The 72,089-nt window shown below is 36.1% G+C and overlaps 2 protein-coding genes across 4 annotated transcripts in view; both read left to right on the plus strand.

The window, feature by feature from the left end:
- Window positions 1–12,323: 12,323 nt before the first annotated feature.
- Window positions 12,324–15,146, plus strand: LOC137008080 (uncharacterized). Its single transcript, XM_067369904.1, has 5 exons — window positions 12,324–12,387; window positions 12,942–13,018; window positions 13,670–13,966; window positions 14,060–14,101; window positions 14,442–15,146. The coding sequence occupies exons 2-5, from the start codon at window positions 12,952–12,954 to the stop codon at window positions 14,684–14,686; spliced, it is 651 nt and encodes a 216-aa protein (XP_067226005.1). The 5' UTR covers window positions 12,324–12,387; window positions 12,942–12,951; the 3' UTR covers window positions 14,687–15,146.
- A 32,318-nt stretch (window positions 15,147–47,464) lies between these two features.
- fdxr (ferredoxin reductase) overlaps window positions 47,465–72,089 on the plus strand; it is a 32,700-nt gene continuing 8,075 nt past the window's right edge. The window contains exons 1-10 of one of the 3 annotated variants that reach the window (XM_067369231.1): window positions 47,466–47,634; window positions 47,984–48,238; window positions 50,242–50,333; window positions 50,886–50,981; window positions 52,895–53,017; window positions 56,268–56,381; window positions 56,468–56,569; window positions 62,323–62,430; window positions 62,670–62,754; window positions 64,604–64,782. In XM_067369231.1, the coding sequence (XP_067225332.1) occupies window positions 48,151–48,238; window positions 50,242–50,333; window positions 50,886–50,981; window positions 52,895–53,017; window positions 56,268–56,381; window positions 56,468–56,569; window positions 62,323–62,430; window positions 62,670–62,754; window positions 64,604–64,782 (987 nt within the window). In that variant the 5' untranslated portion in view covers window positions 47,466–47,634; window positions 47,984–48,150. Of the gene's footprint in view, window positions 48,239–50,241; window positions 50,334–50,885; window positions 50,982–52,894; window positions 53,018–56,267; window positions 56,382–56,467; window positions 56,570–62,322; window positions 62,431–62,669; window positions 62,755–64,603; window positions 64,783–72,089 lie in introns of all 3 variants that reach the window. The other 2 variants (XM_067369232.1, XM_067369230.1) reach the window with 2 other exon arrangements.

Raw genomic sequence — 72,089 nt, forward strand, 5'->3', positions numbered from 1 at the left:
GCCATGAAGCCTCTCGCGATGCGAAGCAGTATCGACTGGTCTGAACCACTCACGTGATTCACTTAGAGAACTGAAGCAGTTGCTGCTTCGGACGTCATCGGTCACGTGTGTTTATCCGCACCAAAGCAAGCTCCGAAGCAGTAGTTCATGAAAAATGCTGCTCCGAGTTCGAAGCTTGTGTCGGAGCATCGGTGTCAGACGGTCATCACTACTGTCCTGACTCTTGCCTTGTATACTGTTCTGTGAATGATATCCGCCTGCCTCGATCTACTGCCTGTACTCTGACTACGACTCTGCCTGTACGACTATGCTCACTTTGAATAAAAGCTTGCAAATGGATCTCTGCCTCAGTCCCGCTCCGTTACACTATCACAGAACAGTTGTTGTAGTTGTATGAAGATTCTTCAACAAGTCCCTGTAGTGTTTCATGGAAAAACTAATAGCAGGAGTTTGTTACTCTGAAGTTTTTCACCTCAGTAATGTCCCCTCTGCTAAAGCTTTTTGGAAAGCAGAAGTCATCTGTTTTTCATTATGTTCTTGCAATTTCCTTTAGGCCAATGTAACGAGGTCAGTAGAAGTGGGAAGAAGGAGGCGGGAACCGGCGAACATTCAACGTAACTTTAATTCAAAATAAACAAAGAACAAAACGAAAGTAATGCCGGCAGACCCTCGCGAACGTCTGCCGGCCACACAAACATAATAAAACATAAAATAAAGTCCAGGCCTGGTCTTCTCTCGTCCTTCACTATAGTCGCTCCTCCTTTTATGCCTCCGGAGCTCCTCCGTGAGAGACTCGAGGCCGGCACGCCTTGCGCCGTTCCCTCACGGCTCTCGCCCGCCCTGCTCGTCACATACCCCCAACGCCCCTCGCAGGCCGGGGGGTACTCCCGAGACTGCGCTTACTCCCCCCCGGGGCCTGTCTCGGCGGCCGCAGCACCTGGGGTAAGGACAGACGAGACGAGAGAAAGGAGACGGAAGCAAGGGGAGCGACAGGACGAGAGAGGGGAGAGAGGAAAAAGAAAGAGAGGAAAAAAAAAATTCTTGGTCCGGTTCCCCGACACACTGCCGCTCGGTCCTCAGCCTGCCAAGAGGCTCTTCTTCGCAGTGCCATGCGGTGGCACTGGACGCTCGGTGGACGGCCCGATCCTCGACCGCCACCTGGCGGCCGGCGATGGCTCCTCCGACTGAGGGCAGCCGGCAGCGAGTCCCCCGTTCCCTGCTCCTCCCCTTTATGGCGGACGGCAGCAGGCTCCGGCCCACGGCGAACGGCGGCGACTCCTCCGCTCCCTCTTGGACGGCAGCCACCCCACCTCATCCCAGTGGCACGGCCTCGAGCTCTCCGTCCCACCTTTCACAAGGCTCCAGCACCACCGCCTCAGGCAGCCTCTTGCGGTCTTCCCACTCCCGCGCTGCCCGAACTCCGCAGCACCACAATCCCCCTCAGCAGCGAGGGCTCTCCAACAGCATGTCCCTCCTTCCTCCCGGGTTTCGGCACCAATGTAATGAGGTCAGTAGATGTGGGAAGAAGGAGGCGGGAACCAGCGAACATTCAACAAAACTTTAATCTCAAAATAAACAAACAACAAAACGAAAGTAATGCCGGCAGACCCTCGCGGACGTCTGCCAGCCACACAAACATAATAAAACAAAGTCCAGGCCTGGTCCTCTCTCGTCCTTCACTGTAGTCGCTCCTCCTTTTATGCCTCCGGAGCTCCTCCGTGAGAGACTCGAGGCCGGCACGCCTCGCAGGTGACGCTCATTATCATTCGCGTCACCGGCCTCGCGCCGTTCCCTCACGGCTCTCGCCCGCCCTGCTTGTCACAGCCAGTCATAATAATGTGTCCCACAGCAGTGGAGATCTCTTATACTCAAAGTAGCAGCTCATTACCCAGAAATGATCCAGTAATTTTAATTTCTGTTAACCCTAAAACACAAAACGAAGTGCAAAATTCTAAATACAGGTAAAACACATGTAAAAAAATAAGGTTTCCTATTGTTTTAGAGTGTATGTCTAAAGTATTTCTATAGGTTATATTTTTATATATTTCTTTGTTTTATATTTTTATATACCTATTTGTTCATGTTTACATAAAGGCTATATTGCACCGTGGTCCTGTGAGGAAGGACATTTCCTTCTTTTGTATGTCTCCACATATAGCATAATGACCATAAAGCTCACTTTAAAGTTCCTTTTTATGCAGAATAAAGAACCAGCTTGTGTTATTTGGAAAATGAAATTTTGAGGTTTATTTCCTTGTTGCACATAAAAGAATCAGTGTGAAATAAAACATAAAGACATAAAGATAAGTTCATCTTAAACATTAACCACTGAAGAGGACAAAAATATCTGAATTATTTCAGCAAAAATATCTTAATTTGTGTTTTAAAGAAGAATGAAGGTCTTGGAACAACATGAGGGTGAGTAATTCATGACAGAAATATTATTTTTGGGTGAACTAACCCTTTAACGCAAACGAGACCAGACGAACACTGAGTGAAAGTGAGGAACATAAATACACATGGTGATTACAGTTTTTTCCAATTGCTAACACACTAAAATGACATGCACAGCACAATTATTTAAACTGACACACAGAGAGCAAAACTTCTTCTCAAGTCTCCAAAAGTCTAAACACCTTTTCTGTTTTACACACATTTTGCATTTCAAAATAGCACTTTTTAAATTCACTAAATACAGTTCTCTGCATAAGACACAACAATCTGACATAAAGTCACATGTTTGCCATTTCAAAACACTGCCATTCAAAATGACACTACATGAGCTAATTGGCCAATTACATGTGCCACCTGGCCAAACACCTCAGTGGTTAATTGTTAACACTTCAATCAGGATGTAAGCACTATGAAAAGACCACAGGTGAGAACCTTTTTTTTTTACAACAACAATGGAAGACATTGCAGAGAGAGGAAGAGGAAGAGGAAGAGGAAGAGGAAGAGGGAGGTTGAGAATAAGAGGGGGAGGAAGAGTGAGAGGTAGGGGTAGAGCAGGTAGAGGAGTTCATGGCCAAAGAAGACAAACACTTTCAAATGAAATCAGAGCAACCTTAGTAGATCATGTCATCAACCATGGGTTGACAATGCGTGAGGCTGGACAGACTTGAGCCGTTTTACTGTCGCCTCTGTCATCCGGACCTTTAGACTGGAGAACAGGTATGTAACCAAAATTTCATGTAGTACACATGTAGTATACCCCATGTCATAGTGTATCAGTTGGGTGACACCTGTTTACTTAGTGTATGACATCAGCCATTCATGAACTGTACAAGTTTCCTGTACAATGTACTCTACTGTGGGGGAAAATATTTAGGCTGCATTGTCCAAGCCCTATATATATTTTTTTATTTTTTTCTAAAGGACTGAGAGACGACACCATGGTGGAGGAAGGGACCAAATGTTCACCGGGGTACAGGAAGCTGCCATTGTAAACTTGGTTTTGGAAAATACAGTTTTTTCCAATTGCTAACACACAATTTTTCAAACTAGTCTGGTTTTATCAAAACACTTAACACAATTCACAAAACCACACACCCAAACTGCAAAATACCTCATATATCCTGCAAAATGAAGCACTGCAACCGAAACTACACAGAGCATTATCAAAATCAAACTTTTGCATGAAATGGCACACACTTCATTCATATTACCAGATTTTTGCCTAACCACCTACACACTGTTGGGCATAATGAAAAGCACCCCCATCTTTAGTATGCTTTGCCATAATACTAAAATATGTATCAGATTGTTCACATGCACAGAAATATTTGCAGATACACACACATGCTGTTGCAACATTTTTATTTTTTTCCTTCACTACAGTAAACAAGTCAGTACAACATAAGCACAGCAGATATATTTACATGGGACTGAACAAAAATATTCTTACAAAAAAAGTAAACTGAAAAAGAATTTCTGAAAAAAAAAATTACAGTAAAAAAAACAAAACAAAAAAAGGCAAGAAAAATAATTAGGCAGCATCTTGCCGCACAGCCGGGTCTGGCCACAACGCCTCGTCAACATCACAGGCAATATCTTCCCTTGCCAGACATCGAGGGAAGAAGCGCCTTGAGTGCCTTATCCATCCCTGAATTGCACCCACATCAATCTCATCACATGCCTCTTCCATGGCCTGCACAAGAGGCATGCGCACAAAGGGCTGCCGGTCGTATACCTTCCACCGCCATGCCGAAAAGAATTCTTCTATGGGGTTCAGAAATGGTGAGTATGGTGGGAGGTATTGCACGAGAAATGTTGGGTGGTCAGCAAACCAGTTTTGGACTGGGGCTGCACGATGAAAGCTCACGTTGTCCCATACTACAACGTACCGGTTTCTTTGATGGTCTGCATAATTCATACGCTCTGGTGGTATGAGAATGTTGTGAAGTCTGTCCAGAAATGTGAGAATATGGGCTGTGTTGTATGGTCCAAGTTTGGCATGACGGTGGAGGACACCATGCATATTGGAGATGGCAGCGCACATTGTGATGTTCCCACCACGTTGGCCAGGAACATCTATAATGGCTCTGTGGCCAATGAGGTTTCTCCCTCTTCTTCTGGTCTTTGCTAGGTTGAACCCAGCCTCATCTATAAAGATGAACTCATGTGGGATTGCATGAGCATCCATTTCCAGTACTCCCTGAAAACAAAGAACAAAAATCACTCAATATGGTGTTATCCAGTACACTGGGAAACAATGTTGTGTGTAGTGTACTGCAGTCAATATAGTACTTACATCCACATATGCTCGTCTGAACTCTTTGTTTCTTTGAGAGTTTCTCTCAAACGGCACCTTATAAAGTTGTTTCATTCTGATTTGGTTTCGCTTGAGAATGCGAGCCAATGTGGACAGACTAACTCGTTGAATGTTGTTGAACAAGGTGTTGTCTTGGATGATGTGGCTTTGAATTTCTCGTAATCTGATTTCATTATTTTCCAAAACCAAGTTTACAATGGCAGCTTCCTGTACCCCGGTGAACATTTGGCCCCTTCCTCCACCATGGTGTCGTCTCTCAGTCCTTTAGAAAAAATAAAATAAAAATATATATAGGGCTTGGACAATGCAGCCTAAATATTTTCCCCCACAGTAGAGTACATTGTACAGGAAACTTGTACAGTTCATGAATGGCTGATGTCATACACTAAGTAAACAGGTGTCACCCAACTGATACACTATGACATGGGGTATACTACATGTGTACTACATGAAATTTTGGTTACATACCTGTTCTCCAGTCTAAAGGTCCGGATGACAGAGGCGACAGTAAAACGGCTCAAGTTTGGCTGCACTCTCTGTCCAGCCTCACGCATTGTCAACCCATGGTTGATGACATGATCTACTAAGGTTGCTCTGATTTCATTTGAAAGTGTTTGTCTTCTTTGGCCATGAACTCCTCTACCTGCTCTACCCCTACCTCTCACTCTTCCTCCCCCTCTTATTCTCAACCTCCCTCTTCCTCTTCCTCTTCCTCTTCCTCTCTCTGCAATGTCTTCCATTGTTGTTGTAAAAAAAAAGGTTCTCACCTGTGGTCTTTTCATAGTGCTTACATCCTGATTGAAGTGTTAACAATTAACCACTGAGGTGTTTGGCCAGGTGGCACATGTAATTGGCCAATTAGCTCATGTAGTGTCATTTTGAATGGCAGTGTTTTGAAATGGCAAACATGTGACTTTATGTCAGATTGTTGTGTCTTATGCAGAGAACTGTATTTAGTGAATTTAAAAAGTGCTATTTTGAAATGCAAAATGTGTGTAAAACAGAAAAGGTGTTTAGACTTTTGGAGACTTGAGAAGAAGTTTTGCTCTCTGTGTGTCAGTTTAAATAATTGTGCTGTGCATGTCATTTTAGTGTGTTAGCAATTGGAAAAAACTGTAATGAAATCAGATTACGAGAAATTTCAAGCCACATTATCCAAGACAACACCTTATTCAACAACATTCAACGAGTTAGTCTGTCCACATTGGCTCGCATTCTCAAGCGAAACCAAATCAGAATGAAACAACTTTATAAGGTGCCGTTTGAGAGAAACTCTCAAAGAAACAAAGAGTTCAGACGAGCATATGTGGATGTAAGTACTATATTGACTGCAGTACACCACACACAACATTGTTTCCCAGTGTACTGGATAACACCATATTGAGTGATTTTTGTTCTTTGTTTTCAGGGAGTACTGGAAATGGATGCTCATGCAATCCCACATGAGTTCATCTTTATAGATGAGGCTGGGTTCAACCTAGCAAAGACCAGAAGAAGAGGGAGAAACCTCATTGGCCACAGAGCCATTATAGATGTTCCTGGCCAACGTGGTGGGAACATCACAATGTGCGCTGCCATCTCCAATATGCATGGTGTCCTCCACCATCATGCCAAACTTGGACCATACAACACAGCCCATATTCTCACATTTCTGGACAGACTTCACAACATTCTCATACCACCAGAGCGTATGAATGATGCAGACCATCAAAGAAACCGGTACGTTGTAGTATGGGACAACGTGAGCTTTCATCGTGCAGCCCCAGTCCAAAACTGGTTTGCTGACCACCCAACATTTCTCGTGCAATACCTCCCACCATACTCACCATTTCTGAACCCCATAGAAGAATTCTTTTCGGCATGGCGGTGGAAGGTATACGACCGGCAGCCCTTTGTGCGCATGCCTCTTGTGCAGGCCATGGAAGAGGCATGTGATGAGATTGATGTGGGTGCAATTCAGGGATGGATAAGGCACTCAAGGCGCTTCTTCCCTCGATGTCTGGCAAGGGAAGATATTGCCTGTGATGTTGACGAGGCGTTGTGGCCAGACCCGGCTGTGCGGCAAGATGCTGCCTAATTATTTTTCTTGCCTCTTTTTTTTACTGTAATATATTTTTTTTTCAGAAATTTTCTTTTTCAGTTTACTTTTTTTGTAAGAATATTTTTGTTCAGTCCCATGTAAATATATCTGCTGTGCTTATGTTGTACTGACTTGTTTACTGTAGTGAAGGAAAAAAAATAAAAATGTTGCAACAGCATGTGTGTGTATCTGCAAATATTTCTGTGCATGTGAACAATCTGATACATATTTTAGTATTATGGCAAAGCATACTAAAGATGGGGGTGCTTTTCATTATGCCCAACAGTGTGTAGGTGGTTAGGCAAAAATCTGGTAATATGAATGAAGTGTGTGCCATTTCATGCAAAAGTTTGATTTTGATAATGCTCTGTGTAGTTTCGGTTGCAGTGCTTCATTTTGCAGGATATATGAGGTATTTTGCAGTTTGGGTGTGTGGTTTTGTGAATTGTGTTAAGTGTTTTGATAAAACCAGACTAGTTTGAAAAATTGTGTGTTAGCAATTGGAAAAAACTGTAATTCAATGCCGAACAGCTGTGATATAGAATAATGTCCATGGAAAATGAGTGGTGGAAAACTCAAGCGAAAAAACACGATGAAAGTCCATTAAGTTGAAATTAAAAATGAGTGTGACAGTGAACATACCTGAAACATGCACAGCTCTGTGTGATATTTGAGCTTTTCTTTCACTTCTCTGAAACTCCACAGGCTCCTGTTTCTTTTTTGCAGGTCTGTTTTATTATTTCATCATCAATTATTCATGCCAAAACCATACAAGTGAATTTAAAACACTTGAGGGTTGTGATTTTATAAAAGGAGTTTCTAGAGGTCCTTTTCTCATGAGAATACGTGTGTATTTTTACGTGAAGTGTGGTTCTACCACACGTACATTTACTAACGTTTTCATACACACAAAAACGTACAACATTGACGTATTTATAGCACTAAAGCGTACAAATACTTACGTATTAGCAGCTTAAAAAACGTAAAACGTCTAACGTAAAGTGTGAATGTATATGAATTACCATGTATTAATATTAAAATCGTGGCTTTAGTGATTCAAATATGTTGTGTTCAATTGTCATTAACGTTACATAATGTTAAACGAGACTACACTTTGAAACCTTAAAATGAATAACATTTCCATAATCGTTTTGTAATATTTTGCTGTGCGATTTTTTTTTCCTATGCAGTGACTGACAATACAACCATAAGATACACCAAAGCACAACATAAATTAACAAATCACACCCATTTTATTTGTTTGCTGTACTCCATATCTTTAGAATCCACATGTTTGTGAGGAACAGATTCAAATTCAGCCCTTTATCTGTCGATCTTCACCTTCATTCTCAGCAACAGCGACCGTCACAGTCAAAGTCCGCGCACGTTATGATTCAAATTTAAAAAATAGCGCCAGTGCGCCTGCGCCACCCTTGAGAAGCGTTACGACATGGTTTACGGCACTGATATCGAACGCTCATTGGTTCTCACCTGCTTCGTCGCAGATTGCGATTTGCCGTGTTTCAGTGGATTGACATTTGAAATGAGTGCGCGGCGCGCCTTCACGGAGAGAAGACAGATTCATAATTTCACGGATTAATAAATTATATTCTGCTCTGTACCCTATAAAAACTATTACGTTACAGCCAGAGAAGACTGCGACTGGAACTCATCATCATTTTAACTTTTGGTAACGTTACCACTTTTGACATATTTGCAAAAAATAAATGATTGTGATTAACGTTACGCTTGTTTGTCTGTTTTTCATTTATTAATAGTATGTAGTTTTAAGAAATTGTTATGAGTAGGTTTAGGGGTAGGTGTACGATAAGTGGCTCAAAATATCGTTTTAATGTCATATTTTTACTAAAATTGTCATTTTCCTACACATTTCTGTCCATTATGATTTATTCTTTTAACATTATGTATAAAATGGGTAGGTTTAGGTTCGGGGTAGGGTGGGGTTTAGGGATATTACATTCATCTAAAAATGTTAAAAAGGGAACATTTATATATATTTTATACATATATTTTTATGACATGAAAGATTCGTAAATATTTTACGTTCTATTCGCAGTAAAAACGTAAGTATGTTTACGTTTTGGTGCCATAATTAGTTTTAGCACCATTCAAAACGTACAAATATGTACGTTTTGTGTCTTTTAAAGTTACGTATTAATAACTACGTATTAACAATGAGACCAGGCTGCCTTTTCAGGAAACACACCAGACTAGAGCCAGCTCGGATTGTGATTATCATTACTCACACTTACTCGTACTCATACATGATGCTAAGTGGGATGAAGAAATGGGAAAAGATGGGCGAGACATAGTCTTAAGTTATTAGCATTACTAAATATATTGATTCCAAAGTGATTTTTCATACAGTGAAAATCTCCTTAAAGCACCTCACTTGACTGTTTCACCTCACACAGTTTATTGACTCAATGTACACGTAGATGTGATGCAATCCAACCTGTTTACCTTTGATGAGGGAGAGATTGTGGATCTGGCAGGTTCTCTCATGTCACTGGTGTAAAAACCCTACAATATAAGGACATGATTTTACATGATTTACTACTACACTTCTGGGGGTTTTGGAAGTGATTCTTTGGAATCTTTAATTATTTTAAAAAGTCGCCAATTAGATTCCTGATGTTCCACGCCTTTCTTCACCCTTTTGAACCACACAGATCAAATCAATCTCAGTCTGATGGAGAACAGATAGACCTTCAGGCATCATGTGGTTTGAGAATCAGCCAACAAAAGATATGTAGAATTAGTACAAACAACTGTGGAGAATCTCACTGTCAAGTCTGATGTCTGATATTGAGTTTGTGGTTAAAAAAAAAGGTTAAATGCACTTTTCCAGAGAAACTCAGCACTGAACAAATCAAAAATATTTCAGTGATCGACAGCCGAAGAGGTTGTGGATCTAAGGTTTTGTTCTCAAAGTCAATTTCCAGACCCTTCACCCTCTCTGCTCCTCTCTGGTGGAAAGAGCTGCCAACCTCCAACTAAATATGATTATTGTTGGTTCTATGGAAAATGTCTTTTGTTCCTCTATTGTAAAATGCTTTGGACAAAAGTGTCTTCTAAATGAATGATTTTAATGTAATTTCATTGAATAATATATTTTTCGGTGGCTGATGCTTATATTGATATCTACAGACAACAATGTTTTAATATTGTGAACTGCACCTGTTTCAATCTTTTGTTTTGACTTTATTTTAGGTTAGCTAGGTGTTGAAGCACACTGGTGTCATTTGCCAGTATTTCAACATCTCACACTTTCATTTTCATTTTTATAGGTTTATTTTATTTTTAGCTCAACTAAGCTTTTATGCTTGAACTGGTTGCTTGTCCTGATGCCAAGAATTTGAGCCCATTGGGGAGGAACGAGTGGAAAAGTGTGGGTGAGTACTCCTACTACATTACAAAACAATGATTCCAATGCATGTTTATTACAGTGAAAGTCTCCCTAAAGCATCATGGGAAGCACCTCGCTCAAGGCACAACAGTTGTGGCTTCTATGGTTTGTAATGATGGAAAATATTAGACAAACTTTAATCATATTTTGACATGGTTTAACAACTGCATGTAGAGGTGATGCAATCTATTAAAAACCACTTTGTTTTTCAAAGCTTTCAAAAAAACCTTTCAGCTTTACTAAACAATTTGCCTTACAAAGAAAAAAAAAAAAAAAAAAATGGATTAAGCAACAACACGTCCGTGACCCCAAGAGGGGCATCATGCATAACCATTATGTCCAGTAAATTAATATACTTACATTAATTAACTTTTATTTGATAATATTTTATTTTTTAATTTGATAGCTAAACAGAAAGGGAACACTACGGAGCCCCTAAAGAGCACGCCTGATGGAAAAAAAATGGGATAGGAGATCATCTTTTGCGTTTCCTCGCAAATATATTTGCGTTCCCTTACAAAACCTGTTTTGAGCTCGGACAAACAGGCTGGCAGTAGTGTTTCAGTCAGCTCCATAATTTAATAATGCACACAAATAATGTGCAGCTCATAGAGTTTGAACTTGTTGGACTCAAATATAAAGAAATGCAGTCAGTGCTTAAGTCACGGAATTCAGTAAAGTTGCCAGTATATTCACAGACTCGGATCATAAAGTTTTTAAAACACAAACGCAGCTATTTTCAATCATAGTAACCTAGACAACGAATTACGACAACCCCATTTCCCTTCAAATGTGCTTTATAATTTATAGATTGGTCTCTAGGAGCAGGCGGCAGAGAGAAGTCTGAAGGGAGCGTCTGAAAAGTGCAAAACCCTTTTGCTCATTTTCTATTATAAAAAAAATACTCAATAACTGTAACACACTGTACTGTCACCAAATTCAGTACACATCACTGCTCTCCTGCTGGTTATAGGTACTACATCACTTAGTTTGGCAAGTAGCACATGAAGGCCTTGTTTACACAAATAATGTTGGTATGCAGCTTACATACAACAGCTTTTGCATGATAATTGCTTACTGAATTTGATGGCATTACAATTTATTTAATATTTTTACTAATAACAGAGAAGTTATTGATTTTGTTTCATAATAGCTAAATAATCATAAAAGTTATGTTTTTTTTTTAATCAAATTAAGTGTTGCCGTACAACCAGCAGGCGAGCAGTGCTGTATGAACTGAATTTGGTGACAGTACAGTGTGTTACAGTGAAGTTACTGAGTATTTTTCTTAATGTTAAATGAGCAAAAGGATTTTGGGTTTTCCACTTTTCAGACGGTCCCTTCTGACTGACCGCATTTCTTTATATTTGAATCATAAAAAAGTAATACATTTGAAATTGCATATTTGCATTGTTTTATTTTATTTTTAAATATATATCCTAATAGCATATAGCATGTGCCGAAAACAAAAAGTGGTGTTCCCGTCTCATTATGAAACACATAAATTATTCAGCCAAATTTTCATTTATAATTTAATTGGCAAAAAAAAAAAAAAAAAAAAATTTTTGACATTAACTTTTGGCAGTGGACACTTTTCTCTCTCCTCCTTGGTTATAGGAAAGTGGTTATTGGGATCATTTGCTGGAACGGAAGGTAAAGATAGAAAGAATAACACTTTGTTCCAGAAAATTGAAATATATGTTGTTGTTGTTGTTTTTTGTTTTTTTGTTTTTTTTTATTCCCTATATCGCATTTTTATAGGATGTAATGTATTTCTTATTGGATGAATCCACCCATGATAACATCTTTACATCAGTTACCCTGAAATAGTCCTAATAAAGCTCTGAGGAAAGCTTTTCTCCCTCCGCTGTAATTATCCATTAAACCGTAATAAGGGATTAGGAGTGAGGATACAAGAGGAAATGATCGAACACAGGAACAAATAGCCGTGCTAGCCAAAAATGAGACAGCAAAATAGTCTATAATTACCTGTGTGAGAGCATCATTCTGAAAGCGAAAGTTCAGTCGGTCGTTATATAGTGTCGCAATAGTAGACTAGCACACAGACTGGCATGAACTCAGACGGAGAAGACATACAGACCAGAGGTGAGAATAAAAACAACAAAAAAACCTATTTATATTTACTAATCCATAACCAGCCACAGGAAAATCTTCAACACATGCATGGTGTTTTTATATTATGTGTTTTACATATTTTGCAGATATTTCATAATGCCAATGAGTAGCTATAGAAAACCTTTTTGTTGGCAAAGTGTTTGTGACACATTTTTATTCTAGGAAAATGTATTTTTATGTTCAGTGAAGATAATGCAATAGATTTTTTTTTTTTTTTTCATCACGTTCAGTTTCTGTCTCGGCTCTGTAGATTTAGCAGCAATATTATCATGCATGGATTGAATTTGTTTCATTGTGTTCTCTCAGTGCTTTATTGTAAATCTTGTAGTTTTGTGGTTGTATTTTACACTCATGAGTCCCTTCAATCTCACCAAATGAATGCATGATTCATTATGTTGACATTTCTATTGAGCAGTAAATCATCTCTACAATTTAATCTCAAACACTTCCTTATTAGTTCTAGTTGGTTAAGTCTCACTTCTGATGCAAGTTTATGTCATTTTTTACTTTTTTTTCTATTGCAGAATCAAAACCATGAATGCTGTAAAATCTGTGCAACTGTTCCTTCTGGTTTGGACTGCTGTATGTCGAGCTGATGATGGTAAGAGAATAAACTTTCACTAGAAAGAGTGTGAGAGTTTTGAGGAGGGACTGAATATAAGATAAAGAGAAAAGGTCTAATCGTATAGGCATAGCCTACAACACAAGTGGCTCTTAAAACCCATTTGTAAGTGTGTCCAGTTCAGTGTTCAAGTGTTTATGGCTCTGAGAGACATCGTTCCAATAATTCAAACTTACATTTATTATGAAATCTGCTATTTTATGTGTTTATACACTATAACTCTTTTATGTAAAATTATGTGTTCATACAGATAAGCACAAAATCACAATTTTAACCAAGACTACAGGATCTTGTGTTTCTCAACTGACTCTGATGCTCATGATTACAAGAGACAGTCAAGATGTTCCATGCTGAGACTTTATATGTTGTTACTGAACATATAAGCTATAATCCTCCCATTACCAGATATTGAATCCTATTTAAACTATAATGTACAAAAACACATAATGCAGTGATTTTATTTATGAATATGTTCTCTAATGAAAGAGTCTCTATGTGTTTATTATATGACTGACATGGACGGAGACACAAGAAGTCTGGATGTGTTAAAAGTTTCACAAGATATATAAAAAACAGATCTTTATTATTGTTCAGTTGCTGTATTATATGACATACATTGTTATTTTTCAGATGTCTGCAGTATAAGCTGTGAGGATGTGACTGGAACTGTGGGTGAAGAAGTAACTTTCACCTGCAGCGTCTCTCAGAAGCGCCCTGAATGCTGCATTATAATGTATAAGTTTCAATACCCTGAGAAATATAAAAACTCAGAAATCTGTAGACAAGAGTTTCCTCTGGACCCCTGTGAACAGAGAAACAGCTTCACATGCAGATTCACTCCAACTACAGCAATGACTGGGAAATTCAGATTCTTTGTGCAAACAATGTGTGAGATGAAAAGAGCAGAATTCACTGTGGACATAACAGGTACAGTATATAATACTGTTGTTTATAATTTAATAAATGTTTTCATTTTTTTTTTCCCCTGTCTAATAACACTGATTTAAAATCTGTTAACAGAGTCCAGAAATACTGCAACTGACACTAAAGCTCTTTACAAAGGTATAATATATTTTATTCTAGTTATTGATTATTGAGCTCCAGGTTACTTATGGAACAGAAAACTGCTCTAATCTAATATTTATCATTTTAAAAATCACCTGTGAATAAATGATTTTAGAGTTTAGGGTCTAAGAAGGAAACTGATGTATCATCATGGTCTCACATCTCTCTAGATATTTCAGTCAGATTTTAGAGATGTTTAGATTTGGTCTCTCAGATTGTCAGCAGCAGAAGTGTTTCGTGAATCTGTGTGGAGAATCTGACTGTCTGATGTTTGATAGACTGAAGTTGAGTTTATGATTTAAACAATCAGTTAAACTGTTTAATTGCAACTTTTCAGACCCCAAAAATCTAGATCCTGGACCAGAGGCGGGTCCTAGATCAAATGGTACTGTCGTCCCTACAGTCGTGGGCTGTTTCATCATCCTCATCCTCATCATCACAATGACAATCATTTATAAAACTAAATCAAACTACACCAAACCTTGTGGATTCCAGAAGTGGAAGTTTTGGGTCCACAGACATGAAGAAGTAAACAGCAATTGTCCAGAAAATGTGATTAATAGCCCTGAATCAACAGTATGAAAGCATTGAGTTTTGTTTGACTCTAATGTGGATTAATGAAAGACACAAACTTTATAAGAGCACCTTAAACTATATTGGTACACATTATCTGTTATATCTCAAACTACTGAACTATATAACTCTGGTTTTAAGTTTTAAAACTCTATTGATTTCTGTGAAATAATGGTATATTATTGATCATTTAGATCCATCATGTATATATGTGTGTATATATGTGAACATTAAGAGGCAATGCAACAAAACCCAAACTGTGTTTGGCTTTGCTTTTTTTCTGACTTTCATGGAATGTCTATAACGAATGTCAACTTTCTATTTGGTAAGTTGTATTATTGCTTAAAGTGATTTTTTTTTCTTTTAATATTCCATATACCTGCAATTTTCTATGCTGTGAATGGTGTGGTTTTGCACAGTGTCCTTTTTTATTATCAAAATAAAAGAAAAAGAAAAATGGAATGAATAAACATGTGTGATGCTCTCTAAACATGAATATCTGGAAACTTTTTTATTATCACATGATGAGGGGTAAAATACCGTATACCTGTGAAACTAGCAAAGTGTGTGAAGAGTCGCTGTAGAGATTAACTGAATTTATGTTACATGAACTTATTGTGCAGTAAATCTTAAGATATTCATAGATTCATTTTGTGGGGGAGGGAAGAGATTTAAAGGTAGAATGATTTTAATATAAATTTATATCAACCTTGAGATTAGTTTTCATCTTAATTTAATTGTAAATGTTAATTGTGCATTCACTGATCAATAAGAGTTTTTCATTATCTGTACTGTAAGGAGGCTGATAGATGATATAATGCAGATATAAATAATATAAATTAATTACTTTAAAACCTATTTTACACCATATCTATTGAAAATAGATTATATAAATTATATAAATGTCAGATTTAAAAAAAAATATTTAACACAGAAATAGTGTACATTTAATGAATAATATATAAAATAATACATTATTATTTACAAAAGTAAAAATAAATATAACTTAAAGCTGCAAGCAGCGATGAAAGGGCCCTCGCACCCGGGCTAACCGCCACCCGTTGGCATCAGGAAAACAGTGAACAGTGGGTGTCATGGATGCAAGCGAGTAAATACAGGAGAAATATATTCAAGTCATTTCAACGTGCCACACTTCCGCTTTGACCGTAACCGAATATTGCCATGTAGATGTCCTAAGGCCAGGACTATTATCAAACATGTGAAGTTTGGAGCAGATCGGACATTGTATGCCTGAGTTACTAGAACTTCCTGTTTCTTGGCTTTAATCGCATACATTAGCACTTAGCCAAGTGTTTCATGATTTAACATATTTCTAGTATGTTTGGTACATCATGGCATATTAAAATGTTTTTCTGAGAGTGAACTAAAGTGTAAAGCATACCATTTCCTGTTGCCAGCAGGTGGCGCTATGACTAACTGAATATTGGCATATAGATGTCTTTAGGCCAGGACTCTTATCAAACATGTGAAGTTTGGAGCAGATTAGACATTGTATGCTTGAGTTACAACAACTTCATCATTCATGGCGAAACATCAGATTTTGTCAGGCTGCCACTGACACGCCCTTCAACAAAAACTCAAGATCTTTGCAATTAAATGTCGCTAAGGCCTTAGACTGACCATATATGATGTTGTTATCATTAAATGTCTTTGAGGAGTTAATCACAGTGTAAAACATGTCATTTCCTGTTGCTGGCAGGTGGCACTATGACTACAACTGAATATTGTCATATAGATGTCTTCAGGTCAGGACTCTAATAAAACTTGTGAAGTTTGGGGCAGATCCAACATCGTATGCCTGAGTTACAACAACTTCCTGTTTCATGGCAAAACATCAAACTTTGGCAGGCCGCTATGGCCACACCCTTCAGCGAAAATTCTAGATCTTCGCAATTTAACGTCACGAAGGCGTTTAGATTAGACTGACTAAATATGTTGTTGATCTGATCTAAGCTCTAGGAGGAGTTTGTTAAAGTACAACGTCTGGAAATGGCAAAAATGCACAAATTTTGTAAAGAAAATTCAAAATATCTGACTTCCTGTTGGTTTTCAGATTTCACTCCAGAATTTTCAGACTTTTTTGTAGGTATTAGGCTGTTAGTTGTGTGTACCAAATTTCATACTTGTACGTCAAACGTAGTGTCAGGGGCACTTTGTTGAAATTTTTTAGGTGGCGCTATCGAGCCATTTTGCCACACTTAATTCTGAAACCCATATCAGACGTAAATTTTCACCACTTCTGACGTATCTGCAAAGTTTCATGAGTTTTTGAGAATGTTTAGGCCCTCAAAAAAGTGATTCACCTTACATGGCGAAACATCAGACTTTGTCGGTCACCACGGACACGCCCTTCAACGAAAACTCAAGATCTTTGCAATTTAACATCTCAAAGGCCTTAAGATTAGACTGGCCATATATGATGTTGATCTGGTTCAATCTCTATGTGGAGTTAATCACAGTGTAAAACATGTCATTTCCTATTGCCCCCAGGTGGCGCTATGACTGTAACTGAATATTGTCATATAGATGTCTTCAGGTCAGGACTCTAATAAAACATGTGAAGTTTGGGGCAGATCAGACATTGTATGCCCGAGTTACAACAACTTCCTGTTTCATGGCGAAACATCGAACTTTGCCAGGCCGCCACGAACACGCCCTTCAGCGAAAACTCTAGATCTTCACAATTTAACATCTCAAAGGCCTTTAGATTAGACTGACCAAATATGATGTTGATCTGATTAAAGCTCTAGGAGGAGTTCGTTAAAGTACAACATGTGGAAATGGCAAAAACTGCCAAAATTTTGTAGAGAAAATTCAAAATATCTCACTTCCTGTTGGGTTTACAAACTTTGCACCAAGGGGCTTTTTTGTAGGTATTGGGCTGTTACATCTGTCTACCGAATTTCATAACTGTACGTGAAACGTAGCACGAAGGTCGCTTAATTGAAATTTTGTAGGTGGCGCTATCGAGCCATTTTGCCAAACCTAATTCTGAAACCCATATCAGATGTAAATTTTCACCACTTCTGATGCGTGTGCAAAGTTTCATGAGTTTTTGAGAATGTTTAGGCCCTCAAAAATGTGATTCATTTTGGAGAAGAAGAAGAATTGGCTGAGCAATTACAATAGGGTCCTCACACCATCGGTGCTCGGGCCCTAATAAATAAACATGTCATCAATAAGGTCATCAAATCTGTAATAAAATAATGATTAATTATTTTTAATTTGTGAACAACTGAAACATGCTCATCTTTGTGTAATATTCTAGCTTTTCTTTTCTTTCTCTTCTGTGAACCTGTACAGGCTCCTGTTTCCTTTCTCCAGGTCTGTTTCATCACCAATCAGACACAGCAGTGACTCAGTGTGTGATGTGCTGGACTAGAGGAACAATGATAGTATATGTGTGTCATGATCACCGTCTGTTCCTGTCAGTTCCCGGACTACATCTCCCATCATCCTCTCACCTGCACACACTTAACACTAATCACTAATCACCACACCCAGCTGCAGCTCATTACCAGGACTATAAAAGACTCTTACACACATCACCTCACTGCTAGGTCTTGTTTTCCCTGTGTGACATTTCCAAGCGTTGTTATTCTGTTTCCCTGTCTGTTCTGGTTCCTGTTGCTGATCCCTGTCTGGTTCTACAGTTCTGTGATTGTTAGCTGCCTGCCTTTTGACCTCTGCCTATTCTCTGACTACGATTCATAGACTGTAAAAAAAGATGGACGACGCGACGTCGCTTCCTTCCATTGTATTGAACTGAAGCCAAAATGGGCTGATGAATGGGCGCTGACACGTTACGCAATACGTCAAAAAAAAAAAAAAAAAAAGTTTGGAGCCTGGGCATGCGCAGAAGGAATCGTCAGTCGAGCCGGAGGCGGAGTCGCGATATCAAACTTCCGCCCAGACGACTGCGTCATCATTCATGTATTTTAAATAGACTATAAAAATTATACACACTTTAAAAGTCTACCTATAAAATAATAGGCTATTCTGTTTCTAGAGCAATAATATTTTTGAAACAGCAAATTCAGTAGATAAAATCAATATAATATGCCACTAGAAACAACTCTAAATCGTCAGAAACGGTCCTGCCATTTTAAATCAAGTTCAACTAACGTTACAGGAGATCGATTGCTGTAATTAGAGTAGCTATCATTAGTTTTGTCCTGCTAATTATTATTTTATACCCATAAAAATAAGTAAACTGCCAGATAACGATCACCTGCTTTTTCCCGACATGGTTAACATTAGGCGTGTTATCTTAACTAATAACATTTATTAATTAGCTTATAACGCCCACATTTGATGTTACAGAAAAAAAGTTCAGTGATCCGTCAGATCCTGTAGGTCGGTTAGTACAGTTTACTGCTGAACATCTTATTTTGTTGGTGTTAATGACAAAGAAATCGAAAATTAACAGTTAGTTAATACATCTTCAATCTCCCCTCAAAGCTCCGACAGTCCTCAGACAAGCTGTCAATCAACTTCGAATCATGACGACACGCCCCGTTTTTATAGAATCAAATTGCTAGCTAAAATCTAAATCATCACAAAAACGAACAATTGAATATATATCAGTGTGATAACAACTACCTTAAATGACCAAAACCATCTTTCAGAAAGTTTTATTTGAAGCAGAATTTATTTTTAAGTTTTCACTGAAGTCTCATTCGACTGCATAGAGAGGGCGGTGTTTATGACCTGTACTGCATCCAGCCTCCAGGGGGCGATCAAAGAGCCCGTGGCTTCACTTTTCAGAACGTATGAGACACACCCGCTACGATTCTGCCTGTCTCTGATGTTCCTGTTCGCCCCGTTTGACCATGCCTGTACGACCACGCTCAACATTTAATAAAGCTTTGCATGTGGATCGTACTCTGAGTCCCGCCTACGTTACAATGTGAATGAAATTAATCATATTTATTAATATAAGTTTTTTAAATGCACTCTTAAAAGAAAAGGTTCTATTTGGAACATTTAAGGGTCAGGCGCTTCATATATAGAACTGTTTAGGAGGGGTTCCCATGGGATATTTATATATCAAACCTTTTTGGCATAAAGGGTTCTTTAAAACTGAGTCAAAATCCCAGTTTTACAGAACCTCACTGAACCTTTCTTTCTGAGTGAGTGTGTCAGATGAAGTGAAATGAAATACAGATGTTCGCTATTAGCATTTTATTCAGGAAACTGATAAGGTGATTGCATAAGTGTGTGTGTGTGTGTGTGTGTGTGTGTGTGTGTGTGTGTGTGTTATATAAACCTTTGCGGGGCTTTGTTTTGACTCACTATCACTGTACAGCTGTTGTAGTTCTAAGATTCTTCAACAATTCCCTGTTGTGGAAAAAATAATACCGCAATTTTTAGACTCCATTTTATTAGTGTTACCAAGCTCTGCAGTGTTTCACTTCCATACTGGCAAGCTTTTTGTGAAGCAGAAATAATCTGTTTTTCATTATGACCTGGCCAGCTGCATAAATGTGTCCCAGTCTTACTCAAAGACGTCTGAGAGAATTTTTGTACCACTGCACTATGTGTGGTTTTTGTGTAAATCCAATTATAGCCTATAAGTATTTCTGTAGGTTATATATTTATATATTTCTTTGTTTTATACTTTTATATGCCCATGCTTGTTCATATATGTTTACATACAGGTGATATAGCACTGTCGTGGTCCTGTGAGGCATGACTTTTCATTCCTTTGTATGTCCCTACATGAATTTGAACTTTTTATTTCCTTGTGTCGCACACAAAAGAATCATCCTGAGGGTGAAGACATTCAGAATAGACAATGACCTTACATTAATCTTTAACCACTTAGTTGTTCACATGCTATAAATGCTTTAAAACCTAAAAAACAACACATGTGGAATTTCTTGAAAAAACAGCAGAAATCTGTGTTAGATTAAGAAGTTCAAATAAGAAAAACAATGGCAAATCAATTAAAACCATGTTTGAAGTCTTGCATAAAGTTCAGCACTTCTACTGTGAGAAAATGAGTTTCGTATCATTTTTGACATGTGGTCACAGCTCATTTTAAACACGAGGGAATAAGAACATTAGTTTTATTATTGTTTGAGCAGATTAAATCTGCACAAAAATGAAACTCGTTTTATGATGTGTATCAAATTAGCACATTATCTGATTATCATCTTAAAACACTGAATGCTTGCATTGTGTATTTAGTTTTTGCATAAGTACTTTCGGTATCTTGTCATGTTTGTCATCAGCACTTTCTGTCAGCTCTGCAAGAAAATAAACTTGCTAGTTCAACATATTCTGGCTCTGTTCCAAACACTTGCAGCTTCACATGGCAATAGATTTTAATCGATTTTGCTGAGTAAACAAGATATACTCTAAAGCCCAAAGTATACTTCACTTTTTACGAGTAGGTAAGGGTCAGCGTACAGCATTTTTGTAACCATGCGTACTTTGTTGTACAAGTCAAATGAAGTATACTTTGCAAGGCTCTGCTTTGACTGCCAGCATATACGTGTAGATACTTTCTGATATTTAAACGCTTGTCATCCTTGGAAATTAACAATGGAAATCCGATGGCTCAGTGAAGCCTCCATTGCCAGCAATATCATTTCCTTTTTCAATGCCCAGAAAGCTATTAAAATCATATTTAAAACAGTTAATGTGGCTACAGTGGTTCAAACTTAATGTTGTGAAGCGACGAGAATACTTTTTGTGCTGCAAAAATAGTGACTTTATTCAACAATACCTATGGCCAGTTTCAAAACACTGCTTCATGAAGCTTCAAAGCTTTACAAAGTGTGTGTCAAGCTGCCACTGAACTACTGAAATTTCGAAACACTTATGATGTAGCAAAGCCTCATTTGCTGAAATCACATGATTTTGGCGCTCTGAGATTCGAAAAACAAAAGATTCGTTAAGTTTCGAAGCTTCAATATATGGCTGACTTAAAATGAACCCAAAATAGATTGGAAATTAAAAATCAAACACATAATTACTAGAGGCAACAATAATAATCAAAAGGCGAACATTTAATAAGCAATTTAAAAAATGTTCATTTATTAAAGATCTTAATAAATGTTAATTCCCAGCCTATTTTGGGTTCACATTAAGTGAGCAATGTAGTAATTCTTAAATAGTTGAGTTAAATAAAAACTACCCAGCAGATTGGGTTAAAACAACTATTTTTAACCCAACTTAGGTAGTTTTTAACCCATGTTTCTTTTGATGTATTGCATTTAATTACAAATGTCTGTGGTTTATGTCTAAACTGGTTCCCCACGTCTTATATTCTTAAAGACATTCTTTTACCCTTAACAAAAAAAAAAGGTAAAATATCGACATCTCTATGAATTAAAATACATTATAAATTTAACTTAGGCTCAACCCACACTTAAAAATTCCAAAAGAGGGATTTTGCAGCAAACCGTTTTTGGTTCCCCAAAGAACATTTCAGTGAAAGCTGTTCTTAAAAGAACTATTTTTTCTTAGTTTTTTCTCATTGGCTTTGGCACATTTCTCAAAATTGTCCTGTAACTTGCTCACAGTCCTGTTCATCTCTGAAAAGTAAATAATGATGTCAATGAAACAGGAGCTCTGGTGCTGGAGCAGGAATGTGGAATGGAACATGTTCTTGGAATGGAGCAGGAACATGGAATGGAGGTTGATCTTGGATTTAAGCAGGATCTTGGAATGACTCCATACAGAGATGAACAGATTCCCTTCATGAGTAGTTTCTCAACAATGGTGAGTCCACTAATTTGTTGCCCTGATAGTCTAGATATTCTTAAGGCTATCATCCAGATTTGAGATTATTTTGATGGGCTGTCACCCAAATGGAGCCCAGAAACATTTGTCCATTGGCTCCACATGGGCCGCATGTATGTTAGCCCATAGAGGCACATGATGGGTCCAGAGTAGGCCCATTTAGATGTTCACTATATGGGCTCACTTGGGTCCCAAATGGGTGCTAATAATGGGGCCGAGCTGGGCTACTCACAAAAACCTTATGGGACCCACACGGGTGACTGGTCCCACAAATGGCCCCATTATGTTTTGTTTTTGTTTTTTGTGGGTGAAAATTGGGCCCCATTTATTAATTAAAGGGGGGGGTCTAATGCTATTTCATGCTTATTTACACTGTTAAAGAGTTGCATTCTCATGCTAAACATGGCCAAACAAAAATAACAACTTTATTCAACAATTTAAAATATGTTGTTATATGTAGTGAATTCAGAGCAGGCTTCCTTGTTTACATCCGAATGCCAGCTCATTATTGGCCGGATCCCGTGTCAGCATCACATGCATGCGTCATGCTGCTCATGTGTTCAGCTTCACCCAATACCAAGCCAGCATTTGGACATCAGCAAGGAAGCCTGCACTGAGTTCACTACGTATGACAACAGTTCAAATTGCTGAAAAAAGTCGTTATTTTTGTTTTGTTTTTTTGCGCACAAAAAGTATTTTTGTCGCTTCATAACATTATGGTTGAACCACTGTAGTCACGTTGGCTATTTTAACCATGTTTTCCTCTGATGTTGCTGCTTATGTGTGGATCGGATACCCTCAGATTTCATCAAAAATATCTTAATTTGTGTTCTGAAGATGAATGAAGGTCTTACAGGTGTGGAACGACATGAGTAATAAATGAGAGAAATTTCATTTTTGGGTGAACTAACCCTTTAAAGGTGCCCAAGAATGCTTTTTCACAAAATGTAATATAGATCTAAGGTGTCTCCTGAATGTGTCTGTGAAGTTTCAGCTCAAAATACCCCATAGATTTTTTTAAATTAATTTTTTTTAACTGCCTATTTTGGGGCATCATTAACTATACACTGATTTTTTTCAGCGCGCCGCCCCTTTAAATCGCGTGCTCCCTGCCTCACGAGCTCTCGACTATATTACAGCCCGTTTACAAAGTTCACACAGCTATATCACCCTCAAATGGAGATGTTCGTCATGCATGCTGTGTGCATACATCGGATCATGCGAGTATAGTATTTTTTTTAATGTTTACATTTGATTCTCTATGAGTTTGAGGCTATACTCCGTGGCTAACGGCTAATGCTACACTGTTGGAGAGATTTATAAAGAATGAAGTTGTGTTTATGAATTATACAGACTGCAAGTGTTTAATAATGAAAATAGCGACGGCTCTTGTCTCTGTGAATACAGTAAGAAACGATGGTAACTTTAACCACATTTAACAGTACATTAGCAACATGCTAACGAAACATTTAGAAAGACAATTTACAAATATCACTAAAAATATCATGTTATCATGGATCATGTCAGTTATTATCGCTCCATCTGCCATTTTTCGCTGTTGTTCTTGCTTGCTTACCTAGTCTGATGATTCAGCTGAGCACAGATCCAGACGTTAATACTGACTTTCCTTGTCTAATGCTTGAACATGGGCTGGCATATGCAAATATTGTGGTCATACATATTAATGAACCCGACTGTTACGTAACAGTCGGTGTTATGTTGAGATCCGCGTGTTTTCCGGAAGTCTTTTAAATAAATGAGATTTACATAAGAAAGAGGAAGCAATGGGGTTTGAAACTCAATGTATGTCTTTTCCATGTACTGAACTCTTGTTATTCAACTATGCCAAAATAAATTAAATTTTTCATTCGAGGGCACCTTTAATGTGAGAATGGCAGAAACTGTGTGTGTTATGTAATTCCAAATAATGAGTTACTTTGCAAAATTCACGTTCAAACCACCTGTACCTGACCAAACAAAGAATCCCAAAAATCAGCTGATTTTATGTGGTCCTTTTAAATTACATGATAAAATATTTCATCTGTAAAGAAAATGACTTCAACTCGAAATGTGTAAATCATTGTAAATCATGGGCTCTTATTCCTCGGCATGTACAGACTCCTCAGCTTCAAACCTAAAGAGTAAAAAAAGAAAAGACATAGAATGAGTAATATTCGGCTGGTCAAATGTGCAAACAGCATAAAGCACTTATTCTAATGCAGTGGTTCTTAATCCTGGTCCTGGTCACCCACTCTGCACATTGTGTATGTTTCCCCTATTTAACACAAATTGAACTCAATTTAGTGTGTCATATAAGAGAGACATACAAAACTTGTTAGTTAACTGACAATCATCTTAGCTCATGGGGAAGGTGATGCAAGTGATTTTCTTTTTGAGCACATTTTTTGCAGATGCATGTAAATGCAGCCCAAATGGGACCCTCAAATAAGCAATAATGGGTAACCTAACTGGGCCCCATGACTTTATCCAAGCTGGGGACCACATTCAGTCCATTAAAGTGTACATTCTGACCCCATGCCCAGATTATGACCATATAACCCATATAAAACCCATGTGTGACCCACATAGACATGTTGGCTAAGTGAGGATGAACAGCTAAACAAAAAGACTATTCACTAGGTTACCAAGGAAACTTTGCATAACTTAGACAAACAGGCAACAGAACTGATTTACATTCTTTGGACATTAATTGTGCAGCATCAGGGCAAAACAGCCTCTGAATGTGACAGGATTGCAAATGTTTTGCTGTTTTGTGGTGCTCTGCAATCTGTTTGAATAACATTAGACTTCAATTTTATTCAGTCCAGTGCTTTTAATTATAATTAAGATGTTTAAGAGTTAATGTCATTCTTTTATTGCAGAAGCAAAACCATGGAGGTTGTAAATGCTGTGAAGATGATCATACATGGTTTGGATCTTTATTAAACTTATATGAACTCTGCCTAAGAAAATTATTCTCAGAAATGCTTCAATTCTCTAATGTATTTATGTGTGGGACGTTTGTGAAGCTGTAGCTGCAGTGTGAAACTATGCGAATGACTGCAATTTTTTTTTTTTTTTTTTGACAGAACACAAGCTTAAAGGGTTAGTTCACCCAAAAATGAATATTCTGTCATTTATTACTCACCCTCATGCCGTTCTACACCCGTAAGACCTTCATTAATCTCTGGAAAGTAAATTAAGATATTTTTGATGAAATCTGATGGCTCAGTGAGGCCTGCATAGCCAGCAATGACATTTCCTCTCTCAAGATCCATTAATGTACTAAAAACATATTTAAATCAGTTCATGTGAGTACAGTGGTTCAATATTAATATTATAAAGCGACTATAATATTTTTGGTGTGCCAAAAAACAAACAAAATAACGACGTAATTAGTGATGGCCGATTTCAAAACACTGCTTCAGGAAGCTTTAGAGCATAATGAATCTTGTGAGTCGAATCAGCAGAAAATTAAGTGATTTACGCAGTTTGGCGGTTGGACACACGATCCGAATCATGATTTGACACACTGATTCATTTGTGCTCCGAATCTTCCAGAAGCAGTGTTTTGAAATCACCCATCACTAAATAAGTCGTTATTTAGTTTTTTGCTTTTTTGGTGCACCAAACATATTCTCATTGCTTTATAATATTAATATTGAACCACTGTACTCACATGAACTGATTTAAATATGTTTTTAGTACATTAATGGATCTTGAGAGAGGAAATGTCATTGCTGGCTATGCAGGCCTCACTGAGCCATCGGATTTCATCAGAAATATCTTAATTTATGTTCTGAAGATGAACGAAGGTCGTACGGGTGTTAAACCACATGAGGGTGAGTTATTAATGACAGATTTTTTTTTTTGGGGGGGGGGTGAACTAGCCCTTTTAACTCTTACTTGCAGTGCCTCATGGTACTGCGTTAAAAAAAATCAATGATGCAGTAAATGGTACTTTAGGATGCTGGGAATTAAATTCCTACGAGAGACCAACATCATGTGTTTTGCAAACATGACAGCAACATTTATATTATGTTTCCAAGCAAGTGGAATGAAAACAACAAAATTCACTTTCACCATAACAGGTGGTTTTATTTATTGTCCATCAAATGTTTTCTATAAACATCAGACACTGTTTATAAATTGTGTGCCTGTATGAATAAAATCTGTTTACAGAGGAACAGCCTGCTGTTAAAGATCATTACAGATGCTGTTCAGCAAGGTATTGTTTAACATTGTTTATCATTTGACTTTAGTTTACTCTTCCAGATTACTAAAGAAAGCTACTCTTCAACCTCTTGTCAGCATATTTGTAACTCCATATCATGATTTCAGGAGTTAAAGTCCAAAGATTGTAGACATATCTAATCTTTAACAGAATTACAATATAAAGTGAATATCAGGCATAACATGAGCACTGACAGATGAAGTCAATAACACTGATTGATAACACTTTAGAATACTGATCCTTCATTAATAAATAACTACACAGGAACTAATGAGTAATGCAATATTAACACTATAGTAACTACTATTAACTAATCAGTAACTACTGTTTTTTTCATTCCTCCCAGAGAACTACTAAGAACGACTATATACAGGTTCATAATTAACATGAATGATAAATAATGTATAATTAATTTTAAAGTGAAGATCATGGTAATCCACTATTACTTCAGAAGGAATTACTGTACAAAACTGTACAAAAACCTCAAAGGTTTACAATGACTTCAGTAGTTACTAGAGAGTTATCCTGTTTTTCACTTTAAAATACTGATCCAGATAATTAGTAGTTCCTTCCGAAGGATTTGGTAATACTTCAGTCATTACCTGTATATAGTAGTTCTTCTGGGAGGAATGAAAAAACAGTAGTTACTGATTGGCTAATAGTGAACTACCACCTTCAACTGAGCACTATTACTTACTAATTCATTCATCAGAGTTTCTTGTTAGTTAACTAGAATGTTAATAATGCATTACTCATTTGTTCCTGTGTAGTTACAGGACTTAAAGGATCTGCTGCTAACATCTTGGTGCAGATATACCACAGCACACCTTCAGGGGTCTAGAGGAGTCCATGACGAGTAAGGGCTGTTTTGGCAGAAAAAGGAGGACCAACACAATATTAGTGTTATGAGTGATCGGTGTATGTTGTTTACATGATTTCAACCATGTCATAACAGAGACTGAATTCACTTACAGAAATTACAGACTATTTTTATTTATTTTGTTGTGTCAAAAATGAAAAGCAAATCCAACTGAATCTGAAATCGCTATCATAAATGCTTCATCATCATAATGTTAGTCATTTACAAGAAATGCAATTGCACAAACCCTTGTGGTTTTCAGAGGGGCTATAAAACAGCGGATTCAGACAAAGGTAATGATGACAACAACAGTAAATCGTCATAAAGAGCCTCTCAACAACATGACAATTGTGGCAATTGTTTCACATCCATAAGTTGGTGTGTCTCAGAAGTCAACAATTAACCAAATGAATGAAAGCATGTACAGAGGAAACATATGCAACATATCTATGGTACAGGGCCTACTAGTTCTAAGCTATATGTTCTATATTGATTTCTGTGAAATAACAATGTTATTGTGTACAGTACTTTATAATTATCTTCTTTCTTTTTTTTCATTTTCTGTATATTCAAACAATTTTTCAACATTTCACTGTTGCAATATAGTTGTATAAATTCTCACAAGAATGTATGAGAGTTAAATGGAAGTGTGGGAAGGAAAAAAAGAGAATGAGTGATTGAAATGCAGAGATACTTTAAAATGAATCTAGGGTGTTTCTTTGAATTAACACCACATGTGCTTCTATTCCTGTGCCCTTTGTTCCTGCTTCTCACAGTTACTGATGTGGTTTCGTTATTGATTGCTCCAACAATTATGTCATAGTTTCCTTTGTTGGCTAGATGTGAGTATTTTAATATCCAGTTGACTTAAGTTTCAGTAAGTTCATTTTCCTATGGTCTATGCTGTTGCTTAGCTGCTGGATTAGTTTGTCCCATTGTGATTTCACCAATTTTTCTAGTTTCAGATTACCTTCTTTGCTTTATTTCTGTCTGCAGTTTGGATCTGCCTCTTAGAGAAGGACTTAAGAGAAGATTATGGATCATTGCATTCCCACAAGAAAGTGCACTGAGTTCCCTCTTTTGGACTGGCTAAAATTAAATGAAGAAGTGAAACGAATAGTTCCCGTTTCCTCATGAGGATTTTGATTTCGCCAAGTATAACATCTGTTGATCCATTCAAAAACATTCCATTCAACCCATTAGATTTAAAGGGTTCATGAACGGCGTAGTTTTATTGTTTTATCCACCTGTTTCCGGGGGGCGCTACTGTAAGAGATGGGTACAACTTCCGGTGAGGCGGCGGAAGCAGCATACCAATGGTATTTTGTGTGCTAATTAGCGAAGAGGCTAAGTGTTTTTTGGATCATTGTTTACTTTGTAAAGTTGCAAATCTTTATGAGAGATGTCGTTACGATGTTCAGGGACAACATCTCAGTTTACTACATTATTATCACAATACAATAAACAGTTTTCGTGCCCTTAATTGCTCTTTACTTTACTGACCTTCCACAAAAGTGCTGCTGCATGACTAGAGCATCCAGACCCTGCAATACATGAACAACCCGCTGTCTGTACTTCCCGTCACTGATGCACCAAGCCATATGATGTGATATTTTACTCCTAACGTATCGTGCGTGCCAGAGCCAGTCGCGTTTCCACTGTCATATATGCGATGCTAAAGGCTACTTATGATAACCATTGCGACAATAAATACACACGTTTATGGAAAATATCAGAGACTGATTGAGGAACGAAGACAATTCTTATGTGATTATAATCGTGTATTTATTTGGTTTAATGTTTTATCAATCTGTCTCTTCCCTGTGCCTGTTGATTCCTGACAAATGCATATCTTTCACAGATTCACACACTCCGGTTAACTCGTATAACTCATAACTCCTGTTGTCTTCTCATGAGCTCCCTCTGTTGCTCGGATCAGGATAGACAGAGAGATCCCGCAAACATCCTCGGATAGCAATCATCGCATAATTTAGAGGAAAATAAATAGAAATGCTCAGAAAAGTGATGTAAACATAGTACGTTATCAATATATTTCTAAATATGTAAGCCTTTGGATTTAAAAGCCTTAGTGGAGTTGTTTTTGAATAGGTCTGTGTTTTCTTTTTATGTCAATATAAATATCAGTTAGATTTAGCATGATTGATGTGCACTCCTGACAAATTAATACATTACTATTACTGTAACATTTTTTTATTGTAAAACAAACATTCAAATATTGCTGCTGGAATCTTAAATCTTTAAGTAAAAAACAAACGTTCGCATGTTTGGATCATTAAATCTTGAATGACTGTCAACTGTTGAATGAATGAGTGTCACGTCCAGCTTGTTTACTTCGAACCGGAAGACGCTCCCACGTTTGACGCAAGGCCTCATGGGGCGTTGGAAACTTGTGGGTAATGTTTCCTGGGGTGCACTTATAATGTTAGTATGCTTTTTACATCTAAAATGTTCATAATTCATGAATAACAGGCATTTTTCCTACCCTGATTTTAGCCTTTGATTTGAACGCTTCATTTTAAGGGGCGTGTCTGCTGTGAGACTTCAGTGTAAACGCCCACTGCTGTGATTGGTTAACATCTTTGCATATGAAAATATTCAAGTATTACTCTCTCTTTTAGCGCGTTTTTACTATTACAGCTCTAAGGTTAACAAATCGTGAAAAGTGTTGCATTATATTTAGATCGTGGCAAGAAAAGTTGCAGAGATGAACATTGCAACCGATCACAGACAATGTTGAGCCAAAGACTATAGAATAACACAAGACGTGTCACTCGTATTGTTTTGAATGGGAAAAAGTGTAACGCGCAATATGGCGGAATAAGTCCCGCCTTCTAAATAAGAGCCAGTCGCCGACTGGTAAAGTCATCGCGTCACTTCAGCGGCCTAATCACCGGTTTCTATAGAAACAGTCAGACGCGCGCCTCCGAAGAGACGCGCATTTAGTTCTGCGCATGCGCATTAGCTTGATCCAGCCTGAAAAATACAGTTTTTTGTCATGATTTGAGCGTTTAGAAACGCTCAGAAATCTATGAGCCGGTTGTTGTTAGATTTCATTGGTGATTTCAAATATGAAATTTAATCGTAAGGTTGGCGAACAGTCTTGGAGAATTAGATTTTTTCCCCATTCAAACAGATTGCATGATGCCCAGGAAGCCCAAGAGGCATTTCAAAGATGGCCGCCGAGTGAAATGACTTGTCTTAAAGGGACTTTGGTTGAGCACATGAAAGCAGTGATCTCCTCATTGCAGCTCAATTTCTGCACACTAACAAATGCGTTCATCTTCACTAACAGTGCAAACGCGATATAACTAAAAGATTCGTTGAATAAAACGGGAGTTTGCCCGTCAGTCACGATAAACTCGCGCTGTTTGATTGACAGCTTCAGCGCGCTGCTTCAACGATTTCAAGGGGGGCTTTCTTTGAGTTTCTTTATATAATTTACTCACCATTAAATAACAGATTATTTTCATTCTACTAAGAGAAACAATGCAAGTTGATGTTTAGTCACTGGTTTGATTTACTGACACACAGACAAAGATCATCTGTCTGACTGTACATGAATCATTACATATCAGTTCAGGCATTAGAATGAACAGTTACTGACGTGTTGTTGTGTTAGATTTGTTCAAAGCGTTTGTAAGGAAACTGATTGTTAGAAAGCAGCTGTCTGACTCTGTCTGAGATGAAGAACAGAAACAGTGTAACATTGGCTATCTATATTAACTTAATTAATGACAGAACCGTCGTCACTTTGACTGTGTCAAGTGTGCGAGCGTATATGGGGCTCACGCCAAAGTAAAATGACAGCTGACTTGAAGTAAAGCCAATAAAGTTCATGTTTAATACTATAAAACATAGCTAAAACAATATTGCTCTGAGCGAGATTCCTGTGCATATGTCAGTCAGTGTGGAATCGCAGCTATTCAGTCCATTATAAATTCTGATTTTGGCCGCCTCTGGTATGGATCAAACCATAGATATTAGCCTACCTGATAAGTTCAAGTAAATACGCTGGAAATACGTGCTCATTCAAGAGTGTGCATTTATTTCATGCATGGAGAAGGCACAAGGGCCTGCAGGATTTCATCTGAATGTTTTTTTTTTTTTAAATCTGGAAACCGATTGTTTCTCTAGATAAGACTCTTATTCCTTGTCTGGTATCATTTAAAGCTCTTTGAAGCTGCACTGAAACTGTAATTTTGACCTTCAACCGTTTGGAGGCCATTGAAGTCCACTATAACGAGAATAATCCTGGAATGTTTTGATCAAAATCTTAATTTCTTTTCGACTGAAGAAAGAATGACATGAACATCTTGGATGACATGGGGGTGAGTAAATTATGAGAAATTTTATTTGAAAGTGAACTAATCCTTTAATCTCTCGCGTCTTTGGGTCTGAGACCTTCGTTCTTTCTCACATGACAGCCATATTTATACAGAATTGAGTTAATTCACAACCCCCCTTTACAATTTAAGTTTAGTTTAGTTTTTTAGCTAGTATAATAAATTGTTTTCCTATGAAGACTGGACATATTAGTCTAACGTTTGTAAAAAAAGATTGGTCAGAAGGGACGTAGTGGCATAACATAATTGTTTAATGCACATATCTTTTGATAATTATGATAAGTCCTAAATATAATACAACATACAGTCAATAGCAATACAAATGTAATGTTGTATTTGTTGAGAGACACTGAGCTGGGAAGCGGTCACGTGATAAAAGAACGCCTTGAATCCGAAGACTCGATAGATGAACTAATCATTTCTGTTTCTGCATTCAGCTGCGAAGGGATGAATGAACGACTCGAACCTGAAGACTTAAGAGGCGAACTAATCATTTCTTTGTCCTGTAGTGCAATTGTATGGGACTGTGATGGCCACTGGCACTGATGACGGAAACAACAACTCAAACCTGAAGACATGAGAGGTGAACTAATTTTTCTGGGGAACAGATAGGATAAATGTGAGGTGACAAAAGAAAGAAGGGCTCGGATCGGGATGTGAGGTGAACATAGCCTGAAGGCCCAGCTAAGCAATTAATTAATCATTTCATACTCGTAATTTGGCCTTCATGGCTGCATTAGCCTATTTTTTTATTCCAAATGTGATAAACGTTTGTATAAGTAGTATGTGTTGGGCAATTTAACATGGAACATTTTAATTTTATACTGCTGAAATGAACTAAATGACTTTTTGCTGAACGAGATTCAAAGATTCGAGTCAGTAAATTATCCGATCTTCCTACTATTTTGCACTGTTGAACCTGCATAGACTGAGAACTTGATGTCTATCTTTTCCAAAAACAAGCTGAAACATGTACTCATGTGCTCAGAAGGCACACATTTCCACAGGTCATCTGAGGTGAGCTCGGGCCCAGAGATCAACTGAATTGATGTAAAGCTTTCTCCTTGCATAACATAGATTTTCTTGTTGCATTTCTTAATGTAGCAGCAGACTAAGTGACAACAGTTTTCCAAAGTAATCTTGAGCACATATGGCAATAATTAACACAGTAGCATGATGGTTCCTTATGCAATGCATCAAAGGTCACACAGATTCAGCATAGGTTTCCTGCCTTGCCCTATGTGGACTGAGTTATTTTTGGATTCTCTGAATCTTTTCACAATATTATTTAGTAGATAGTGCAAGACCTGAATTCTTTGCTTTCAAAATAGAGTCTTTGAATGTCCTTATCTAACATCATGTTTTTGAGGGAATGTCGTTATCTGTTTGCTTGGTCTGTCGTGACAGATGAATTTTCTTCAGTGTTTTTAAGCGAGATACAATAAAACAAATTATTCATCTTTCATTTAAAGTCTTGAATTGAGCATTTACAGTAGTTAAGTCCACTACAAAAGACAAACAGGTTTTGTATCAGGTTAAAGATGCAGCTGGTGCATCTGAGTTCACGGTCTGTGATAGCTGAACAGGTGCACACATGTCTGGGTCAGGAGATTTCTCATTTGGAAAGTGAAAGTTAATGTAGAACATTTGTAAATATTAGTGTAGTCCTAGAAACCAAATTCTCACATTTGTAGTGCACACCGCAAACAATGCAAGTGAAACCAATGCACGTTATTCAGTCGTGAGTTTTTACCGAAAGATATTTGATAGCTTTTAAACATCACAAATGAAATATGAAATCTTGAGACAGCTTGTCACATGTGTTAGTTTATATTGTTTTTGATTTACATGATCAAATTAAACATGAACAAACAATCATGCAGGCATTTGCGTCACTTTACGATTGAGGTCATAAGAATAAGAATCAACAAGCATGAGCTAGAATAATCAATAAGCATGTTAGTAGGTTGCTTTATTTGTTGTTGAAATGTAACCCGAAAATAACCTGACAGTGAAAATGCATGTCCCTTGATATCTCATCTCCATACTGGTTAAACATGCATGAGGAAGATTGTTCACATTCTTTATATTGTAAGAAAGCACCGATACTTTCACTCAAGTTTTGTTTAAAATGTTAATTATGCAAACATGCTTTTGTTTGACTTGTTGCCAAAAGGAAGTTTGCATATATTTCTTATACAACAGCTTCAATCCAGTACACCTGAGGTGAGTGCTGGTATCATTTCATCTGCGATATTCAATAAACCCCCTAATGAGTTTCTATTTATTTAATGAGCGTATATTTGCTTCTGCTTCCTTTCGTGACAGCATGGTACAAACCACCCATTGTGCTGAGGATATTTGCGCTCTTAGGTTTATCTAAAGTAAGAAACTATCAGCTAAATCTTGCGCATCAAAAAAAAAAAAAAAAAAAAAAAAACCCTATTGTGGAGTTTTGCTTTTCTTTCAGTTGTGATCTTCATTTGACAGCAAACATGTCGCTATGTGAAACAACACACACAAGGACACCTGTGGACATATTCAAGGTGACATGCTGAATAATTCAGGGTTGAGTGATTTGGTCAAGGTTATAAAATAAAACTAAAAGCAAAACAGTCTGAAAACACATTTTAGTAATAAGTTACAAGAGGCCATGAATAGGCTACAGTGAATATGTATGCTTGGCACAAGACAAAACAGTCACTGTTTTTTAAATGTGTCTGGGTTCAATTCCAACTCCACTCACAGTATGATCCTAACCTTTGCAGTGGATTCCACTGGCTTACAGGCTACTGGAAAGTATTCTGCTCATGTTACACACTTTTATTTAGCTGTTTAAACAAGAACATAGGCTTCTACTGTTGTATATCAAACCCACTGTAACCTTAACCATTAAAGAATGCCTGTAGAGCCAAAAAAAATAAAAAAAAATAAAATAAAATAAATAAGCTGTAAAAAAGCACCCCGCCCACCCCCCAACTGTACACTGTGTATTGCTTGCTTTTCATTTCAAATCCCACAAACAGGAAGCATGCTAGTCTTATAAGGCAATGATTTGTTCCACAAACATTTTTTGTTATGCTGGTTGAAAGTCTCTTCACATCCTGACTGCAATCACTAAGTTGAGTGGTCTAAATGTAATTATACTGTATATTTGTATATTGTCTTTGGAAGGAACATTAAATGTTTGTCCAATCATTGCATTCGATACAATGTCCTACCTACCTGTCATACCTCAGTGAATGTACAGGTGCTGGTCATATAATTAGAATATCGTGAAAAAGTTCATATTTTTTATTGTAAATTATTTTTTAAAAATGAAATTTTCATTTATACTAGATTCCCTACATGTAAAGTAAAACATTTCAAAAGTTTTTTTTTTTTTTTTTTTTTAATTTGTTGATTAGAGCGTACAGCTAATGAAAGTCCAAAATCCAGTATCTCAAAATATTAGAATATTTACATTTGAGTTTTATTAAATGACCATCCCTACAGTATACATTCCGGGTATCTCTTGTTCTTTGAAACCACACTAATGGGGAAGACTGCTGACTTGGCAATGGTCCAGGAGACAATCATTGACACCCTCCACAAAGAGAGTAAGTCACAGATGGTCATTACTGAATGTGGTGGCTGTGTACAGAGTGATGTATCAAAGCATATCAAATGCAAAATTGACTAGAAGGAAGAAATTGGGTAGGCAAAGGTGCACAAGCAACAGGGATGACCGCAAGCTTGAGAATACTGTCAAGTAAAGCCGATTCAAACAATTGGGAGAGCTTCACAATGAGTCAAATGAAGCCGGAGTCAGCGCATCAAGAGTCACCACACTCAGACATCTTCAGGAAAAGGACTACCAAGCCACTTCTGAAACAGAAACAACGTCAGAAGCATCTTACCTGGGCTAAGGAGAAAAATAACTGGACAGTGAAGAGTGGATGAAAGTCCTCTTTTCAGATAAAAGCACATTTTGCATTTCATGTTGAAATCATGGTCCCAGAGTCTGAAGGAAGACTGCAGAGGCACAGAATCCAAGCTGCTTGAAGTCTAGTGTGAAGTTTCTGAAGTCAGTAATTATTAAGGGGGTTGTGACGTCTGCTGGTGTTGGTCCATTGTGTTTTATCAAGTGCAAAGTCAATGCAGCCATCTTCCAGGAGATTTTGGTGCACTTTATGCTTCCATCTGCTGACAAGCTTTATGGAGATGCTGATTTCCTTTTCCAGCAGGACTTTAGCACCTGCCCACAGTGCAAAAACCACTTCCAAGTGGTTTGCTGACCATGATATTACTGTGATTTATTGGCCAGCCAACATGCCTGACCCCTGAATCTATGGGATGTTTTCAAGAGAAAGATGAGAAACAGTCGATCCAACAATATACAGATGATCTGAAGTTTAAATAGTGCCTCAGCAGTGCCACAGGCTGATCACTTCCATGTCACACTTCACTGATGCTGTAATTCGTGCTAAAGCAAGTCATTTACTGTAATATGTCTCTTCTTCAACTCCCTCAGATACTTCTACTTTCCAGATACCCTACCCAATCTCAAACTTTTGTTTTTGTTACAAAAGTTTTGTTAATTCATTGTCTGCCTCAACTTTCCAGCACTGTGCTTGTTTTTTGCAAGTCTAATGTCGATTAACCTTCTTTGTCTGTTCCATCTGGTTGATTGATACTGACTGTATACTTATATGTATTCATATTATATTGCAACTTTCTGTAAAGCGTCCTTGGGTTCCTGAAAGGCGCTAAATAAATAAAACATATTATTATTATTATTATTATTATTATTATTATTATTATTATATGTGCTGCCGACCAAGTATTGAGTGTACAAATGAACATACTTTAAAGAACTTGAACTTTTCTTTTTTGAAAATCTATTTTTTGATTGATCTTAGGAAATATTCTAATATTTTGAGATACTGGATTTTGGACTTTCATGAGCTGTACGCTATAATCATCAAAGTAAAAAAATAAAAAAACTTTTGAAATGTTTTACTATACATGTAGGGAATCTAGAATATATGAAAGTTTCATTTTTAAAAATAATTTACAATAAAAAAAATAATGAATTTTCATCACGTCATCAGCGTGTTTCATGCAGAGTTATGCCCAAAGTATACTCAGAGATCGTATTATTATAGGGAGATGATCACCTCTCAGCCTATCGTGTTGCAGTGACATCAGTCACAACAACTGGCAAACAGGCTGTCGTGTAATGATATTTATTAACTCAAAAGGGGGAATATTAATAATTAGTCATAACTCGGTATGATTAATTATATATATTGAGTCGGGTAATCAAATTAACTTAATGTAGCTGAATTAATATTACAATCAATTAATCTGTTCGGCTAGCGAACACTCAGTATTAATTGTCTATCAACTCTTATAGAAAGGATATTTTCCGTGGCCACAGAATATGGCTTTCTTAGCACTTAGCTGTGATGGAACCATTATCAGGGACATTGGTTTTATAAGCAGACCAGAATCAACTTGCAAGAGTGTGCACACAAGTTTATTTAACTAAATCACAAACACATAAAACACAAACATACCATTCACCCAATGAGAGAGTGGAAAATGCATTTGAACCATATCATAACATGAGAATGAAACAATGGAAAGAGTAAATTAACAATTGCTGGATGAACTGTCAGTTTCAATATTATAAACCAACTTTATAAGAAAATGAAGACAAACTTTGCGCTGTTTATTTGACTCTTTTGTGGTCGCTGCAGTTGTGCATGGCTTGAAGTGAAATGGAGGCTTACCAGCCCGGCTCGGGCCGAGCTGCATCAACAGGAAGAAAGCGAAATACTAGAAGTCTAGAAACCCCTAAAAACTTAACTGAGTGTGATTTTTGGGCTTTTGAACTCCCCAGACAGTCGACACCTTCAAATCTTGGCTCAAATCTTTCAAAGTATATTCTTTTCTTACCTTTTTAAATTTCCTTTTTAAAACAAGAGGAAGCTGATTTTCTTTTTTTAGTATTTATTGGCAACAAAAAGAAAACTAGAGATTATTTAAACTTTTAATCTCTAAAAACATGAAGTGAATGAACCACATTCCAGGTTTCATCCTGCTTTAGAACTGTTTAAATGCTCTCTAGAAACCCAGTCAGTTTGGGTTAAAATTCTTTAAAAGGCTTATAAACACTGAATTAATACCAACATAAGAAATTAAATTAAGGACATGCATCAGAAAAATTGGGAATGTCGGACAATAAATATATGAATATAACAGCTTGATTTTGCAGTATTGTCTAATGTCCGTTAAGCAAAAGTGTCCAAAAGTGGGAGTTATGCGATAACGGACACAGCAATGCATCATGCTATAAGATCATTATGTTTGTCGCGTGATCCATTAAACGTACTATATATATATATATATATATATATATATATATATATATATATATATATATATATATATATATATATATATTTCAATTCAGATCTAGATATTATTACTATTACTCCACTAGGTCTGAAATATATTGTTCGCTGCAAATATGATGATCTTAAATGTTGATTTTATTAATTATTAATTTACTATTAATAAATATGTAAAGTTGCATAAAATGGAAATACTCAATAAAGTAGGCTAACTACCTCCCATGTTTGAATTCCACAACTGGTAAAATAAAGCATATATAGGACAATACAACATTTACTGTAGGAGCCATACAATTTACTGGTGACTTAATTTAAAAAACTGTTCTATTGCGCTTCTGATTTGGCAGTGAAATTCGCTGATTTTGGGTGCGTAAGATGTGAAGGATTCAATGGTCCAGTTAGTATTTTCACCCCATAATGGCGGCCGCGCTACCGGAGCGCCATCTAGTGGCTGTTACCCAAAAAGTATCAAAGTGTCGCCTCTTGGGTTCTAACAAAGACTATAGAATAACACAAGACGTGTCACTCGTATTGTTTTGAATGGGAGAAAGTGTAACGCGCAATATGGCGGAATAAGTCCCGCCTTCTAAAGCCCAGAGCCAATCACCGACTGGTAAAGTCATCGCGTCACTTCAGCAGCCGTTAGAATCACCGGTTTCTATAGAAACAGTCAGACACGCGCCTCCGAAGAGACGCGCATTTAGGTCTGCGTATGCGCATTAGCTTGATCCAGCCTGAAAAAAATAGAGTTTTTTTTGTCATGATTCGAGCGTTTAGAAACTAAATTCATGAGCCAGTTGTTGTTAGATTTCATTGGTGATTTCAAATGTCAAATTTAAACGTGAGGTTGATGAACAGTTTTGGAGAATCTGATGTTTCCCCATTCAAAGAGATAGGAGCTGAATGATGCCCAGGATGCCCGAGAGGCGTTTCAAAGATGGCCGCCGAGTGAAATTACTTGTCTTAAAGGGACTTTGGTTCTAATGCTGCGTTCACGTCACCTCGTATTTACCGGAACCTTGAGATGACAACATGTGACGTTATATTCGGAGCTGTTCACGTCCTTTTGGTCCTTGGACTGGGAATTATGCGTTTCCATGACACCACTATCAACACCTAAATGAATCTACAGCAGTCAGGTGGTACAGCGGCCACGTGGTACATGTGGGAGCTCTCAGAAAACTTCCAGCTTACAAGCTGTAATTACGAGCTCTACGAGGACATGAACGCTTTTTTACAATTACGAGGCCGCCTGTATGAAGCTCTTTGTATAAAGTGTCACTGATGGGAAACAGGTGTGAGTGTGTGATTAGTTCCTAGATGGGGAATTGTGGGAAATGGATATAACCAAGTTAATGAACACAGACCCAGGGCACATGTAACACGTGCAGTGCTGAAAAGCCTCTCACATGCAGCCGATGCAGGAAGAGGTGTATTAGTCTTGATAGAGAGGCTGCAAATAGCAGAAAACGTGAGCAGAGACTCCCTGGTGTCTGAAACACAGGCCAGATATCCATCCAACTCTTTGCTGGCTTCATGTGTAGTCAGTTTCAAAGAAGCAAAATAATCTTCATCATCAGATGAACTGTTGGCCACAGGTACTCTTGATCCTGTGGCTGATTTGGACTGTGTTTGCAGCTGAATCACGTTCTTCCTCCATTTTCTTCCACTGATTGACTGTCGAATCTCATTGGCAGAATAAATAACATTTAAATTAAACTTGGCATCAGCGCAATTCATTTGGTTTGGTAAAAGAAAGGGAAAAGAGAATGAAGTGATCTCCAAAAAAGAAGTCAACTTTTTGACTGTAAATGAAATTGTAATGCTGTGTTCACACCAGACGCGACTTGTGCGAATAAATCGCGCTATTCGCGCGTAGTTGGACGCTTGAACATTTTGAGTTTACTCGCTTCATTCGCGCGTGACATTCGCTTCATTCGCGCGTGAAAATCCCTTCACAACAGACGCGAATTCGTGTCATGAGAGGGGCTCTCCCGCTCCTATGTGTCCCAGACTCTCCCACTGCTTTCTGCACACTTCCTCTGAATAAACACAACTTGTCAGTGGGGAAATAATTGTAAATTAAAGCGAATAAGCTCAATTGGTCGTCTTTAGTTGGCTTGTAGTCTTAATATGTATTTATATATATATATATATATGTATATATATAGCTCAAATTGAGTAAAGACCGTTTTTTACAACTTATCAGATTGTCCGACCTCCTCACTCACTTTCTTTCAAACACGATCCTTTTTATTTCTGTTTCTATAAATGTATGAAGATGTACAGCGACGATGATTTTGTCCTCCATTGTTGTTTCGAATTTCTGCCAGCTCGCTACGTCACGTCACTACTAGAGCAAGCTCCTGATTGGTTAACGCGGCGCGCAAATTCGCCAAAGTTCAGATTTTTCAACTTGCGCGATTCGCGCGAATCGCGTCATTCGCGCCGCTTCATTCGCGCGAATCGCGCCGCAGGATGTCAATTCGCGTCTTTGCATTGACTTAACATGTAAATCACTCGCGCTTACCGCTTCATAATGGTGCGTTCACACCGGACGCGAATGAAGCGGTAAGCGCGAGTGATTTACATGTTAAGTCAATTGAAGCGAATGAAGCGGCGCGAATGACGCAAGTTGAATTCGCTCAATTCCGCGCCGCGTTAACCAATCAGGAGCTTGCTCTAGTAGTGACGTGACGTAGCGAGCTGAGGCAGAAATTCGAAACAACAATGGAGGACAAAATCATCGTCGCTGTACATCTTCATACATTTATAGAAACAGAAATAAAAAGGAAGGATCGTGTTTGAAAGAAAGTGAGTGAGGAGGTCGGACAATCTGATAAGTTGTAAAAAACGTCTACTCAATTTGAGCTATATATATACATATATATAAATACATATTAAGACTACAATCCAACTAAAGACGACCAATTGAGCTTATTCGCTGTAATTTACAATTATTTCCCCACTGACAAGTTGTGTTTATTCAGAGGAAGTGTGCAGAAAGCAGTGGGAGAGTCTGGGACACATAAAGGAGCGGGAGAGCCCCTCTCATGACGCGAATTCCCGTCTGTTGTGAAGGGATTTTCACGCGCGAATGAAGCGAATGTCACGCGCGAATGAAGCGAGTAAACTCAAAATGTTCAAGCGTCCAAGTACGCGCGAATAGCGCGATTTATTCGCGCAAGTCGCGTCTGGTGTGAACACAGCATTAGGAGTAAAAAGTATTTTTTTTTTCTTAAAAAATTGAATTAATAATAATAATAATAATAATAATACATTTTATTTATAATTTTATTTTACAAACAAATGAAATACAAAACTACATTAAATGTAATACAAAGTAGAAACTAAAAACCTAAAATAATCAACAGTAAAACACAATAGAATATTACTTACAGTCCATAAAAGCAATTTTAAAGAGATGAGTTTTTAACAGCTTCTTAAAACTGACTAATGTGTGAGCATCTCTAACAGCGACCGGAAGCGCATTCCATAACCTGGGTGCAGCAACAGAAAAAGCTCTCTCCCCCATAGATTTTAATCTAGAGGGAGGCTGTTGAAGAGTAAGGGAGTCAGCAGACCGAAGGGAACGAGAAGGCGTGTAGCGGGTCACTAGGTCACAAATATAAGAAGGGGCTGTTCCATGTATAGCTTTGTATGTTAATGTGAGAGTTTTAAAAACAATACGTGACTGTACTGGAAGCCAATGCAAACTATGAAGCACACCTGTGATATGCTGACGTGATGGAGTATATGTGAGAACACGAGCTGCTGAATTTTGGATATACTGCAGACGTTTGATTGATTTAGCAAGTAAACAAATGAATAGTGCATTACAGTAGTCAATCCTAGAAGTAACAAATGCATGAATAAGCCTTTCAGCGTCAGGTGGAGTGAGGAAAGGCCTAATTCTTGCAATGTTTCTGAGGTGATGGAAAGCAGATTTTGTGATACTCTTAATGTGAGAGTCTAGTGTCAGATGAGTGTCAAAAATCACTCCAAGGTTACGAGCCTGAGCAGATGGAAGTACTACACTGTCATCCATAATCAAATTAAGATTGCTACCCTTGTGAATAACCGCCGGTGTACCAATGAGTAGGACCTCTGTTTTAGAACAATTCAATTTTAGAAAGTTATGGTGCATCCATGTTTTTATTTCCTGCACACACTCTGAAAGAATTGTTGAAGTGAGAGTAGGATCAGATTTGGAGCTGATGTAAATTTGGGTGTCATCAGCGTAAAAGTGATACCCCAAACCATATTTCCTAATAATTTGTCCCAGAGGAAGCATATACACACTAAACAATAAAGGACCCATTACAGATCCCTGAGGAACACCATGAAAGACCTGTCCAAGTTCAGATTTGTCATTTCCCAAGACAACAAACTGGGTACGATCAGTGAGGTAGGATTTAAACCAGTTAAGCACCGTACCAGTGATACCAAGCCATCTAGCCTATTTATCAGGATAGAATGGCACACTGTATCAAATGCAGTACTAAGGTCTAACAAGACCAGGATGGTGGAGGCTCCAGAGTCGGCTGAGACAAGCAGATCATTCATAACGCGAACCAGGGCTGTCTCTGTACTGTGTCCCTTTCTAAACCCAGACTGAAAAGGTTCAAAAAGCTTGTTGGAAGACAAGTGTGAGTGGAGTTGAGCCACAACGACACGTTCCAGAACTTTAGCAAGAAAGGGTAAGTTTGAGATAGGTCTGTAATTAGATAGATCTAACTTATCACATCCAGGCTTTTTAAGGACTGGTGTAATAGCTGCAACTTTGAGGGCTTTTGGAACTATGCCAGTAGTGAGAGAGGTGTTCACAATGTTCAAGATGAGGGGACTAATTGAAGAGAGACACCCCTTTAGAACAGATGTAGGGATTGGGTCAAGAGTACATGTAGTTGTATTCATTGCCATCACTAGTTTAAGAATACAATCATTGGTGACTATGTTAAAACTAGAAAATGCACTTTCAGGAAAACTAGTTGGAAAAGTCACAGGAACTTTAGAGCAACGTACCAAACTGATGGACTTATAGATATTTTCAATTTTTTCCACGAAGAAACTAAGAAACTTGTTACACTCCTGCACAGAGGGACAAATTGGTGGCTTGATTGGTGCAAGAAGGCTGTTGATCGTCTTAAAAATCTTATTAGGATTTGCAGCACCATCACTAATGATAGACGAATAGTACTTTGTTCTTGCTGCTTTGAGTGCTTCAGCGTATTGACTCAAGTGATCATCATACATAAGCTTATGAACAGTTAATCCTGATTTCTTATATTGGCGTTCAAGCTGCCTATTTTTTATCATGGCCCTTAACTCAGTGGTGTACCAAGGAGAAGATTTACTAAATGAGACAACACGTTCTCTCCTAGGAGCTAATTCATCCAAAGCAGATGACAAAATAGAATTGTAGTGATCAACAGTTTCAACATCTGAATGCTCTAAGATCAGGCAGGAGAAATTATCAAAGTTACGATTTTTGACATTTCTAAAACTAATGACCCTTTTTTGAGTACCTCTAAGAAGTGGAAAATTTAAATTAAAAGTGAGAAGCTTATGATCACTGATACACAAGTCACTACTATCAATACAGTAAAAGTAAAAGTATTGGTTTTTAATTGTACTCAAATAGTAAGTATTACTAGATATTAACAGTTTGTTGTAGTTGTATCTGAATAGCAATGAAGCAACACCGTACCATAAAGAGTCGTCAGTTGAGCAATAGCTGTCTCATTCACATTCACTGCCCATTTTATTGCTCTTTTTCCAAAGTATATAGTCTGTCTGGCACATACAGTAACATTAGATCATAAAACGAGAAGAACTGTATCGACACAAAAACACCATTAATCACAAAATAGGCCAGGGCTTGACAACTGGTGGCCTTCATCCGACCCGTGGCACCCCAATCTCCCTCCTCCTCTTTTCCTGGCAGTACGGCTAAATTTGGAACAATATGTGGCCGCAGTGGAGCCTGCAGCTGTACCACACGCTCCGACTGACCTGAGAAACATTTTCCATGTTAATATTTCTGCAGTTATTCTGTGTGGCCAGGGCTTGTCAACTGGCCAACCAACAAATACAGAACAAATAGCGTTTTTAGTGTTTTTAGGTGTTTGACTAGCTTATTATGAACTACGCAGCACAGCCCAGTGGATAACGGGAACAAAACCTAAAGGAGCTGCGTTCATTCCCGCTCACCATTATTAAACAGCGTTGCGACATCCAGTGAGAAGCGATTCAATTCAACCCACACCGCCACAAACAACAAATCACTCTATGATGATTTTAGTTTTAAATTGGATGAAACAGCCTCGACATTCCCAACAAGACTGATGAGGAAAACAGGAGAAATGTGCCATGAATGAAGTTTAAAGACTTTTAAATCCCCAAATCACCACCCTTACAAACGTTTAGCACGAATGAACTGTAGTAAAGTACCATGGTTTGTGGAAATGTGGATGTTTATATTGAAAACTAGGGTATGTTATAGCCATTTATATTGCAATAGAGGAAATATAATTCATGCCTTTTTTTAATAAGGTGTAGTTTGTAGTTTGTATCTGAGTTTAGTCATTTTTTATGGTGGGTAAATTACTTATGAATTGTAATCAGTTACTGATTACAAATTACATGACAAAATTTGCAATCATTAATATAATCTCTTAGATTACACATTTTTGGTAATGTAATCTGACTAGTTTTGGATTACATTTAGATTACTTTTGTGCTAACCCTTATTTGATGTCACATATTGTAGGATAATCTTGTACTATTTTGACAGATGCAAAGAAAAAAATATATTCTATTCACCAACAAGAGCCTCAACAGATTATTTTAAGTGCAAAATGTATGGACAGTTAATACTTCAAAAAACTAACACTAATGTAGCTGTTAGTGTTTGCTGATAGTAACTGTGGCAAGGGAGGCGTGGTTCAGCGAAGTCTGCAGCGGGAGAGAGAGGCAGGAGACGCGCGATGGATAAATAAAACAAAATCACATTTCATGATTTTAAAACATATTTACTTAAAATTAAGTAAATTTAGAAAACAGCAACATTACAAAAACAAACATTCTTGTTGTTGCTGATTTTTGTGTATGATTCCACACCTGCCCTCCTCACTGCTGGAAAAACTTGAAGAATCATGAACGTATAAGCAGAAGGTTTATTATTAAAAAAATATAGATGTAAAAAAAAAAAAAAAAAAAAAAAAATTAAGCGAATCAATGAATTGTGAACAACTTACTGCCATTGTGTAAATAATATCTAATCATGTAATTCATAAAAAAGTAACTGTAGTCTGATTACAAGTTTTTCAAAAAGTAGTTTACTCTTATTACAAGTACTTGATTTTTGGAATTCGATTACGTATTCCAGATTACATGTAATCCGTTACTACCCAGCTCTGGATATAACATATATCCGGATATATAATCATTTGACGGTGGTAGTGATAGCCATGTATGGTTTTACCTGTGGTTACCAAGTGTCACTCTGAGAATGTTTTCATTTCATTTGAATTTGAATTTCTATATATCCTAATTATTGTTGATGCACTCTAAAAAAGGCTGGTTTAAAAACAACCCAAGTTGGGTTGAAAATGGACAAACCCAACGTTTGCCCAACCTGCTGGGTAGTTTTATTTAAACCAACTATTGTTTAAAAATTGCTATATGGCTAGCTTAAAATGAACCCAAAATGACAATAATAGACAAAAGGTGAATGTTTATTAATAAGCTTTAATATTTTATTAATATAAATTTAATAGTTTAATAGTTTATTAATATACATTTATTAATAAGCAATTTAATAAATGTTTATTGTTTAATAATTATTCATTGAACATTAATAAATGCTCATTTCCAACATACTTTGGGTTAATTTTAATTAAGCAATACAGTAATTTTTAAACAATAGTTGAGTTAAATAAAACTACCCAGCAGGTTGGGCAAACATTTAACCCTACCGCTGGGTTAAAACAACCCAATTGCTGGGTTTGTCCATTTTCAACCCAACTTGGGTTGTTTTTAACCCAGCATTTTTTAGAGTGTGTATTTCATTTTTCCAAGAGCTCATTGCTTCTACCTTAAAATTAAATGCTAACAGTATTTGTAAATTAACTGCACAAATGATTACATTATTTGCTAACTGCATTCTTCTAATATTGTAATTTTGACATGCATTCTCTGTAAAGCTGCTTTGAAACAATATGTATTGTGAAAAGCGCTATACAAATAAATGTGAATTGAATTTAATTAAAGGATTAGTTCACTTTCAAATTAAAATTTCCTGATAATTTACTCACCCCCATGTCATCCAAGACGTTCATGTCTTTCTTTCTTCAGTGGAAAAGAAATAAAGGTTTTTGATGAAAACATTCCTTATAGTGGACTTCAATGGAGCCCAAACAGTTGAAGGTCAAAATTACAGTTTCAGTGCAGCTTTAAAGCGTTCTACACAATCCAGATGAGAAATAAGGGTCTTATAGAGAAACCATCATTCATTTTCGAAAAAAATCTAAAAATTATACACGTTTTAACCATAAATGCTCATCTTGAACTAGCTCTCTTCTTCTGAATTCTTATAGAGAAGAAGAGAGCTAGTTCAAGATGAGTATTTATGGTTAAAATGAATAAAATTATAAAACTAAAATAGAAAATGAATGATGGTTTCTCTATAAGACCCTTATTTCTCATCTGGGATCGTGTAGAATGCTTTGAAGCTGCACTGAAACTGTAATTTTGACCTTCAACCGTTTGGGCTCCATTGAAGTCCACTATAAGGAATGTTTTCATCAAAAACCTTAATTTTTTTTCCACTAAAGAAAGAAAGACATGAACATCTTGGATGACATGGGGGTGAGTAAATTATCAGGAAAATTTAATTTGAAAGTGAACTAATCCTTTAAGCCTAATAATTAATAAAATAACATTTACAATCAATTTTACACTTGAAATAGTCTATACTGATGTGATTGAGTCCATGGCCTTGGTGGAGCTGTGTGTGTGTGTGTGTGTGTGTGTGTGTGTGTGTGTGTGTGTGTGTGTGTGTGTGTGTGTGTGTGTGTGTGTTTGTGTGTGTGTCTGTGTGTATGTGAAAGAGAGAGACCTTCAGTCAAGGCTAAACTGATAAAATCACTCAGATGTGACACAGATATGAACAGTGAAAGCACAAACTACGAGGAATAAAGTGCAGTTACACATAAACGGATCACGAAAATACGGAAGAAAGTGGCATTTTCAGAAAGGAGGAACGTTTAATCGGAGCATTTGTTCATCACGGTGAACATTAAGTGATGCACACTTGAAAAGAAGTAAGAGCACTTCATTTAAACTCGCTATTTTTTTTTTATTGTCACGTTTTCATGCAGTGTTTTTATTATTATTTAACTGACTGATGTTATCGTATGCAAAGTATTTGACGTACCTGATTTGACTGCGTGTTATCGTTATAAGATCAGCTCTGCTGTGGTACTTGTTCATATGTAGTCGTCATGCCTACTTCAAAATATTATTTTATTTTTTCTCCTTTATTTTTGTACTCAGCATCTCAAAAACTGACTCTTTTATTTTACTCTCAATTGACTGAATGCAACAGATTTGGTGCAATCTGAAGCAGAGGAATAATGCAAAAAGCAAATCATTAATACAGATCTATTTCAGTTTTATTTCAAGAAGTTTCAGAAATGAAAACATGAATGCAACCCCACGGATGTGACCCAAGAGCACGCGCTGAGGGATCAAGGCTCCATAAGCCGCTTTTGGGTTCATAACAGAGTCATTGTTAGACTTGGACTGTTGTTTTTTTAACTGCATTCCATCTGGTGAAGATGATGAAGATGATCAACTTTATGAAAGGGTCTGTAATGAAGATCCACAGCCTGTCGCGCGCATCTCGGTGTCTGACAACTGAAGGCGGTGAGTTTATAATGTGACACTCTTGTTTCTGTTCGTGACGTCACGGCCCTTGAGGGAATCTGTAATTTTACAGAAACATATTTAAAGTGTGTGAATCATTCCTACTGCAGTACTTTACCTGTTATCATCATATGCATGCTAATATATTGGGTATAAAATTAAACAAGATGTTTAAACATTAAAGTTTGATACAGATTGAAATGTTGCTTGACAAAGCCATGTGTGAGGTTTAGAAAAGTGTAAAAATGTTTGAAGTTTGAATGTTATAGAGGTCTCACAGACGGGTGGTGAGAGTGTTAGATGGATGGATGGATGGATGGATGGATGGATGGACGGACAGACAGATGGATGGATGGATGGATGGATGGATGGATGGATGGATGGATGGATGGACGGACAGACAGATAGACGGACAGGCGGATGGATGAATGATGGATGGACGGATGATACATAGATAGATGGATGGATGAAATGTATAGACAGACAGACAGACAGAGATAGATGGATGGATGGATGGATGGATAGACAAATAAATGGATGATGGATAGACAGACTGATAGATAGATAGATAGACAAATACATGGATGATGGACGGATAGATAGATAGATAGATAGACAGATAGATAGACAAATACATGGATGATGGACGGATAGATAGATAGACAAATACATGGATGATGGATAGATAGATAGATAGACAAATACATGTATGATGGACGGATAGATAGATAGATAGATAGATAGATAGATAGATAGATAGACAAATACATGGATGATGGACGGATAGATAGATAGACAAATACATGTATGATGGACGGATAGATAGATAGATAGATAGATAGATAGATAGATAGATAGATAGATAGATAGATAGACAAATACATGGATGATGGACGGATAGATAGATAGATAGATAGATAGATAGATAGATAGATAGATAGATAGATAGATAGATAAATGGATGGATGATGAATGGATAGACAGACTGATGGATGGATGAAGGATAGATAGATAGATGGATAGTTGGATGGATGGATGGATGATAGATAGACAAATAAATGGATGATGAATGGATGGATGGATGGATGGATGGACGGATGGACAGACAGATAGATGGATGGATGGATGGATGGATGGATGGACGGACAGACAGATAGATAGACGGACAGGCGGATGGATGAATGATGGATGGACGGATGATACATAGATAGATGGATGGATGAAATGTATAGACAGACAGACAGACAGAGATGGATGGATGGATGGATGGATGGATAGACAAATAAATGGATGATGGATAGACAGACTGATAGATAGATAGATAGACAAATACATGGATGATGGACGGATAGATAGATAGATAGATAGATAGATAGACAGATAGATAGACAAATACATGGATGATGGACGGATAGATAGATAGACAAATACATGGATGATGGATGGATAGATAGATAGACAAATACATGGATGATGGACGGATAGATAGATAGATAGATAGATGGATAGATAGATGGATAGATAGATGGATAGATAGATGGATAGATAGATGGATAGTTGGATGGATGGATGGATGGATGGATGATAGATAGACAAATAAATGGATGATGAATGGATAGACAGACTGATGGATGGATGGATGGATAGATAGATAGATAGATAGATGGATAGTTGGATGGATGGATGGATGGATGGATGATAGATAGACAAATAAATGGATGATGAATGGATAGACAGACTGATGGATGGATGGATGGATAGATAGATAGATAGACAAATAAATGGATGATGGATGGATGGATAGACAGACTGATAAATAGGACGGGTTGAAGGATGGATGGATAGACAGACAGACAAACAGGACAAACAAGCTGTACTCGTGTAATAAAAATCTCATTCAGTGTGTTGAAGTTTAACTGTTGTAAACCGATCCTTGTTACACAATGTCAGATAATTAAGAACATGTTGTGGACTCAAGTGTTGTTTCTGTCATCTGTCTTCAGTTGTGTGTGGGTTTTCCTCTGCATCCGGTCCAAGAGTGTGTATTGTAGGAGGAGGTCCTGCTGGTTTTTACACGGCACAACAACTCCTGAAGGTTTGTGTTTTCAGTTCTCAGGTTAAAATGCACATAACGACTGTCTGACAAGAAAAGATTTCATCTTACAGTAGCTGTTTGGGTTCAATAATCATCTAACTTTACTGATTACAGCTAATAAATTTTCCCCCAAGATTCCCTACAGTAAGGGTCCCGAGGCGTTGCGTGACGGTGCTTTAGGCTTGAAAGTTATTTTTGGAAAGCATCCAGCAGGGCTTGATATTTTACAGCAGCTCTCTTGAAGTTTACCTTTACTCCATATCCGCATATATACAAGTTTTACTAGTTACAAGTTTTCAGATAAACACAGAACACACAGTTCTGGCACTTGATGAAGACTAACTATCCAACAACAGAGATGAAAGAGGAAATACAGATTGAATCACATGTGCTTTGCAGAAATAAAGAACCATCAAAGGGTTTTGAATGCTGATTTTTAGTTCTTTGTTCTGCATGAGACAAACAAATTCATCACTTTTAGCATTGTTTCCTTGCATTTTCCCACAAAGCACACGTGTGTTTGAAGATTGTGATTGTTCATGTGACTTTCAGGCTCGGCAAGATGCAGTCGTAGACATTTATGAGCGGCTGCCAGTGCCTTTTGGACTGGTGCGGTTTGGAGTCGCGCCTGATCACCCTGAGGTCAAGGTCAGGCCTTTCTTATGATGTCAGTATGAAATAATGAACATAATGAATGATCATCATCACTTTCAGTGCCTGTCATACAGAGACTACTTTATTAATCAGTTCCCAAAACATGCTGTTTTAATCAACAACATTTCAGATAATGGAAGTAAAATGACAAATAATGCTGAGTTTATTGAACATTTAAAATTTCTTTAAGATAATTTTGCTATGATAATGATATGATAATAAAAGCACCATTGTGATTTTTTCCCCCACCATTATCTTCATTGATTTTAGATATGTCAACAATAAAGAAAATTAACCAGATGACATAAACGGGCAAATACGCATTAAAAAGCACAATTTATGCAAACATACTGTATGTAACAATGTTGGTGCATTAATAATCATAACTTGTGAACGGTTTTCTAATCCAGGTTACACAGAAAATAAACTGCCTAAATATTATATTTCGAAATATTTCTCCAGTTCTATAAAGAAACACACACACAAATCAAGTTTTTATCAACAATACATAAACATCTTCTTAAGTTACCACAGCTGGTTAAAGTGCAATTTAGAAGGAAAACCTTAAGTTTAGGACATTTGTTTCCACAACAGTTTCTAAAGTCTATTATTGGTTTTATTTTAGTGCACTTTCTGTTTGGGCATTACATTTCTTGCCTAGTTTCGTGAACTTTTCCTCTTGTGACGTGATTATGAAAGTGTTCGATTTTTAAATCTCTTATCTAAACCTTAAAGCAAAAATGATTCATGTCAATAAATCAATTTAAAGTGAAAAAATGTGTGTGAGCAAAAACATGCCGTTTTTGTGTGTGTCCCTTTAAATGCAAATGAGCTGCTGCTCCCGCCTCCTTTACAGTAGAGGGCGGAGCTTTAACAGCTCAACAACAACAAAGGTGGAGAATCTCACGCAGCCAAAATGAGGATTGTCAGTAACGGTGTTCATTTTTGGTGTAAATTTTAGGGTTAGTGATGTCACCAACCCAAGAAGAAGCTTGTTGTAGTTCCTACTAGTTGTTTTTTGTAGTCCTTTTTGTAGTAAAAAAGCAATTTCTGTAAAATAAAATATCTCTCTTTGCATTGTTTTGCATTGCATTGCAAAAAGTCAAATCATAATCAACCACCCCTTTAAAATTTTGATTCAATTATTTGTTTGCAATGTCATGGCACTTTTCATGTCTTAAAATATTATAATTTAGTAAAAATGCATGTGGTTAAATATATTGCTGGTTATTACTTATTATTGCTATTTGGTGCATGTACTGTTTCCTGTTGTCTCAAGCTGATTCAATGTTAGAATACTTTATCACCTTTATGTGTAAAATATTGCCTCTCATTAAGTAAGGGACTATCTGTTTGACCAATGGCCAATGCGTTTGTTGAAAATACACAGATATGACTTTACCTTTAAAAACCATTAGGTGAAATGATAGCACGGACTCTCTGATTGGACAGTCTGATTGTTGCCAGTCATGAATGTTTGTTTATGTCTGATTTATGTTACAACATTGCTAAAAATACTTTAGATATGTTAGCTATCAGTGACCTGAATACACGTGAGTTCATTGTTCTATGATGAGCATCTCAGACAGCTGACTAGAAGTCTTGTTGTCATATGATCTTAACCCAAACAAGCTCTTCCTCTTTCATACAACAAGTATACCAAATAAGCTAGGCTTATTTCAGTTAGTCTGATCATTTTCAACCAAATCAACTGACAATGAATCAGACTTACTGAAATAAACCTGGATTATTTGGTAAACTTGTTTTATGAAACAGGCCCCTGGAAAAATAATTTCCTCAAGTTTGAGAATGTTTGTGTATTAGCTTTATTTTTCATCATTAGTCACTGCTATAAATGCGTACTACTGAAATAATGCATGTTTTTATTTCTCATTTAAATGTTCCAGAATGTCATTAACACTTTCACCCAGACGGCCCAGCATGAACGGTGCAGTTTTCATGGTAACGTGAATGTGGGCAAAGATGTGACGATTGAGGAGTTAAGACACGCATACCATGCTGTAGTGCTGGTGAGGAAGCCACTCACAACACCATAACAAGTGAATCCTGGGTACAAAATTAACAACCACCAATTGACTATGACATATAAATAAATTAAATACTATTACTGAGTTGGAAATCCTTGACCTAATTTGGTGTTCCGGCTCAAAAATGACCGTCCTTTTAAGTTGCTTGTAAATCTTTCAATATGCTATATTATTTCCAAATACTGTAGTGGCCAAAAATGATGTCTGGAGGGGATGTTTGTTTTTAAGGACCGGATAAACCATCAAAATATAAGTATAACATTTAATATATGAGGGAAGAACAAAACTTGGTTAGGGTATCTAACAAAAAGATTTAGCAAGAAATGCAAACTACAGCTACAAGTTTTATTTTATTCTCAAAGAAATGCATAGAATAACCAAAAGCTCACTTGAAAAAGCATACATTGACTACAAAAAATCAGCTACTAATATTTAATCGGTTCTCTCTTGTTTTTGCATGTTCATAAAAAATGTTGTTGCACAATTCGACATGCTTCATTTAACAATTGAATCCAAGCACAACTATGCGGGATTCTTACAAAATCTTTAATGCATTTTTAATAATATTTCAATAAAAGGTGAAAATGTTGATTTTCCTTGGCCGGACATCACTGTTGGCTGTTAATGCAATGGATTCAATCTCTTTATCAGCTTGTTTTCTTTCAATTCGTTTTGTGTTTCTTTTTGGAGCTAATTGATCTGAGCTTATGCACCTCAGTTTTTGAGTGAAAAAAGTTTGAATTTAAAAAAATCTGAGGTATATATACGGAAGAGGATTAGGGCCAAGCAATAATAAAAAAAAATAAAACCATCTTGAGATTAAAGTTGTTAAATTTCAAGAAAAAAGTCGAGATAAAATGTTGAGAATAAACTCGTTAAATTTTGAGAAAAAAATCATTAAATTTAGAGAAAAAAGTCGAGATAAAATGTTGAGAATAAACTCATTAAATTACGAGAAAAAACTCGTTAAATTTCAAGAAAAAATTCGAGATAAAATGTTGAGAATAAACTCGTTAAATTACGAGAAAAAACTCGTTAAATTTTGAGAAAAAAGTCGAGATAAAATGTTGAGAATAAATTCATTAAATTATGAGAAAAAAACTCGTTAAATTTCGAGAAAAAAGTCTAAATAAAAATGTTGAGAATAAACTTGTTAAATTACGAGAAAAAACTCGTTAAATTTCAAGAAAAAAGTCGAGATAAAATGTTGAGAATAAACTCGTTAAATTACGAGAAAAAACTAGTTAAATTTCAAGAAAAAAGTCGAGATAAAATGTTGAGAATAAACGCGTTAAATTTTGAGAAAAAACTTGTTAAATTTCGAGGAAAAATCGAGATAAAATTTTGAGAATAAAGTCATTAAATTACGAGAAGAAAGTCCAAATAAAATGTTGAGAATAAACTCGTTAAATTTCGAAAAAAAAACTCGTTAAATTTCGAGAAAAAAGTCGAAATAAAAATGTTGAGAATCAACTCATTAAATTACGAGAAAAAACTCGTTAAATTTTGAGAAAAAAGTCGAGATAAAATGTTGAGAATAAATTCATTAAATTATGAGAAAAAAACTCGTTAAATTTCGAGAAAAAAGTCTAAATAAAAATGTTGAGAATAAACTTGTTAAATTACGAGAAAAAACTCGTTAAATTTCAAGAAAAAAGTCGAGATAAAATGTTGAGAATAAACTCATTAAATTACGAGAAAAAACTCGTTAAATTTTGAGAAAAAAGTCGAGATAAAATGTTGAGAATAAATTCATTAAATTATGAGAAAAAAACTCGTTAAATTTCGAGAAAAAAGTCTAAATAAAAATGTTGAGAATAAACTTGTTAAATTACGAGAAAAAACTCGTTAAATTTCAAGAAAAAAGTCGAGATAAAATGTTGAGAATAAACTCGTTAAATTACGAGAAAAAACTAGTTAAATTTCAAGAAAAAAGTCGAGATAAAATGTTGAGAATAAACGCGTTAAATTTTGAGAAAAAACTTGTTAAATTTCGAGGAAAAATCGAGATAAAATTTTGAGAATAAAGTCATTAAATTACGAGAAGAAAGTCCAAATAAAATGTTGAGAATAAACTCGTTAAATTTCGAAAAAAAAACTCGTTAAATTTCGAGAAAAAAGTCGAAATAAAAATGTTGAGAATCAACTCATTAAATTACGAGAAAAAACTCGTTAAATTTTGAGAAAAAAGTCGAGATAAAATGTTGAGAATAAATTCATTAAATTATGAGAAAAAAACTCGTTAAATTTCGAGAAAAAAGTCTAAATAAAAATGTTGAGAATAAACTTGTTAAATTACGAGAAAAAACTCGTTAAATTTCGAGAAAAAAGTCGAGATAAAATGTTGAGAATAAAGTAATTAAATTATGAGAAAAACGTTGTTAGATTATGAGAATAAACTCATTAAATTATGAGAAAAAAACTTGTTAAATTTCAAGAAAAAAGTCAAGATAAAATGTTGAGAATAAACTCGTTAAATTACGAGAAAAAACTCGTTAAATTTTGAGAAAAAAGTCCAAATAAAATGTTGAGAATAAATTCATTAAATTATGAGAAAAAAACTCGTTAAATTTCGAGAAAAAAGTCTAAATAAAAATGTTGAGAATAAACTTGTTAAATTACGAGAAAAAACTCGTTAAATTTCGAGAAAAAAGTCGAGATAAAATGTTGAGAATAAAGTAATTAAATTACTAGAAAAACGTTGTTAGATTATGAGAACAAATTTGTTAAATTATGAGAAAAAAGCGACTTTTTTGACTAACAACTTTTTTCTCGTAATTTAATGACTTTATTCTCATCATTTTATCTCAACCTTTTTCTCAAAATTGAACAACTTTAATCTCGATAGTTTTATTTTTTTATTATTGCTTAGCCCTAATCCTCTTCCGTATATATAAGCTCAGATCAGTGATGCTTACAATAAATCAGCTCCTTAAAGAAATACAAAACCTGTTCTAATTTAAAGAAAACAAGTTGACAAAAAGATTGAATCAACTATTTGACTATAACATAGGATAGGAAGAGATTTCTAAGGAATTTTTGGCATGCTGGTCATTTTCGACTGGGAACACCACAAATGTAACAAGGTCAGGAAAAAAACAAACCAGGATGATTTGGAGGTAGTTGTTATACCCTGTATGAGCTAATTGGAAAACAAAATTCTCTCTGGTCAAAATAACAATCATGTGACACTGATAAACACAGTCTCTGTCTTCTGCATCTGTTTTCCCAGAGTTACGGAGCCGAAGGAAACCGCTCCATGGAAATTCCGGGTGAGGATTTTTCTGGTGTTTTTTCAGCTAAAGACTTTGTCGGATGGTACAACGGACTTCCCACCAATAAGGAGGTGCAGTTTGATTCATTCCAGACTTCATCTGTGTTTGAAGTCAACACCCCTCAAACAACTCTCTAATTTATCCTTCTGATTTTTAGCTGTGTCCTGATCTCAGCTCTGAAACAGCTGTGATTCTTGGACAGGGAAATGTGGCTCTGGATGTTGCCCGAATACTTCTCTCCCCTTTGGACATGTTGAAGGTCTGTGGTCATGCTTAAATTAATAGGTTGATGTGGCCATTTGTAACTTGAATGTGTGAGTCGTCTGGTGTCATTTATTTCCAGTCATTTTAGCTGTACAAAAACAGTACCTTACATATGAACCAGTTCATTTGAATGAATTGGTCAGAAAGACTCATTAATCAATGTTTCAAACCCTTGTGTCACTATATTGACTTACTGAATCACAAGTTATTACTTTCACCAGCCTCAACTCTGAAATGAATCGTTACAGTGTTTACAGACAAGGCTCACATTTAGTGAACAATATTTTTTCAGAGAAGAGATTTGAATTTTTATAAGGGGTGTAAGGGTACATATATTCATCCCGAACCGTTATGGTTCAGTGCATACAGCCCATCGTAGGCGATTCACACTCCAATCCAAAAGGGGGCGTACACGGTAATGCAACACTGTTTGCTAACCCCCACAACAGGATCTTTGCATTGAAATGTTTACATGTAATCTCTCAACCAGTGTATCAAATGCGGAAAGACATCAATAAAACAGCTAGAGAATAATATCTCACGTAACATTACATTCACCTTAGGCAAGTCATTTAGTGTCCACAGCATGTTAGTTCACTAGAGAGGAGCATTTCACTAAATATATATGCACTTTATTAACTTATATATGTTCATTATATTTACTTTACCTATTAGTTGTCAGGGCTTGTTCTGTCTTTATTTTCATTATGTTCACCTTTTGTTTGCTCATCTTCAGCTGACCCAGTTTCATTCATTCATCTGATTCCCCTGTATCTTGTAAATTCCCTCATTAAGTGATTAGTTAACACATCTTCTGTTTTACCTTTCATCATCTGCCTATTTAAGCCCTGAGTCCTTTGTCCGTTTATCCTCATTTGATTCTAGTTTCTCCTGTGTAATTATGTTTAAGTCTATTCCTAGTATTCTTACCCTTGATTTCACAGACAAGACTTACGCTAGTCTTAGACTAAAATGCATGTTTGAGCTGTTTTAAAGGGATAGTTCACCCAAAAATTTAAATCTGGCATTTATCTGCTTACCCCCAGCGCATCCAAGATGTAGGTGACTTTGTTTCTTCAGTAGAACACAAATGATGATTTTTAACTCCAACCGTCTGTCAGCCGTATAATGCGTGTCAATGGGAACTCCATCTATAAGAGTAAATAAAACTTGCACAGACAAATCTAAATTAAACCCTGCGGTTCGTGACGACACATTGATGTCCTACGACACGAAACGATCGGTTTGTGCAAGAAACCCAACAGTATTTAAGTAATTTTTACCTCTAATTATCCTTAAGAAAATGTTAATTATAATTAAATTTATTTAAAGAAAGAGAAACAATTTGTTCAATAAACCACTGTTTAATAAAAAAGAAGAAAGGTGTGCAAGCACAATTTTACTTTTCTCCCCTGATGTACCGAACCTGTACCAAACTGTCAGTACCGAGGTTCGTACCCTCATGTTTGTGTTGCATTACACCCCTAGTATTTATAGATAATGTTCATACAACCAATGGCAAAAAGTATGGAATCACCACACTTAGATTTTTTACTTTATAGTAAATAAACAAAAAAGGTTTTTTTGTTCAATAGCTTAACATTCTCGCTTCATGAAACAAACAAATCCACTTTATTATTATTATTATTATTATTAACGGCATGTATTTTTCCAGAGCAAATAGAAGAAAAAAGTATGGAATCATTCAATGTTGAGAAAAAAAAATGGAATCATCTGTTAATTTCCATTTTAAAACAAATACTTTGTTTGACTTGGCTAATTGAAATGAAATTCAACAAGGAATTTCAATATGGAGTGTGGCCAAAGAAGTTGGTTGCTCCCAGTCAAAATGTGTCTAAAATTTGGTGCAAGTATAAACAAAATGGGAAGGTTAAAAGCAAGACATACAGGCAGACCTGAAAGGAAGACGTCAAAGCGTCAAGATAGAAATCTCAAAGCAATATGCCTTTACAATAGAAAATGCACAACAATACAAAAGAAAAACAGACAGAATCAGGAGCCAGTTTTTGTAACAGAACTGTAAAAAAACAGATGAATTAACATATAGAGCTTAAAGGTGATAAAGAGGATCTTTTCGTCGACTGAGAAACCAAAGACTGTTACTGAGTTTTTGAAATGAGCGCATGCGTAAGAACAACCCCCCTCCTTTCGAGGGAACGCCTCCCAAAACTCGTGCACGAGTATTGGAACACGAGTGTTTACCACCAACATTCGCTGTATCGTGTTTTTTGGATTCATTATGTCGGACTCACCGCAGGTAACTCGTAATCTGCAGTTGTTACTCCTGTATCCTGACAAAAACACTGCATGCAGCGCTTGTGGAGTGTGGAAAGTTACTGGAGCGTGCAGCCGAACTCGTCTTTCACAAGGAACGTCACGGCAGTGATTGACAAGCCAGAGGGCAATCATCGATCATCGCGTAAACGATTGGCTGATGTTTTTAAGGCCCTACCTCGTACACAGATGATGTATATTAATATTATTACTTTCAGTGCACCTAATAAAGTCTTTTATCAGTTAGTAAAGACAGTTTCAAGTAATATTGCAAAAATGTATAAAACAAAACATCCTCTTTAGCACCTTTAAACAGTTACAGTGGGCTAAAGAGAAGCAATCATGGATTCTGGATGATCGGATGAAAGTGTTATTCAGTGAAGAATCACAAATCTGCATTAGCCAAAGAGATTACGCTGGAACTTTTGTCAGGTGCCGTTCTAATAAAACATTTAAAGATGACTGCTTGAAGAAAACAATCAAATTTTCCAACTCATTTATGATATGGCGTGCATGTCATGTAAAGCACCAGGGGAGATGGCAGTCATTACCTCAACAGTAAATGCACTGGTGTACATTGAGATTGTGGACACTTTTCTCATTCCATCGATAGAAAATAGGTTTGGTGATGATGAAATCATTTTTCAGGACAATAATGCATCTTGCCACAGAGCAAAGAATGTTAAAGCTTTTCTTCAGGAAAGGCACATCAACTCAATGACATGGCCACCCAATAGTTCAGATCTCAATCCAACTGAAAATTTATTGTGGAAGTTATAAACAATGGTCCATGATGACAAGCTGCAAAGCTGATCTGTCAAACGCTATTTGAGAAAGCTGGAACCAGCTTGGTCGGGAATATTGCTTTTCATTAATGAAGTCCAGAACTTAGGATGGGCAACAATTGTTTTGATTCCCATCCTCAAAATTGAGTGATTTCATACTTGTTTCCTCTACTTGCTCTGGAAAAAGACATGTCATTAATAATAATAAAAATGTGGATTTGTTTGAGGTACGTTTCATGAAGCGAGAATGTTAAGCTATTGAACAAAACATATGACATTTGTGTCATATCTGTGATTTTTTGCTAATTTGCTATAAAGTAAAAAATCTGAGTGAACATCCTCTGAATGTGGTGGTTTCATAATTTTTTGCAGGGGTTGTACATCCTGATAACATCAGTAATTTGGTTTTGATAAAAGACACCCTGTAAACCACCCTTTCCTGTCTTGATTCTGTCGTCTGCTTCCACTTTCCCCTCTGACTTTAATTTACGGGACATCATAAACTCACTGTTTACTTTAATGAATGCTTCTGTCAGGACCACTAACGTCAAATACGATTTTTAATTGCATAGAGTTTGTATAGTCGTTATGGTTCTGTTCTAGGCAAGAACACCCTGAGAAATCCGACAGCTGCTGATGATGCTGAGGAGCTTATATATATGTGTATATATATATATAATATTTGCATTACTTGTGATTGTGTATGGCTAAGTTGTTTTAGAAAAATGGTGAGTTTGCAGTGAGAATTGAATGTGGTGATGATAGAGAAAGACTGTGCTAGTAGTGCTACGAAATAATATGACCAGTCTAGTGTAATTTATGACATCAATCTCTAACCCATCAAATGTTTATGGTTTGAATCAGTCAAACGACTCACTCACTCACTATATTGTTGACTTACATGATCACAAGTTATTACTCTTGCCATGTTCAACTCAAAATGAACTGAGAATCATTACTTTTCTGTTTTCTTTTCTGTCGTTCTTTTTTCTTTTTGCAATGTGTTTTTGCAGCGTTGAGCAGTGTAGCCAGTCACAGACGTTAGATTGTGCCAAAATGTTAGATCAGCCTGAGAGTTTGACTGAGAAAGAAGCAGGAGATGAAGTGATGATAATTAAAGAGCAGAGTTTATTGAAAAATCTTAGTTGCGTATGTTTTTCAGTGCTCAGACTTCATCTGGATGAATCAATGCTTTGATTTCATCTGACCAGTGGCTAAAATTACAACAAACTGGAAAATGACTGCTTCCCCGCATCGTCCTTTGATGTTAAAAAGCTGGAAATGGAGACATTCTCTTATTTCCTACTCATGAAGACAAACATCCCTTGAGACCACACAATCATAAGACTAAACAAAGATAGCAAGCATTGCAAGAGCAAGGAAATAAGTAATATAAAAACATATATATATATATATCATCTGGGTCTTTATGGGGTGTCTCTAATAAATACAAGTTCACACACACCTATCATTATAGTATAGAATGCAACTTTCACATGCAATTGACAGATAAACTGCACACTCCTATTTTAGAGTTGTTAAGTTGTGGATAGCATTAAAGAGGGCACATGTTATTATTCAAATGAACCGTTTATATGCATTGTAAACAGATTGTTCTTCATCCATGCAAGAAAAGCATGAATGAGCGTGTCTTATAGCGTATTTAATTCAGGTAATCTTAAAGGGTTTGTTCACCCAAAAATGAAAGTTCTGTCATTAATTACTCACCCTCATGTCGTTCCACACCCGTAGGACCTTCATTCCTATTCAGAACACAAATTAAGACATTTTTGATGAAATCCGATGGCTCAGTGAGTCATTGAAAGCAAGTTACACTTTCAGATGCCCAGAAAGCTATTAAAGATATTTAAAACAGCTCATGTGACATTATTTAACAATATCTAGAGATGGGCGATTTCAAAACACTGCTTCATGAAGCTTTACGAATCTTTTGTTTCGAATCAGTGGTTTCAGTGATTCGAAACAAAAGATTTGTAAAGCTTTGAAGCTTCATGAAGCAGTGTTTTGAAATCGCCCATCACTAGATATTGTTGAATAAACTTGTTATTTTGTTTTTTTGGTGCACAAAAAGTTTTCCCGTTGCTTTATAACATTACGGTTGAACTACTGTAGTCACATGAACTGTTTTAAATATGTTTTAGTAGCTTTCTGGGCATCTGAAAGTGTTAATTATCTTGCTGTCAATGGAGGCCTCACTGATCCATTGGATTTTATCAAAAATATCTTAATTTGTGTTCCGAAGATGAATGAAGGCCTTATAGGTGTGGAAAGACATGAGGATGAGTAATTAATGACAGAATTTTCAATTTTGGATGAACTAACACTTTAATAGTATGAGCCATTTCATGGGTGGCCAAAAAAGAACGCTTTAAAAGTAGAAATGTATCTTCATATTTACAGGTAAATCTTCATATTACGAGTACACTACGTTCTTTGACCCCCCCCCCACCCACCCCACCCCCCCAAAATCTAATTTTGATGTCTTTCAGGGGGATCAAACCCCCATAATTCACACCCTGGTGATAAGCATAGCAATGGAAAAAAAAAGTGTGTGTTTTTTTTTTTTACTTTTAACCACCCTTTCCTATTTTAATATATGTGCAGTAATGTGGATCCAACTACTATCCTCTCTGGTTTTCTGTTACAGGAGACGGATATTACCCAGAATTCACTGGCAGCGTTGGCAGGCAGTAATGTGAAAAGGGTTTTGATTGTGGGTCGGCGAGGTCCTCTTCAAATCGCATGTACCATCAAGGTTCGACTCCTCCTGTTTTACACTCACCGAGTGACTGAAAGCCATTTGACATGAGAGGTGTGAATGGGGAAGATAAAGCAGAGGAACCTGTTGTTGCATGGGAAGAAAAACAATGTCTTGCATAATGGAAAAACACTTATATGATACATATAATTGTATAGTTTATTTACTTTGTAAGTGAAAGTTTCGGAATGACTGTATAAGGCCGCAGGGAGTAGTATTGTTTATTTTCTCTTCAGGAACTCAGAGAGATGGTGAATCTGCCGAACACCAGAGCCGACATGCTGACCTCTGACTTTGAGGGCATCGCAGAAGCTTTGAAAGGTAAAAGCATTAGTTGAAGGGTTTGTTCACCTAAAAATAAAGATCTGCCATCATTTACTCACCCTCATGTTGATCCAAACCTGTATGACATTCTTTTCTTATGTGAAACACAAAAGATTATGTTATAAATAATGATAAAGAACCAAAATTTGTAATTAATTAATACAAATTGTAATAATTAATTTAATTTAATAAGTTACAGTAGTGGTCACAAATATTTCTTTCTTTCTTTCTTTCTTTCTTTCTTTCTTTCTTTCTTTCTTTCTTTCTTTCTTTCTTTCTTTCTTTCTTTCTTTCTTTCTTTCTTTCTTTCTTTCTTTCTTTCTTTCTTTCTTTCTTTCTTTCTTTCTTTCTTTCTTTCTTTCTAAAGCACTTTCACAAAAGTGCTGTACAATACAAGTAAAATAAAATGAATAAGAAACAACAAAACATTGAAACATCACATAACAATACAACATAATACGATTAGACATGGCTAGATAAAAGCTATTGACATAAAATGATTTTTAAGCTGGAATTTAAATACAGACAGAGATGGTGCAGCTCTAATAGAAGCTGGTAAATTGTTCCATAGATTAGGACCAGCAACAGCGAAGGCTCGATCACCTCTGCAATTTTAGCAAATGGCTACAATATAACAAAGAGTGAAAAATTTAAGGGGTCTGAATACTTTCCGTATATGAATTCTGACCTCCCTCCAAACTTTATTACTTGTTTAGTAAAAGATAAGAAGAACCTTATAATGAAGATATATTTTAAATGAAAGTTAAATGAATATTTCATGAATGCCAGGTTGGGGCAAAACATTTTTAGCATACGCTACCATTTAAAAGTTTGTCGTCAGGTGTTCACTGCCAGAAGTGTAAAACATCATGCGTCATAAAAACGTCAGTCCTGTCAGTTTGGAATTTGTGTAGTTGGAAAGTGTTTTGTTAAGTTAACTGTGCAGAAATGGTTCATTGGATTTATATGTGAAGTTTACTTATTCATGAAACGAAAATGATCTTTATCTTAATAGTTTTCTCATTTTCAAAATAAACATGAAAGTTTGGGGTCAGTATTTTTTATTTTTTAAGAAACCTTTATTTAAAAAAACATTTATTTAATCAAAAAAGGACATTTATAAAATTACAAAATGTTTCTATTTGAAATAAATGCTGTTTGTCAAACTTTATCAAAGAATCCTGATAAAGAAAAAACAATTCCACACACAACCATTTTCTACTACTACTAATAAAAAATGCTTCTTGAGCAGAAAAAAAATCAGCATATTAGAATGATTTCTGAAGGATCATGTGACACTGAAGACTGGAGTAATGATGCTGAAAATTCAGCTTTGATCACAGGAATAAATTCCAACATCAAAAACAGTCATTTTAAATTGCAATAATATTTCACAATAGTATGGTTTTACTGCAAATGCAGTCTTGATGAGCAGAAGAGACTGATATTAAACTTTTGAACCGTGCATATCCAACTTTGTGAAATTTTTTTAAAGTAAAAACGTATAATCATATGAGTTGTATGAAAGTGATTGACTTTCTTAAAAAACAAAACAAAAACAAAACCTTATCAGATAAGACTTCATATTTGTGTGAACCTGATGTTCTGGGGAAATTCATGGTTTAATCTTCTGGATAGATCTACAGCAGTACCTCAGATTTTACTTCTCATTGCATTCCTCCACATAAGTTTCCAGATCATCTATTTAATGTAATATTGCAGAACGTTTACAATATATAATATGTACAATATACAGTTTGTACAGTATAAAAATCATTATGCCTATGGAATGTCCCCATAAAACATGAAAACTCAACATATGTTTGTGTGTGTGTGTGTTTATTAGACCTTCCCAGACCGAGAAAAAGACTGACGGAGTTAATGATGAAGGCTGTAAAGGAAGGAAGAGATGATAAAGTTGAGAAGTGCTGGGGTTTCCGCTTCTTTCGCAGTCCCGTGGAGATTCTCACCGGGGCTGATGGGAAAAGAGCAACAGGAATCCGATTGGCTCTAAATAAGCTTGAGGTAAACGTGCAAGATAGAATAATGATATCTGAATATGTGCCCTCTGTCAACATACAGTGGCATGAAAAAGTATGTGAACCCCTTGCAGAATCTGTGAAAATGAGAATTGTTTTAATAAAATAAGAGGGATAATAAAAAATGCATGTTATTTTTTGTTTAGTACTGTCCTGAGTAAGATATTTTACATAAAAGATGTTTGCATTTAGTTCACAAGACAAAACAATAGCTGCATTTATTAAAATAATTAAAATAAAGTATGTGAACCATTGATTCTCAATACTGTGTGTGGTTACCTGATGATCCACGACTGTTTTTGTGTTTTGTGATGGTTGTTCATGAGTCTCTTGTTTGTCCTGAGCAGTTAAACTGAGCTCTGTTCTTCAGAAAAATCCTCCAGATCCTGCAGATTCTTCAGTTTTCAAGCTGAGGACGACTGAGGGACTCAAACTCAACTATTAAAAAGGTTCAAACATTCACTGATGCTCCAGAAGGAAACACGATGCATTAAGAGCCGGGGGGGTGGAAACTTTTGAATTTAAATATCAAGGTAAATTGTACTTAATTTTTCTGCCGGGAAACATGCAAGTATCTTCTGTTGGTTCCGAAGGGCAGTACTAAATAAAAAACAATGATATTTAAACAAAATAAGAAAAATTGTGACATCTTCATCCTGTTCAAAAGTTTTCACCCCCCGACTCTTAATGCATCGTGTTTCCTTCTGGAGCATCAGTGAATGTTTGAACCTTTTTTAATAATAACTGCTCCAACCTGATTTCAGATCATTAACTTATCTTGTTCATCTTGTTGGTCTGTATGGATGTTTATATTTCAGGATCACTGAATGTGAGGAAGTTGCTCTCCCGCACATAGCTTTTAGTAATTTGAACCTAAATGTTTTTAGAGGTCACCATGGTTTTTGAGATGATTGAATAACACTAGACTGTATTTTTTGCTGGAAAGTCCTGATATGCTTGAGAGAGAAGAACGATGTCATCAGGTGTTCACTCTGCCAGAAGTGTAAAACATCATGCGTCATAAGCAAAAACGTCAGTCCTGTCAGTTTGGAATTTGTGTAGTTGGAAAGTGTTTTGTTAAGTTAACTGTGCGGAAATGGTTCATTGGATTTATATGTGAAGTTTACTTATTCATGAAACAAAAATGAAACTGACAGTGATTGATCTCTATCTTAATAGTTTTCTTATTTAAAAAAAAAAAAAAAAAAAAACATAAAATTTTGGGGTCAGTCATTTTTTTTTTTTAAGAAACTGAAAAAGGACACATTTAATCAAAAAATGACATTTATAAAATTACAAAATGTTTCTATTTTAAATAAATGCTGTTTGTCTAACATTATCAAAGAATTCTGATAAAGAAAAAACAATTCCACACTTTTCACACAACCATTTTCTACTACTACGAACAAAAAATGCTTCTTGAGCAGAAAAAAATCAGAATGATTTCTGAATAATCATGTGACACTGAAGACAGCTTTGATCACAGGAATAAATTATATGTTAAAATATATTGCTATAGAAAAATGTTTCACAATATTACTGTATTTTTGATCAAATAAACGCAGTCTTGGTGAGCAAAAGAGACTTATTTTAAAATTTAATAAAATAAAAAACAGTTACTTTAATTTGTGATGATAATATTTCACAATATCACATAACAGAGCCTTTTTTCAATAACATTAAAACATGTAAAAAGGGGCCCAAAACTTCTGAATAATAGTGTATTTGCTACTGTCAATTTGCTTTAAAAAAATACAATTTATTACATGATTTATTAAATTAATCGCACATCAGTGTGGCTGAGAAATTAACCAAATTATAATTTAAAGACATTTACTGTGTCCCAATTCACATTCTATCCGGCCCCGTTTACACTAGAGCGTTTTTGTCTTAAAACAGCGTTTTAAAATGAAAAAGATCCTCGTCTACACTGGCGTTTCCACAGATCTCTGTCTACACTACACAGCCGAAAACACACGTCACACTGGGCGTGTAAACTAACTCAAATGGGGAAACGTCAAATTCTCCGAAGCTGTTTGCCAAGCTTTTGATTAAATTTAATATTAAATCACCAATGAAATCTGACAACAACTTGTCTCATAAATTTTGTTTCTAAACGCTCGAATCATGACAAAAAACACGTTATTTTCTATTTTCAAACTAATGTGCAGTCCTAAATGCGCGTCTCTTGTGCCTCATTTTGAAGGCGCGCATCTGACTGTTTCTATAGTAACCGGAGCTTCTAACGGCTGCTGCAGTGACGCGATGACTTTACCAGTCGGCGATTGGCTCTTATTTAGAAGGCGGGACTTATTTCGCCATATCCTCCTGGGACCCAGGAATAGACTTTTGTCCTCTGTAGTGGGCATTATATTAGAGATACCAAACGTTTCACCATGAGCATGCCTTCTCATTGGTCTTTAAACATGACTGACATTAATTTAGTGATCAAATTTAGCACTCTTATGGAAATATGATTATCATTTAAATTGGATTATTTGTTTTTTAAATTGTTTGTTATAAATCAACATCTCAGGGAAATGTTATAAGGTTTCTAATCAAAATACGACTTTCTGTCACGAAACAGGACATGATTTCATACATGACCTCTGTAGAGGACACCAGGACTTAAATCATGATTATCAGGCATTTTGGGAGACACAAAAAGTGGAAAGAATGATGTTTGGACTTTTGTTTACGACACATTTGTAGAGGAAATACGGGAAGATGATTATATTTAAAAACAGGAAGTTGTCTATATTTTAAGGTTTTGAGATTAAAATAAATAATTTCTTTAATATTTTTTGTAAAAGGTTTTGGATAACAGATAAGAATAACTTGGAAACGAGGATAAGAAAAAGTTAAATAAAAGTCTGTATTTGGTTCGTCCACTTTTACGGTCCCTAGCCTTTACAGAAATATTACACTTGAAAAAACACACTAGAATTACAATTTATATATATATATATATATATATATATATATATATATATATATATATATATATATATATATATTAAAATGAAACAATATGTTATTTGCACAATTACACCTTCTTGAGCCATCAATGTAGCAATATTTGTTTTTTAATTAATTATAAGAATTCCAATAAATATATTTAATTAAAGAGAAAGAGAAAGAAATAATATATCAATACTCCTAAGATATTATTATGAAAATGTTGCAAATTGCTCCAAGAACACATTAATATGCAAATTAGATACAGTGTATAGATACCTTGTATTGAATGGGAAAATCCATGTGACTATTTTACCCACATTTTGCATAAAGTAAAATGGTATATAGATTCATTCCGTTCTATCTTTCATAACATAGTTGAGAATCATCTTTAAACAACATCTAGTAAAAAACAAACAAACAAACAAAAATCCTGGAACTTAAAAATTGATTGGTGAATAATAATAATTTTAAAAAAAGGTCATTGTTTTTGCCTATACATTTAACTTAGTCCTGGTGTGTCCACTACAGAGGACATAGCATAAAATATGAATAAAATACAATTTTCAAAAATTTTATTTTTCCATTTTTTTTCTTATGCTCTAAACAATGTAATGATGTGAAACAAAATATTACATTTCAAAACTTTTTTTCAGGGTCCCAGGAGGATATTGAATGTTGCACTTTCTCCCATTCAAAACACTACGAGTGACGCATCTTGTGTTATTCTATAGTCTTTGAGAGCATGAATGCTCTTCTGCTACACACTCTTCACAAAAACAGTTCATACTTTAAAGGCGTAGTATTAGTAGGAGAATTGGGGTGCAGCAATAGTGTTATCATGATAAAAGTGTTGAATAGACATTACCAAATACAAGAAATACATTTTATGTGACTCAACATTAAATTTATTACACAAACTTTTAAGCTACAGTGTTGCTTTAACATTTGTTCTTCATTGTTTAACATAAGAAGTGTAAGTCTTGTAGAGGAGCATAACAAAATGTGAGAGATAAAAAATGAAAGGATCTGAATATTTTCTGAAACCAAATTTAGATTGTTGTGTAAACTGGTTTGACCATTTCTTTGAAAGGAACCAACTGAAAAATAATGCCTTGATGTCATCTCTTAAGAATGGCAAAGCAAAAACGGGAAGGGGAACAAACAGATTTCTTTTAAATACATATAAACATTTTGTTGATCCATGATTTTTTTCCCTCTGTAATAAATTAATAAAAAATATAATAATTTTTAATATTATTTTATAAGGCACACTGGCTGCTTCTTTAGGACAGTTTTTGTTGTATGAAGATGTCAGTGTGAAACAATTCCTGCTTAACAATGAGTGGTTTCCAGATCAAAGAGTCAGATAGATCTGAATAGCATCTGTCGGTAAATAAGCTTTGAAGCTGACGTGGAAATGACCTCAAATGCTTTCAGAAATCTGTCGGTGTTTTGTGAGTGTACAGAAGACAAAAACACACACATTAAGTTGTTAGAGATGATCAGGAGTCATTGTCCGACAGGAAGGAACTTTTAAAGGAAAGAATGATGTTTGGGCTTTTGTTTATGACACATTTGTACAGGAAATACAGGAAGATGATTATATTTAAAAACAGGAAGTTGTCTATATTTTAAGGTTTTGAGATTAAAATAAATAATTTCTTTAATATTTCCCATTGTAAAATATTTTTTGGATAACAGATAAGAATAACTTGGAAACGAGGATAAGAAAAAGTTAAATAAAAGACTGTATTTGGTTCGTCCACTTTTTCTGTCCCTAGCCTTTACAGAAATATTACACTTGAAAAAACACACTAGAATTACAATTTATATATATATATATATATATATATATATATATATATATATATATATATATATATATATATATATATATATATATATATATATATATATATATATATATATATATATATATATATATATATATATATATATATATATATATATATATATATATATATATATGAAACAATGTTATTTGCACAATTACACCTTCTTGAGCCATCAATGTAGCAATATTTGTTTTTTAATTAATTATAAGAATTCCAATAAATATATTTAATTAAATATAAGAATTTACATCTGATATGGGTTTCAGAATTTGATGTGGCAAATTGTCTCAATAGCAAAATATTTGATTTTCTTTTGCCATTTCCAGACATTGTACTTTAATGAAGTCCTCCTAGAGCTTGCAACATCATATTTGGTCAGTCTAATCTAAAGGCCTGACAAACTCTAAAGTTTTTTCTGGAGGGCATTAGTCATTGCACCAACAGCTGGCAAAAAGGAAATGGCATGCTTTGCACTGTAATTCACTGCCAGAAACACATTTGTATATGCCACGAAGTGCCAAACACTTTAAATGATGCAACACTTGACTAAGTGCCAAAAAGTATGTGACTGACACCGCAAAAGAGGAAGGTGTAGTAACTCAGGCACACAATGTCCGATTTGCTCCAAACTACGGGCTGTCACGATATTAGATTATTATTGTGGCCAAAAAATATCACCATATTGATATATATCGCGATATTTACATAATCCTTGTGGGGAAAAATTTATCAGTCTAAATATTTTTTACTTTGTTTATTTAGTTTTTCTCTTTCAGGGTTGCTGCACATTTTGTAAAGTCAAATTTAAGGCTTTTTAAGACCTGAAGAAATAAAAATTAGTACTAGCATAGTAGCATATACATTATGGCTGTTTCCAATCAAATTAAATCATTATCAACAAAATCCATCTTTGCAATGCAGAGGTGACACGGAATGAGAAGTGGCATTAATATATTTACACAGCATTTACAATTTGTCTACATAAATTTAATTCAATATTTAAATATTTAAATAAATTTTTCAAATTTTAACTTTTTAATTAAAGTATCCCTTAAATATAAAACTAAACTAAACCGCCAGTAGGTGGCAGCAAGTCATTGTCTTAATGAGTGAGTGAGTCAAACGATTTGTTCAAATGACTGAACGAAGCTCTAAATGCGGATTCAGTCAGAATAACAAAAACGTTTCTGTTGCACGGGGGCTCTGTTCTGGCGAAATAAAGGGAAAAAACAATATTAACAATACTGTGTCTAAAATGTAACTTGCATTATTCATTTAACAAACATTGGAACATTGCATCTGTGCTGATTTGGGGAAAACGGCACTTTTGTAAAACAACTACATCTTATAATATGATAGAATGACAAACTCGTCGGGGCAAAAAATGCCCGTGTATCTTGAATTTTGAGGGCATATAACTACATGCATATCTACATCACGCCAAATAAGATGAGTAAAGAAAACGCGGTACTAAAATTATCACCCTTTGTTTAAATATATGAACACAGAAAATCGCTGTATAACATTTCCCATTCCATGACTAGTAAAATAATCGCAACTTACTCTCTGTAAAATGGCGTAATCCGCAGGGAGATAAGGTAAAAAGGTAGGTGGTGTTTCCACCCTTCGCACTGACTGTAGCTAGGCAAATCCTGCGGATTGGGCTGTTTAAGGAGCCGAAAAACTCCCATTCTGTTGAGTTTACTTTACTTTTTTCGAGCCTCTCGCTCTCCCGCTCGGAATAGCTGCGCGCGCTGCGTCTTCTTCTTTGACAGGTGTCAGCGTTAAGGTGCAATACTGCCACCTGAGAGCTCAACCAGGTACTGGCGCTGGAGTATTTACATGTCATGATATCCTAAGCGTCCTATTCATTTTAAATATCGTGGTTATCGCCAATACCAGTATAATCGTCACACCCTAAATTAGCACAATATCGATATTTCATGCTTTGAATATCACGGTTATCGTCAATACCAGTATATTGCGACACCCCTACTCCAAACTTGGAATTCAGACTTTATGGGCCCTATTTTAACGATCTAAGCGCAAAGTGTAAAGCGCACGGCGCAGGTGCACTCAGGGCATGTCCAAATCCACTTTTGCTATTTTAACGACGGAAAAACGGTCCATTTTTGAAATGGGTTGTCCCTATTCTCTTAATGAGTAATGGGCGTAACGTTCAATAAACCAATCAGAGTGTCATCTCCCATTCCCTTTAAGAGCGAGATGCGCTCGCGCCATGGCGGATTGCTATTTACATGGCGGGATTTGTTGGTGATGAGTCAGTTAATATATATGTGTGCGTAATTACACACACATAGGCGCAGTTTCTACCAACGCGCTCTAACAAAAAAAATATTGCACCATAGACTGCGCCATAGACCAACTCAAACCTGGCCTAAAGTCAAATTTCAGCTCCTTAAAATAGCAATGCGCCGGCAATGCGCCTGAACACGCCTCTTTTTTAGACCAGCAC

The sequence above is a fragment of the Chanodichthys erythropterus genome, chromosome 19 (genome assembly GCF_024489055.1).
Source record: "Chanodichthys erythropterus isolate Z2021 chromosome 19, ASM2448905v1, whole genome shotgun sequence".
Lineage (NCBI taxonomy): Eukaryota > Metazoa > Chordata > Actinopteri > Cypriniformes > Xenocyprididae > Chanodichthys > Chanodichthys erythropterus.

What these genes read in the sequence shown, in the direction of transcription:
- LOC137008080 (XM_067369904.1), top strand. Translation starts at nt 12,952, where the DNA reads ATGAATGCTGTAAAATCTGTGCAACTGTTCCTTCTGGTTTGGACTGCT. An exon ending in ATTCACTGTGGACATAACAG is followed by an intron (nt 13,967 to 14,059) that starts GTACAGTATATA and finishes ATCTGTTAACAG; the next exon opens with AGTCCAGAAATACTGCAACT. An exon ending in CACTAAAGCTCTTTACAAAG is followed by an intron (nt 14,102 to 14,441) that starts GTATAATATATT and finishes GCAACTTTTCAG; the next exon opens with ACCCCAAAAATCTAGATCCT.